Here is a 60,948-nt window from a genome sequence, read left to right on the forward strand (position 1 = left end):
AATAGTACCTTAAGGGCGATTCTAGTTGGTCAATCTTAAGGCGGATCCGGACGTGCTGTGGACTATCTACGGAGGGACGACACTTGGAGTCCTAAAGACTTGTTCTTGTTCGGTTCGGGCGCAGCTAGGGAAGGCACGCAACAAAGAGTATGCATCTAATCTATGCTAAATGATTATGTGTAAATAATATGTTTTCCTGGGTTTATGGTTTTTCCGCATGATTTATGAATTGTCATATGTATCATAACCTAACAGTGGTATCACGAGCCCCTTATTATTTTCATAATCTAAATTGCATGAACATGGTTAAATATTACAAATTTGCAAGAATTAAAAGGGGTGATTAATTTTCGTAATTGTTAATTAATTGCAAATTGCGTTTATTTAATTATACGTACGCAGTTTTTCGGCAGTTTCTTCGTTACTCATCCGAATTGAGTGATTTTTGTGTCAATTCCGCATGTAAAAGGCATTCTAAATTTTTGACAAAAAATAGTCTTTTTCTGCCGAACCCAGAATTCTCAAATTCGAAGCCTAACTATGACTTTTCGAAGGTTTTAGTTTTTCGAATGCAAAATTTCGTAAATTTAAGATGTTAAATTAAATATTTGCGATTCTTGTTGATTAGGTCTACAAATCCTTTAGGTTAAAACAACTTGATTAGAATTAATAAGGACTGAATAATTGGTAGATTATTGGTGCCCTTGATTAATTGCTGCAAATGTTTACGTGATGCATAATGTGTTTTACTAACCAGCTATGTGGGCCATTCATGATAATGAATGGGTGAATGGTATATATTGTATATGTACTGTTTTGCAGGTTATGAAGTGACTAGTATGGCCCAAATAGGATAGAAAATATGGTCTGCGTACCATTAATTTGAATGTAATTGGTCTAAAGTACCAAAGTTATTTTTCAATTCAAATATGGTCTGCGAACCATCAAATAGTTGTAATTAGTTATAGCTTATCCTATTTGAAGAAAATGGTGCCTCCCACGGAGATTTTCAAGACGGACTTTGAAGTCAAAGCTTCAAGATGAAGTCGGGCCATACTAGATCACAAATATCTTATGCATGTTTTAAGTTATTTATTGCTTTTAAATATGTCTTAAAATGCATGAGATCAAAAGCTTGATTATGTTGCATGATTAAGGATTTTAGTTCACTTAAAATCTAACCAACATAGTAAGAGCCTTAAGTTCCAAACTTAAAAATTGAGTTAAAAGGTGCCATGCCAAAATATACACTTGCTTGGATATCCTTTACATCAATCTAGTAATAGTTTTCGCTCAGCGAGGTGTTACTTATTGGTCCTAAAGGGGCAAGGTACACAAATAATTGTGAGTACATGTTAGTTTTGGTGAAACTCAACGATATAAGTAAGGAGTCCTTTTATGTCGTGGCAAATTCGATAGGTTTACCTAATAAGTTCTTAGACGTACCTATCAACCAAGAGTAGTTTCTAGACTATTAGCAAAAGGCTTTTGCTTACCTAAAATGTTTTAGGATTAAGTCGACAAACTGTGCTTAGTTCTTCAATGGTTTTAGGGTCTTGGAATCATTTTATTCACACCTGCCGGAACACATAATTCGAATAAAATGCTAATAACTTGTTTGAATTGCATGGTTGCTTTAATTTCAAGTTATTATTCATGATAAATGTTTAGACTTTGCATGCTTCAATGTATGTTTTAATTATTGTTTATAATTAAATATCTTGCACTGCAATAAATCCTTTTAGAAAGGTAACAGTAAATTTCCTCGATTGGTAGTGAATCCAAGAACGATTCACGGAAAAGAGAGAAAGTGAGCAATCTAAAATGTACGTTTCTTATATCGACTTTTATGGTTGTTTTCGAATATCAAAATTGAATAGCAAACCAATTGGTGCTTGTGAATTCAAAATACACTGTAGTTTTGAGATCATAAAGCATTGAGTTTAATACGCTCAGCTTTACCAATGGTTAACAACCTAATATCTTTGTCCATTTAATTCTCGAATGAGTCTAGTCCCTAGACATTCGAATAGATCGATGCTTAGAGAACTTTAGAAGCTTCTGGTAAGATCATCTAGTTGAAACAAAATATTCAACATAAATCAAAATGGTAAAGAACCTTGTTGGTGACATTGGACATGTCTAACAAAGTATAAAAGTCAACACTAAAGAATTCAATTCTTAAGACTATAAGAAAGGGTACAAGAAATAGGAAAACAAAGGAACATATGAAAGGAATTTACGATTCCGTTTCTACCTATAAGTTTATGTTTAAAGAGGAGTGACCTAGCAATCAAACTTCCTTGGTATCATATACCGCTTGAGGTTCTTACTTCGGTAATAACTCAAACAATGGAAGCTAGGATACACTAATGACCTACAAGTGGGAAATGAAGCATGGCAATGCTACATTAGTTGTAGGGTCATCTAGTTTGTTTTAAGTCCTTTCAAAGGCTGGAACTTAATGGCTATTTTGTTCCATAATCAGCATACCTAAATTTCTGCTTCAAACAACAGAAAGACTCACATTCAAGAAAAACAAAAACAATGTTTGTTTGTTTATTTGAATGAAATGGTCAATTACAGGTTGAGTCAATATGCTTGATTAAAACAAACAACTCTTTAAAGAACTTTACTAGGTTCAAATCAACCCCTTGATTTGAGTTCCACGAATCTTTGGCATTGTTGCTTAGACCATATCAATAAGTTAACATTCAAAAATTCTATTTTGATGGAATTTTGAAAGTTGATTGATTTCTAGATCATTCAAGACAACTAGTCTTACTTGTTGAAAGTAACAAAAGATATGAACTATTGTTAGAACGCCTAGACAATGAAGTTCAAAGCTAAAGAAAGATTTTATGACTTTATTATTTCACATGGATTTGAGTGAATATAGGTTTATTTACTCAAATGTGATATAAGTTGAATCTGTTTGGCTAGTTCAAAGATTCAGAAGTATAAAATCCACTTGGTAAGAAATCATAAAGATCTAGGTTAGATCATGTTAATGATTACTTGAGACCAAATATGATCATCAATGATTGTGTGTTGTAATTTCACAATCTAACTCCATAAGATATGGCATATCTTAGTTGGAATAATCGAAGTCAATTAGTACTTGATTCGATTAATGATGAATCATAAAGACTTTTCCTATAATTTCTAAAACAAAATGCTCAACTACCACCAAACTAAACCAAATTCGTCAAAGCTATTGAAAAGTAATTTCAGAATAACTTTTCATAAAATATATCTAGAGAGTTGCAAAACTCAGTGGGAGCTTAGTGTTTGTCATTCGACAAACTAAGGCCCAAGTATAGATATATGTTTCATTGTGATTTATTCAAATGAGACACAAGGGTATTGTTTCTACCACGAATTTTTGAGAACATAATGTTTGTTTGCTCGAAATAATGTCCTTTTGGAGATTCGTTTCCAAAATGACAAGTGGGAGAAAATAGACCTCGAAAGTCTTCGAGACGAACAACAAACATAAACGGACATTCCAGAGGCTTTTCGAAGTGCTTCAGAAAATCCGAACTTATTCTTTAAGGATTTTAGAAGTGGCTTTAAAGAATAGACATCTCTTAGAATACTTTACAAGTGCTTCAAGGAGAACAGAATATTCAAAGGACTTTCAAGTGGCTATTGATATTCTATTGTTTGATGTTCTATACCCAAGTAGGCATAGAATTCAAGTCACTGAAACTATGAGATTCTTCTATTAGATAGTGAAGAAACATAGAGATCAGGTCAATGAAACTATGAGATTCTTCTATTAAATAGTGAAGAAACCTACAACTTGCAGTCAAACTATTATCATGTAGATTAATGAGTTTGTGACTTGTAAGAAAGCTATGACGAAACCAAGATTCCCTAAAATGGTTAGAGGCCATATATAGACTCAAATGTTTTTAAATGGTTAGAGGCCATAAAACATACTCAATGTTTTGATGACAAAATTGAAATTTTGTTGATTTGCAAGAATAGTTTCACACCTATTGGTTGCAAGTTTGTTTTAAGGATAAAAACCATCAAACATGGAATTGTGTTCACACACAAAGCTAGATTAGTTGCTAAAAGTTACAAGCAAATTCACAATGTGGATTGTGTTGAAACCTCATGCAAAATCGTAATGCTTCAAGTCTATAATTCAAGCAATGATTGCATATTGGTAAATATGGCAATTGGATGACAAAAGTATTCCTCAATCAAATGTTGGAATAAACTATGTACATGGCATGTCATAGGATTTGTGGATCCAAATAGATGCTTGAAAAGGAAAGCTAGCTTATAAAATCTAAGTACAGATTTAAGCAAGCAATTGGGAATTAGAAATGTATTTTAGTGAAGCTAATAAGTATTTTAGTTTCATAAAATGTACATGATTCTTATAGATATATAAGAAGTTTAGTGGGAGTACATAAAACTTATTTGGTCCTATGTGTATCACACATATCTCTCTATTGTGAAATAACATTCAAATGCTAATGACTTAGGTTTGAGATTATTCATCAATAATGGACCATGGCGAAACTTAGTACATACTGGGTATTAAGATCTATTTACAAAGATCTTATGATATTGTTTTGGATTAAGTAATGGCATTTACTAAATCAAACACGAAAGTCTCCATTGGAGATATTCGACCCATGTGAATAAATCTAAGTAAAGGATGTTTGAACTATGTATAAGCATTTACTAAGTTAAACATCAAAGAGTCTAAATGAGATTCTTAACCTATATTATATGTCAAAGAATTTAGCTAAATTTAGTATCTACTGAAACTAGATAAGCTAAAGTTACATGAATAGAATTCAATTGGGAATTATTCTGCAAAAGAATTTATCATGTATGATATAATATGAGGATCGCCAAAAACGTATCGTATGACTTTAGCCATGACGAACATATACCAATCTCTATTGATCTAAGTAAAGATCAACTAGATTGAGATCAAGAATACTTATGGTACTTGAAAAGGTACATAGGAATAGTTCTTGATTCAAGGAAATAAAGATATGCTAAATATTGATGCTACACGCATAAAACACTGGCAAAGGATCAAGCAAGACCCTTTGGAGTTAACCATTGATAAGGACGAGCAATAGAGCATCGTGTTTTGAAAATGGCAACATGGGTTGGAGACCATGAGTTGTTGCGTGGGAAATTAAAATAATAATTTCTATGTTCTAAGATATAGTTGGAGAGTCTTCCACATATCTATGAACTGCTTGGATAGGTAAATCCAAACAAAGCATCACTAGCAACCTAAACAGTTGAAGTAAAAAGTACTTATTGCCTAAAAAGCAATAAAACAGGGTTGTTTATGTTAAAGAGTTCTTCACTGAACTTGGGTAGATCACCTATCTGCTGGCTTGATGGTTCTTCATTGAAAAATGCGTAGAACCACTCTTGAAGCAAGAAAAACGTCTGCTAACTTGATGGTCCTTCATTGCAAAATGAGTAAAACCACCATCGAAGTAAGAAAGACTAGATCACATAATAAACAAACTCGAAAAAGATCTTATCATCATATCTCGAAGAACATTCGATGAAAAGGATATTAAGATTGGCAAAGCATGATAACTAAACCTATGCAACAAGTGAGAAGCAACACTCACGTTGTAGCACTGGAAATCAAGCATAGCTTTGAATTCCATGAATTGTTTTAGAAGATGGGTTTGAGGCCCATGGTTGTAAAACATTGGGGTTGAACATTTATCATATATGAAATGTATTTTCATATTCCATTTAATCTTGGTTTAGTATTAAATGATGAGTCCCTTCAAATTTGACGATATATTCAAGATAGACTGTCAGGACCAGTCCTGTGACTAAGAAATGTCTATCAAGTGAACTTGAATGTCAAAGGTTGAAAATGGTCCCTAGTCGGAGTTTTCTATAAAATCGGACGCATAGAAAACGTTAGACGACTAGAATGCAAGATGACTAGTAGTTCTGTTTCTTGAACTATGTGGACATGGCAATGTCATAATCATTTGCATAGATACTTACTTTGGGAAGACTAGTATCGGACGAGACCTATGAAACTTTACTGTAAGAGATGAAAGTCTGTCATAAGTAAATTTCATTAAATTATTAGACACTAAATCCTCAATACCTGAGTGATTTGAAGATTACTTGTTTGAGAACTGGTTGCTTTGACGTTGACCAACCGTCGCACCGTAAAAGGAGGCTATAAAGGCAACGCTCAGGTAATCACCTATCAAACGAAGTCTAATCTCAAGATCGCAAGATTGGGATTGTCCTCCCATAAATCGGGATGAGATGCTTAAAAGTTGTACAAGGCCACTCGGAGAGCTAGAAACTGTGAAATGCATGGCCGTGCTCGGATGAATCATAGGCTATGATTATCTGTTTATTTGATCAGTTGAACTCTGAAACCGAGGAACACCTCTGGACATAATAAGGATGACAACTCTTACCTTATGTTCAAGAGCAAGCATCGAGCGACAAAGGAATTAGGAAATGCACACTTGTCCCTAAGGACAAGTGGGAGACTGAAGGAAATAATGCCCTTGGTCCAAGTATGCATTCTATGATAAGTCTAATAAATGCGGTTCAGTATTAATTAACAAGTTAATAATTCAGTGAGATCAAGTGAGCTGAATGCCTAGCTAGAGGCCGCTTCGGTTCAAGTGGAATTAATGATATTAATCCACAGCTTACTCTTGACTGGACCCGTAGGGTCACACAAATAGTACGTAAACGGATCAAGTATTTAATGGCATTAAATACTCCATCTATGAATATTCTGAACCGACGGATCTTGGTTTCAGTGGGAGCTAAGATCGTCACAGGCAAGAAATGAATACTCCGGAAACGATGATATTGCCGGAAACGGAAATATGGATCGTATCGGAAATATAAATATTATCCAAGTCGTAGATGTTGCCGGAAAAGGAAACATGGTACGTATCGGAAAATATTATCGGAAATGGAAATATTGCCAGAATCGGAAATATTGCCGGAAACGGAAATATTGTCAGAATCGGAAATATTACCGGAATCGGAAAATAATTCCGGAAACGGAAATATTAAATATTTGTTCAAAACGGAAATTAATTCCGGAATCGGAAATATTAAATATTGTTCGTATCGGAAATGAATTCCGGAATCGGAAAATTTAATCGGAAGCGCATCGTACGAATAAGCATCGGACGAGGCCTGCCGGACGAGGCCCAGCACGAAGCCAGGCCATCGCCCAGCAAGCCAAGCGCGCCGCACAAACAGCCACGCCAGGCCCAGCGCAAGGCCAGGCCCAGCAGGCTGCGCGCAGCGCGCAGCGCACACAGCGCGCACTGCACGCGCAGCGCGCAGCGCGCACAGCGCGCACAGCACACGCAGCGCGCAGCGCGCGCGGGCGCTGAGTGGGCTGCTGCTCGCGCGCACGCATGGGGCCCATAGTGGCTGCCGTGCGTGTGTGTGCAAGTGTTTGTGTTCGTGCACGTTTCCTAAAACATGCAGAGTTCGGTTAATGATTAAATTCCTAATTCTATTTGATAAATTAATTAAAATAGAGTTCTTGTAGGATTCTAGGTTTAATTAATTTGTATCTGAATAGGATTTCGATTCCCTTTCCATACCGCTATAAATATGAGGCTAGGGCTCACAATTTATAACACAAGTTTAAAAGTATTCAAAGTGAGTTTTTGAGAGAAAAATTCAGTCACACATTTGCCTATAAAGTGCCGAAAATAATAGTACCTTAAGGGCGATTCTAGTTGGTCAATCTTAAGGCGGATCCGGACGTGCTGTGGACTATCTACGGAGGGACGACACTTGGAGTCCTAAAGACTTGTTCTTGTTCGGTTCGGGCGCAGCTAGGGAAGGCACGCAACAAAGAGTATGCATCTAATCTATGCTAAATGATTATGTGTAAATAATATGTTTTCCTGGGTTTATGGTTTTTCCGCATGATTTATGAATTGTCATATGTATCATAACCTAACAATTTCGGCGTGCCTAGCACGGATACCTCCTTCCCCTGTATCCTTGCCTAGTACCTACCCAACAATGAATGCACCCTTAAGGCCCTATTTGGTTCAATATTAGTAAAGGAAGGGAAGAGAAGAGAAAGGAAGGGAAGAGAAAGGAAAGGAAATAAAATATATTTTTCCATGTTTGGTACGATGAAAGAAAATGATAGGAATCCCATGTTTGGTACAACATTAGTAAAGGAAGAGAAGGGAAGGAAAGAAAAAACGTGTGTTTAAGCTTTAATATTTTGTTTGACAGATTTAATTTTTTCTTTCCTTCCAAATTCCTCCAATTTTGGGAGGAAAGGAAAGTGAAACTTTTATACAGTGAACTTTCCTTCCAATTCCCTTCATTTCCTTTCACTTCCCATATAATTTTTTGAACCAAATATAAGAAACGTTATTTTTCCTTCCCTTTCTTTTCTTTTCCTTTCAATTCCTCCCAACCAAATAAAGCCTAAAAGAAGTAGGGAATGAGTAGAAGATGGAATTTTGTAAAGAATTACGCCTTTATATTAAAAACACTAGCATTGATCTTGTGCCATGCACTGTTTTATTATGTTTTAAATAATATAAAGTGGTATTTTACTTGAAAATAATAGAAAAAATTTAAATATAAAGGGGCATAAATTTATTAGAGGTGAAAGGAAATGATTTTTTTTTTTTGGTGAAGAGACATGAAATTGGAGAAGTAAGGATCTTGAAATTTTGAAGGAGGGACGATGACAGTCCAGATTTCTTGCTAATTTGTCTGCCATCGCTATTATAGAAGGGAACGCCTGAAGCAACGTAAGTAGTGATTGCCTATTTTACCCTTTACTAAAATTAGAAAAAAGCTATTTAAACATAAAAATATTTTATTTACAATATAAAAGGGAAACAATTTAAAGGACATTTAGTAAAATCCCCAAATATATATTAAAACTAAGGAAAAAAAATATAAATACAAGGAAAAAGGTAATTAACCAAATAATTATGATCGTGTGTGCGTTTTAATTACTAGCACGTATCGCGCACATAGAAAACTAGTTAAATATTAGTATAGGGATTTTGTTATTTTTTAAAAGTGAGTTTAATTTTTCAATTTATCAAAAAAGTGTAAATTTATTTCATTTCGGGTTTCACTAAGAAAAAAGTGGAGGTATAAATATAAATTTGTATTTTACTTGAAATTAATAGAAAAATTTCAAGATAAAAGGACATGAAATTTATTGAAAGTGAAGAGTCATGAATTTTTTTTGGTGGTGAAGAGACATGAACTTGGAGAAGGAAGGGGCATGAAATTTTATAAAAAAATAAATAGGAAGATGTGTTGGGATTTATGCTAATCTAATGAATGAAGAGGAAATCAATCCCGAAACCAAGATCCATGTAAAATCATGAAGTAAATGAAACATAGATTTAATACGTTTACTCCCATTAAGCTCACGGAAACGAACAAGAACTCCGTGTATATTTCCTCTACAATAGCCCACCAGTACGTTCTGATCCGCCTTGATTCCGTTAGCTTAGAACTTTCTCAAGGTTTTTTGGCTATGTGGAAATTATTAATTCACACTAAGGGTTTTTCTCTCACATGAGGCAAAACTCTAACTAGGGTTGTGTGTTTGAATTAGGTTTCATGGGAAAACGTATTAGGTTTAGTAAATAAACCTTTTATCAAGCAAGGACTTAAACAGCCCAAAGGGACAAGACCCTTAACCGGTCACAACATCAGCTCGCACAAGGGCATAACATCGCTGGGCTTGTAGGCCTTGGGTCGTGCTGGCCAGCGTTGTTGTCGTTATTGTGTTGTGATGTCTGCATTGCAGCGCAAGCGCCAAAGCAAAGCTATGGGCCGCGGTTAGTTGCTGCTTATAACATCGCTCCATCCCTCATGGGCCTTGTGCGCTAGCGTTGCTCGCGGTCTTGTACGCATTTTCATGGCTTTGTGGTCATAATTAATCGTAGTACTTTGTAGAGACGTTTCCATTATCATATGTCACAAATTAGTTTTTACATTTCTATTTTTGGAATGACCACATAATTATTTTAATACCCCTCTCTTCACACTACCAAAAAGTTAAGACCCAACACTCTCTCACATTCAATTAAAAAAGTACCTTCCTATCTCTTTTCATCTATACTATTTTAGTAAATATTTGATAACCAAATTAAACAACAACTTATCTTCTAAAACTATGTGCCTTGTTAAGTGTCAAAACTAATATGGGATGGAGGGAGTAATAATTTTCAAAATTTATCATTCAAAGATATTGATTCTTCGTTTTTGATAGACAAATTTGAATAACGCTAACTCATGTATATGCTACCTGCGTAATACTTGCATCATTTCTTTTTCACGTATTCTAACATGCGTTTTTGGACATTAATATCTCTAATTGCGAATAAGTACGTAAAATTAAAAAGTTAATATTTGAAATCCTCGAATTTATACATACGAAATAACAAGATCTCACTTGAATATGATTTTTCTTACATAATGGTGAAAGAAATATTGCCAAAATCGGTTGATAAGTAGAGCCCAAATGAGAAACGTATTGCGAAACGGATGTATTATATATTTTCTTATATATTGATGGTAAATTAGAGTCAGAGTTTGAATTTTTTGTAGAGACATCTCTAATATGAACATACTTACTCTGCTTTTTTTAGAGCATCAATTGTAGTGTTATCTCTTATTTGCCCCCTCTTAGTCTCTCTCTTCATCCACCTCATCACCACTCTTAATAAGAGTTAACTATCAAAAAATCTAAGAAATAACTAACTCTTATACACTATCTCTTATGTAACTTTTTCCTATTTATTTATTTTATTTTTAATGCAAAAATATCAAAAATAAGCACAATGCCCCCACAATATTCCACCTCACCCCCCTCTTATTTTCTAAGAGCTACCTCTTATTTAGAGGATGTCATAATCAATCTCTAAATAAGAGGGAGCGAGTTACATCTTATTTGTTAAGAGTTAGCTCTTAGATTTTCTCTCTCCTTAAGAGGGGGCTAAGAGTTATCTAGTATTGATGCTCTTAATTTCGCCGTTTAGAGTTTGACACTTGTCAATGTCAAACTTTGTTAATCTATACTAATATATTAAAAGGCGTTCTTAAGAACGTATACGTCTCACGTATACCTTTCCTTATTACGCCACGTCATCATTAATCAGCATCATGACATGTCATTGACAACCAAAAAACATGTAGCAAGGATCGAACATCAGACCTCTTTGTTAAAATTTTAGCATCCAACCATCTTAACCAACTACAACTTATGTTATATATTTCTATATAAACATTTATGTTCTTTTCACAATAAATAACAAATTGAATAAAAGTGAATGCAAAAAAAAGGGAATGGTAATTTATATGTACAGTTATTACTTTTCTAGATTAAGCCTAAATAAAAAAAACTCAGGATAATAGAATGTAATAACGAGTAAGTGGTTGAATAATTATAGAACATATTACATGCACTCAGAGTAATAGAACGTGGAGTTTTAGCTTGGGAAGGTTGTCAATCGGTCGTAATCTTGTGTGTAACCCCATAATTCTTTGACGACACCATCTACATGGACACATATTTACAACAAATAAATCCGAATAAAATTCAAAACTCGGGGCAACGCCCGTGCCAGACACTAGTTAATATATGAAATTATGTTGATATTTTGAAACTATAAATCAAGATGAATGTATTAAAATTTTCTGGATACTACTACATATACACCTAGTGTACAAGCCATATTGTACATCATGCTTTTCTATTGGTTGAAATGACATATTTATTGTCTTTCATTCTCATTTTTTAGTGGGTTTGATGATGTGTCAATAAATTAATGGTTGTGTACAAACACTAGGTGTACATGTAGCCTTTTCCAAATTTTCTTATGCGTAGAAATTCTATGTATGAGATAAAGGGGGAACTCGTCATTTTAGACAATCTTTACCCTTCTCCGGTGCGGTCATGGTCCTACACAAAGGGATCAAGGATAGCCTAGTGGTTTTAAGGTCCTTCTTTCACCTCTGTGATATGGCGGGTTCGATTCTCACTCCTTCCAAAAAAATCCCCAATTTCTCTCCTTTCTTGTACGAGAATTCTACTAACCTTCAACTACCTTCAACAAAAAGAAGAAAAATAATTAGGTAGTGAATAAAAAAGATTCTACACGTGATAAAAACATTGACTAATGAGAAGGAGATTTCTCGAGAAGATCCCTTTTGATATCGTCACAAATTATATACCCTCAAATCCTATGACCCATTTCTGAACTACTACCATTAGTTTAATTAAAGGGCTAACCTATGACCCATTATTTAACTACTACCATTATTAGTTTATTTAAATGGCTAACTTATAATACTATTTACGTAGAGACGTTTGTACAATTTATGTAACGAAAAATAATAAGTAATTGTTTATAAAGAAAGAAAAAATAAGACAAGAAGTTGGGAGCTTAGCTTAGCTTAGCTGTATATAAATAAAGGCACCTTTTAGACTGAACACACAACACAACCTCTCAATCTCTCAGAAAAAGTATATAGCTACTCTTTTTCTAGTTAGAAGAAGAGCATACAATGGCTTCGACGATGACAATGGAAGCATGGCTTGCTCAACTGGTAAGAATATTCTAATTAATTGCTACATATATATAACTCCCTCCGTTCATCATTATGCTGATAATATAATTTGAATTAGTTCTGTACCAACAAAAATATTTGATATGCTCGATCACTTCAAGATCTATTGCATCTTGCTTCCATGTTCCTTCTCTGAACGATGTATCTTGGAATTTATAGCTGGTAATAAATTACACTACAGTACAATCTTATTGAAATAGGTGCTCTTTACCAAAATAAAAATAAAAATCTGAGACTCAATTACTACAGTATTTGATTGAAATTGGACCTTTGTTAATTGTGGGGGCATTTCTAAGTACTCCCTTCGTGCCTTAATACTCGCACCGGTGCAGAGTTTAAGACATTTGAATTGACTTAATAATTTAATGGTTGCTAGTTGAAAGTGGTGTATTTTTTTTAATATAGTTAGTGAGAAATGTAAAAGGGGTGTGGAGGGGTGAGTGGAGAGTTTGAATTTTTAAATGATTTTTTATAGGGAGTAGGGTGTAGGTGGGTAAGTATTTAAATATAAAAAAATATATAATATTGGTAAAAAATTTCATTTATAGAAACAGTGCAAGTATTAAGGGACGACTTTATACGCTTGTACTCACTTAATGAATGATGGAATTACAAGTCCGTCATTTTACCTTCATTAATATTTCATTTTTAATGTAGTTGATGCTTATTTATGGTTGTAAAGACAACATCATATCTCATCTTCAATTCGTAACTAAAGATCTTTATGTTTATTACTATGTAATTTGCTGAATTAATTAATCATGATATTTGTTTGATGCAGGAAATGGATCAAATTCCTAGTTTTATAGACAATAACTCATATGAACAATATCACCAAAGTGAAACAATAGAAGGTTCTTTTGATGAACAACTTGCTGCTACACTTGGGGAGGACTTCCCCTACTCTCTCTATGCTACGAGCGACGACAGCGCCTCTCCTCATGGAGATTTTGATTGCAATCTCATCGAACAATATATATCAACTCCTCTTATATCCAATAGCAGCGATAATAACAATGACAACAATATCAATAATGATGGCGATAATGTTGTAAGCTCCAACGTTCAAAAGAGCCAACCATCTAAGAAGAAGGGAGCGGCGAAGAAGGGAGCGGCGAAGAAGGAAGTGGCGAAGAAAGAAGCAGTAAGTGGAGGTACAAAAAGGAAACGACAGCCAAGTCAAGTGCAAGATCACATTTTGGCTGAGAGAAAGCGTCGGGAGTTACTCAGTCAGTTGTTCATTTCCCTTTCAGCAATTGTTCCCGGCCTTAAAAAGGTACTTGTTTTTTTTTCAATTAATTAGTCTAGTTTTTAAGTTGCCTTCTTTTTAGATGTATTTGACCAATATGCTAAATTAATGTTGTAATGATAGATCGACAAAACATCGGTATTAGGAGAGGCAATCAAACATATGAAGCAACTTCAAGAGAAAGTAAAGGTACTCGAACAAGTAGCTGCAAAGAGGACTGTGGAGTCAGTAGTTGTTGTGAAAAAATCTAAAGTCGTGGTCGACAATGGCAGTTGTGATAATGGCAATGTATCTTCTTCTACTGTGGATGATTATTGCACAAGCGCCAGTAGTGGAAGAAGCGGCAATGGTGGCGGCGATGATAATGTTTCATCGTTTCCGGAAATTGAAGTTAAGATATCTGGCAACACCATGCTCTTAAGAGTTTATTGTGAACAACAGAAAGGGATATTGGCCAAGTTATTCGCAGAGGTGGACAAACATGATTTGAGGATTACTAATTCTAGTGTTATACCATTTGAGAATTTAGCACTCGATATTACTATTGTTGCACAGGTAATTAATTCCCCTTCCAAATTGATTTAAACATCCTTTATTTTGTTTACTTTTTTAAAACAAATTTGTTACATTCTACTTCTTCAAAGGAATAAAAATACTTATTTTCCTTTTTTTCAATTTTGCAGATGGAAAGGGGATTCAACAAGAAAGTGAAAGATTTTGTTAGAGTTCTTCGGAATGCCCTTCGTTTAGCGAACTACCAACGCCATGAATCGAGTGAAGATGAACATTCCTCATAGCTTGCACCTTCTTTTAGCTAGTTAGAGGATCGGAGTTACCGACGCCATGAATCGAGTGAAGATTTTGTGGTAGCTTGAAATTAAATAGGCTCATTACTTAACTATTTTTTATTTACTGAATAATAAGCTAGTAAAAGCTTGGCAAGGTAGACTACATATTACTCCTTCTTTTTCTTTTTTGGATCTTCTTGTTTTGCCTTCCGCAGATCGAGTTTTCAATGAATAAATTGAAGCATAAATACTTTTGCATACGTAGTTAATTTTTTACATCTTGAAATTTTTGTTTATTCGGTTTTGAAATTTCAAAATTTCAATCACTAGTTAAGGTTTCAATTGGTTGTTATTTAAAATTAAAAACTTTGATTTTGTTGTGGCATTAACAATGAAAGACGGTGGATTAAAAGTTGAGAAGAAACCGAGAAAAAGAATTAAGGAAGATTATTAGAAATAAAACACTCCGTATGAAGTTGGAGTTGAAGGATATGAAGCGGTGTGACTAGCAAAACCGTGTTTTATATGTTGAACTAGTTTACGGCCCGTGCAACGCACGACTACTACTAAAACAATTTATTATTTTAATAGTAATTAAAATACTTGTGATATTAGAAAAACATGAAAGTAAAAAGCATATATGAAAAAGTATAAATTCAAAATTGTGTAAAAAATATATTCAAATGAACTAAATTTGCATATTACTATACAAAGTTAAAAATTACGAAAATTTCATGAAATGCCCTCGAGTTTTGCTGTAATTCACCAAACGCCCATCAAGTTTCAACAATTCATAAAATACCTCTCACCATCCGTACAAATGCCCACCATACCCTTACTGTTAACAGACGTTAAGTCTCCGTTACGGGTAGTTTACCATTCTGCCCTTATTTTCCTTTTGGGCGCCATAACCTTTCCCTACCCTTGTTACCCATTCCAAAGTTCAAAAAAATCGCGACCCTGTAACTGCTTTGCTTCTCTCTCTCTCTCTCCCCTGTTCTTCCTCCTTCTTCCACCATAACTGCATCATCAATCTCACAAAAAGCTTCTGAATTTTGGTGCGCATTTAGTTGGTGAAGTAGTTTTCTGGGTTTTGAACCACACACGCTTTCTCAGAAAGGGGATTTTGGCGAATTGGGCAAGGAAGCTGTAGAAGTTCAAGTGTTGAATTTCGTGTTCTAAGGTTACCCACGCATCGTTTAAGGTATGTAATGTCAATCGCTGAATTTTTTATTCGCTTTTTCAAACTTGTGTTGCGCAAAATTAGGGTTTAGGGTTTCTGGAAAATTTGATGTTGGATGATGACTTGTTTGTTTGTGTTCATGGAATAAAGTAGGAATTGAGTAATTAAATGACATGCATGTCAAGTTGTTAATGGAAATTTATGTTTTTTGTTGATTTGCTTTTGTGTGTTAGGATGTCTGCTGTTTGGTTGTTGCTGCACTATAAGTCTCATGACTTTGATGTGAGGGTTGTAGACACTGATAAATGTCAGTTGGTAGACATATTCATAGATATTTTTGAGGAATCGACTAAGCAAAATGTGGTTTTGCCTGAAAAGTTTAGGTTATACACTACCTCACCCACTGGGAGGGTAGAATTGGTTGATGATAGTGTAATGCTGAGAATGTGGGGGTGGAATATGGGGACTGACACCATAGAGTTGTGGGTAGAGGAATCAGACAGTCCTGGGGTAGCATTTAGGTCTGCTGTAGCTCTGCTTGAAAGGCAAAGGAAGGAGGATGAAAGGAAAATGAGGGAGAGACAGGAAGAGGTTTTGAGGATGCCAAAAGAGGCTGAAGAACAGAGGAGGGCAGAGGAGGAAAAGGAGAGGGTTAGGAAGGAAATGGAGGAACAAATGAGGTTCACAGTTGCCATGGAGGTCCCAGTGGTGGATGTGGAGAATGATGGGGTTGAGTATGTGAGGATTATTACCTCAGATGATGCTGATGAAGTGTTTCCTGGCCTATCTCAACCAGAACCACAAACACAAGAATCCCCCTCTGCTAAGAAACCTACCAAAACAAAACCCAAGAAGAAACTTACCCCAAAAAAGAGGAAACAAAAACCTGCCCCCCCACAGCCTACTGAAAGCACACCCACAACACAAACCAGACAAACTGAAACTGACCCACAATCACCCCAGCCCACACAACCTGAAACAACACAACCTACACAAGAAGCACCCCAGCCCACACAACCTGAAACTGCCCCCCCCCCCCTCTGCTAAGAAACCTACCAAAACAAAACCCAAGAAGAAACTTACCCCAAAAAAGAGGAAACAAAAACCTGCCCCCCCACAGCCTACTGAAAGCACACCCACAACACAAACCAGACAAACTGAAACTGACCCACAATCACCCCAGCCCACACAACCTGAAACAACACAACCTACACAAGAAGCACCCCAGCCCACACAACCTGAAACTGCCCCCCCCCCCCCCCCCCCACCTCCATCACAACAAGCAACACCTGAAACTGCCCCCCCCACCTCCATCACAGCAAGCAGGACCTGAACCAGTGGTCCCAACCAAACCCAAAAAATCAGGAAGGGCTAGACCTAAGGGTTTAGGGTGGGGAAAAAACACAAGTCAAAATGGGAACATATGTTCCTAAATCTGGTAGGGGAAACACAAGGGATCCTAGGAATGGGAAGGGTAAGGGTAGTGATGTGATATCTGATGTTGAGGATGATGAGGAAAGTGAAGATGTTGATTTTGAGGAAACTGGCAGTGATGGGAGTGATGAAGACAGTGAGGATGAAACAGACATTGGTGACTTCATTGTTGAAGAGGAGGGGTTGGAGGATTTGATGGATGAAATCCATGAGAAGTCATTTGAGGATTGTTTAGATGGGAGCTCAAAAATGGACAAAAATTACAAGAATGGGAAAGTGTATGTTGAGCAGGAATATGGTTCAATTAAGCTTGAGCCTTGGTTGATATTTACAGATAGGGAGGCTTTTCTTGATGTTCTTAAGGACTATTGTATACAGGAGGGGTTTGAGTTAAGTGTCGAGAAGGCAGACAGTAGAAGATACACTGCTGTTTGTGCAATTGAGGGGTGTGATTGGAGGATTCATGCTTCAAAGATGGTTGATAAGATGAGTTGGGCTATAAAATCACTGACTGGGGAGCATAAACAGTGTGGTAGACTAGAGGTGAACCCCATAGTGACCACCAAATGGTTAGTGAAGAAGTTATTGCCAGAGATTGAAGCAAACCTAGATGTTCCTGTAGAAACATTGCAGAATGTGACTCAAAAAATGTTTAGGATACAAGTTAACAAGAGGCTATTCTACAAGGTTAAGGTAGTGGCTAAGGAGATTATCCATGGGAGTTTTAGTGAGTCATATGCCCTTCTACCTAGGTATGCAGAGATGATCAAAGAGACTAATCCTGGTAGTTATGCATTGATCACATGGCATAATGATGGTGGGAATGTGGACCCAAGGTTTAAGGCTTGCTTCTTCTCATTTGGTGCACAAGTAAGGGGGTTCCTGAAGGGGTGTAGGCCCATTATTGGAATTGATGGAGCTCACCTTAGTGGGTATTTCAAGGGGATTCTGCTTTCAGCCTTGGGGATTGATGGAAACAATGAGATATTCCTGCTTGCTTATGGGGTTGTTGACACTGAAAGCCAAGAGAGCTGGACCTATTTCATGAGGAACCTCAGGGCACTGTTTCAGAGAGAAGGCTGCAACAAGGATGACTGTACATTCATCAGTGACAGAATGAGGGTAAATTCTGAACTTTTATCTCTTATATTCAAGTTTTTATAAATTCACCAAATACCCCTAAGTTTGAACTTAATTCACCAAATACCCCAAAGTAAAAACTTAATTCACCAAATACCCCAAAGTCAAAACTTTTTTCACCATATACCCCAAAGTTAAAACTTAATTCACCAATAATCCCAAAGTTTAATATTGTTTGCCTTGCCATTGTTTAATCTTAGGGGGTGGATTTAGCTGTACATGAGAACTTCCCTAAGGCCACTAGAAGGTGTTGCAGTCAGCACTTGTACATGAACTGCAAGAATGGTGGTTGGAGTGGAGAATTGTTCCACAAACTATTCTGGATAGCTGCTAATGCTTACAACCCTTATGTTTACAACAAGGCCATGGAGAAGATCACTGACTTTGATCCCAGGGCTACACAGTACTTGGATACATGTACTGAGCAGTGGTCCAGACATCAGTTTGAGCCAGAAGTGTGTTGTGATCATAACACAACAAACTTTGTGGAATCATTCAATGCTGTCACCAAGCCCTACAGGGATTTACCAGTGTTGAGACTGTTTGAAGGTATTGTGTTCTGTTTTTTTCCCCATTTTCTATTTCTGTCAGATTTTCAGTGATTATGTTCTTATGTTTACTTGGTTATTGTGTTAAAATGCAGCTATTAGGGAGTGGTCTATGTAGAGAATTGGGGTCAGATTTGACAAAGCAGCAGACATGGAGCCTCAAGACTTAACTGACCATGCCAAAGTTGAACTGGAGTTGAGAACAGCTGAATCCAGGTTTTGCTACTCTACTCCATGTGGTGGTGGGGAGTATGAGGTGAGGGAAGGCCATGTGAAATTTCCAGTCAAGATTGACAGCAGAACCTGTGGGTGTGGAGTTTGGCAGGTGTCTGGTATTCCCTGCAAACATGGTTTGAGGGTCATTTACAACCAGAGACTAGACCCTCTGGACTTTGTGTCCCATTTCTTCAAGGGTGCTGCTTATAAGCTGGCATATGCAGAACATATGCACCCTATGCCTGACCCTACTCAGTGGCCTGAGTTCAACCTTCCCACCATTAACCCTCCTGGAATTAAGAGGACTGCTGGAAGACCCCCTAAACAAAGAAAGAGGGGTTCCATGGAAGCTAAGAAGAGGAAGAGACACACTTCAGTAAAGTGTAGCAAATGCAAGAAGATGGGCCACAATGCAAGGACTTGCAAGTCTGACACTGGCAGTTCCAAGGCACCACCAAAACAGAGGGTTTCAACAAGGAAGAGGAAAACTGGTGATGATGGAGCAAGCACATCTAAGGCAGCACCAAAATGGAAGAAATCAAAGCAAGCATGAGGTGGGGAATGTTTTAAGAGCACATTGGGTTTTTTGGGTAGTTTTTGATCTTGCACATATTCATTAAGTAGAAAACAGATGTAGTTAGTGCAAAGATGTGTTGTAAGTGAAGCTAAAAAACAGATATGCTTCCCATTTTGGTATTTTGTGGAATTTATGCAACAACAATTATGAAATGTGATTTTATTTCTTATTCATTGTGTCTACTTCATGATTACAAATAGTAGGGTTACAAACATCAATATCCCCATTTGAATTACAAGTTTAACTACTTTTTGTTGTTGTTTTAGCTTTTTCTTCATTTGCTTCAATTCCTCTTGCATATTATTTCTTCCCCTGTTTTCAGCACTTTCTCCTTCGTCTAAGTTTCCCCTGTGTTGTCCTTCGAGCTGCTGTCCCCTGTTTTCTTGCTCAACTACTCCCTTGCACCATCTTAGATTGTTTCAAGGATCACACTTGTAATACAACCTTTGTGGATTGAGCGTTGTATCGGAGCTTCGGATGGCAAATTTCCTACCACAATAACAAAATTTGTTAGGTACTCTAATATATGTGGACTCATTGTGTGTGGAAGATGATTTTGAGACAAAACTCATGATAGAAATCTTATAAGATTAGAAAAGCAAAGCAAAACAACAACAAAAGTACATGAACAACCCAGCAAGGGGGCTTTTATAGCCTACCAGAACCAACGACTACTTTTCATACAAAAAAACTAGCCGTTGGAACAACAAAACTAGCTAAATTTCATGTTAGGGCATTTGGTGAAATAAGTTTGAGATTAGGGGCATTTGGTGAAATAAGTTTGAATTTAGGGGCATTTGGTGAATTAGAAACTTAGCTAACGGCGGACTAACGGTACGTTATTAGTAAGGGTATGGTGGGCATTTGTACGGATGGTGAGGGGTATTTTATGAATTGTTGAAACTTGATGGGCGTTTGGTGAATTACAGCAAAACTCGAGAGCATTTCATGAAATATCCGTAAAAATTATAGTTGTTTACTTGTATGTAGAACGATCTACTAACGTTAACCAAACCCGAATGACTCAAGACTAATTTTCGAAAAGACCCGAGCATAACCGAGTTAGTCAAATACAACATATTTTGAATTGAGTAAAATATTGATAAATAAACTTATATGTTAGTCTACTTACCATGTATTATTATTTTAATTAACATTCTTACTTACCAGTTACCATGTATTATTTTATTAATTGTAGACTAACATTAGAAGTTCATTTATCAATATTTTTTATATTTCTTATCAGATTAAAAAGTTATAATAATACATAAATAAAATTATATCATAAAGGGAAAAAAAAATATTGATTTAGCTTTCCTCCAATAATATATTATGCAATACATATCTATGGTAATTAAAATATATTTATATCTCAGTTTCCTAAAAAAACGTAATGTAATTTATTTATTTTAAAGTAAAAAAATAAAAAAATATTTTGGCGGGAAAAAATCGCACCAGGAAATGATACGTGTCATTCCTGGTGTCTCTTTTAGTATTTAGTAATAGATAATTAGCCCAAGAAATTTGGAGTATAGGAAAACTAGTTAAACTACACTTTTATTTGGCCACTTTGCAACACTTTCTCTGACTACAAAATCGGACCATGTTACTTTTTTAACATTTAGTCCAAATTGTAATATTCTACCCAAGTTGCCAGTTTTTCTATTCGTTCTTAGGCCCTATTCTTTAGAGTTTTACTGTATTGAACTGAATTGAAATTAATTGAACTGAATTGAAATTAACTGAATTGGACTTAACGTACCATAAATAATAAATAATAAATTATTTTTAATTAATTACTAAATAATAATAATATAATAAATGATAATTAATAACTAAATAATAAATAATAACTAAATAATAGTTAATAATAAATAATAATATAAATAATAGTAGTAATAATAATAATAATAATAATAATAATAATAATAATAATAATAATAATAATAATAATAATAATAATAATAATAAGTTGAATTGAATTGAATTGAATTAAACTGAACTGAACTAAATGAACTGCCAAATAAGTCCTGAAAGTGCAGTTAAACCAAAAAGAACATGGCCTTAGCTTAGGGGTGTGCAAAAATTGGTCTGGACCCAAAAAATGGACCGGACCGGACCGACCCAGACCAGACCGGACCGGACCGAAGGCAATCGGTCCGGTCTCCGGTTTGAGAAATATTAATTTCCGTTCTTCGGTCTGGTCTGGTCCAAAACCTGATTTTGGACCGGATCGATTTTTCTTTAATAAAATAAAATATAAACCATTTAAAAACTTAATTTTGTAAATATTGTAAATATTACTATATTGTGATATATTTTATGTTAGCTTCTAAAAAAGGCATAAACAATTGGGTTATATATATATATATATATATATATATATATATATATATATATATATATATATATATATATATATATATATATATATATATATATATATATATATATATAGGGTCCCCCTCCAATAAGAAGATCCTTATAATGAGAAGGATGAGAAGCGATCTCGACCATACAATTAAATTTATCCAACGACTCCCTATTCGCGCGTGGCTCGCAAGTCGCAACAATCAATCTCGGTAAGTACTAAGTAATGACATTTGGTAATTTTAACAGTATTGCAGTGTCAGCTATTCCTCCTTTTTCAGGATGCTTCTCATGATTTTAAAAAAAGAAAAGAAAAGGGGGATTCTTTCCATTTTCTCTCTCCTCCATTCTCTAATCTCAAACCTCTTGTTTTCTCTGCTCCATCAATGGAAACAATACTTAAATACTTATATTGCTTTGCTTCCTACTTCGTCAATGGCGTCCTTAATCGCACAATCTTGTGGGGCTTTATTTTGTTCGTATTGGGGATTAATTTCAATTGATTAAAATGCATTTTCTCTCTCCTCTTCCTTTATCTGTTGTTTAGGTCTCGAATACCTGACTCAATTGATTCCTACCATATATTCTTGTACTAGCATCAGTATAATGCATTTTCTCTCCCCTTCTTCTGTACTAATTAGTTGATTCAATTCGTGTTTTTGTGGGTTTTCGTTCACTTAAAACAGTGATTTTGATCTAACTATTAGTATTTTTCATTTGCATTTGTAGACAATTGAGGAGACTGAAATAAGAAAAATGGACCGAATTTTAGTAATTGGGGAGTGATTGGTATGATCTCATATTGCTGAAACGAAAGAATGGAAATCGCGGTGAAGCACCAATGAGAAACAAATACTACTATCAGACACTTCTTTAGTGTTATTCTTCAATTTGTTCAAGAATATTTAATCGAATAAGAGTATCAATACACTTTTCAGGCTCACGTGTTCGTCACTTCTTTCACCACAATTTACATACACACAAAAATCAAATGAGCAAAAAAATAACTGGGAGGTGACCATATCTCTTTTGCTATTTTCATGGTGTTTTGAGGGTACGGATCCAGAAGGAGGAAAAAAAAGAGTCTGAGACATTTGCTCATTTCATCCAAATGAGCAAAATAAAATTTTAATGAGCCCAAAAAAAAAGGGGAATATTTTTTTCAAATGAGCAAATTTAATTTTGATCGTACACGTGGATGCTCTAAATGACTACTCCCTCCGTCCCTTAATACTCGCACTGGTTTGACCGGTGCGGAGTTTAAGACAATTGAATTGACTTATTAATTTAATGGGTGTTTGTTGATAATGGGGTATTTTTTTTAATATAGTTAGTGGGAAATGTGTAAGGGGTGGTGATGGTGAGTGGGGGGTGTGGATTTTTAAATAATTTTTTGTAGGGAGTAGGGGTGTAGGTGGGGTAGTAGGTAAGTGTGAGAAATAATATAATATTGGTAAAGATTTCCATTTATAGAAGCGGTGCAAGTATTAAGGGACGGCCCGAAAAGGAAAGCGGTGCGAGTATTAAGGGACGGAGGGAGTAAATTCTTTCTCATTCTTCTCGTTATAAGGATCTTCTCATTTGACACGATGACCAAAAGTTTTGAATGTTGCGTAATTTTAAAAATGAGCAAATTTTTTGAAGGTTAAGTAATCTAAGATTTTAAATATTTGATCATTTAGACCCAATGTCCAAAAAATTTGAATGTTAACAAATCAAACTTTAAAATTAAAAAAAGAGCAAAAATATTTGCTCATTTGTGTAAACTATAAAAAAATGAGTAAATTTTTTGGATGTTAAGTAAGCTGAGATTTTTAAAATATTTGCTCCTTAAGACACAATGAACAAACGTTTTGAATATTAACAAATCCAACCTTTAAAATTTTTAAAAAGAGCAAAGATATTTGCTCATTTGTGTAAACTATAAAAAAATGAGAAAATTTTAAAAATGAGCAAGTTGTGAATGTTGCGTAAGTTTAAAAAGGAATTTTTTTGAATGTTACGTAATTTTAGATTTTAAAATATTTGTTCATTTAGACAAAATGAGCAAAAGTTTTGAATATTAACAAATCAGAAATTTAAAATTTTAAAAATGAGCAAAAATATTTGCTCATTTGTGTAAACAATAAAAAAATGAGTAAATTTTTGGGATGTTAAGTTAGCCGAGATTTTAAAATATTTGCTCATTTAGACACAATAAACAAAAGTTTAGGATATTAACAAATGAGCAAAAATATTTGCAAATGAGCAATTTTTTTGAATGTTACGTAGTTTTAGATTTTAAAATATTTGCTCATGTAGACACAATGAGCAAAAGTTTTGATTATTAACCAATCCGAACTTTAAAATTTAAAAAATGAGCAAAAATATTTGCTCATTTGTGTAAACAAATAAAAAAATGAGTAAATTTTTTGGATGTTAAGTAAGCTGAGATTTTAAAATATTTTCTCATTTAGAAACAATGAGCAAAAGTTTAGAATAATAACAAATCCGAATTTTAAAATTTAAAAAACTGAGCAAAAATATTTGCTAATGAGCGAATTTTTGGAAGGTTACGTAATTTTAGATTTCAAAATATTTCCTCATTTAGAAACAATGGTCAAAAGTTTTGAATATTAACAAATTCAACTTTAAAATTTTAAAAATGAGCAAAAATATTTGCTCATTTGTGTAAAAAATAGAAAAATGAGTAAATTTCTTGGATGTTAAGTAAGTTGAGATTTTAAAATATTTGCTCATTTAGACACAATGAACAAAAGTTTAGAATATTAACAAATCCGAACTTTAAAATTTAAAAAATGAGCAAATTTTTTGAAGGTTACGTAATTTTAGATTTAAAATATTTGCTCATTTAGACACAATGAGCAAAAGTTTTGAGAATTAACAAATCCGAACTTTAAAATTTTAAAAATGAGCAAAAATATTTGCTCATTTGTGTAAACTACAAAAAATGAGTAATATGAGATATTAGAATATTTGCTCATTTAGACACAATGAACACATTTTTGAATATTTACAAATCCAAACTCTAAATTTTAAAAATGAAGAATATTTGTGTAAACTACAAATAATGACCAAATTATTTGGATACTCCGTACTAAGTAATCTAAGATTTTAAAATATTTGCTCATTTAGACACAATGAGCAGAAGTTTATAATATTTAACAAATTTTAAAAATGAGCAAAATATTTGCTCATTTGTGTAAACTATAAAACATGAGCAAAAAATATTTGCTCATTTGTATAAACTATAAAAAATGAGCAATTATCGATGTTTGTTATTTTATTTGAGTCGTGGAATTATTGTTGTTGTTGGGTTGACATGGAATAGGTGAAACTTCACTTCTTCGTTTGTATATGGTGTTTATAATAGGAAAAGGGGAGGAAGGAGAAAGAAGAAGAGATTGGAAACAGTTTGCTCATTTCGTATAAATGAGCAAAACAAAATTGCTCATTTCGTATAAATTAAATGAGCAAAAAAAAATTGCTCATTTCGTACAATGAGCAAAAAATATTTTCTCATTTGCACAAAATTTGCTCATTTACACTAAATGAGAAAACTTATTCTGCTCATTTGCACAGTAGAAAAGCAAACTTATTATGCTCATTTTCAGTAAATGTGCAAAACCGCCCAAACTTTTCATGCTATTTTTCTTGATTGCTTTTGGATTTCGATTCATTCCCAAAAAATACTTCTTAAAAACTCTTTTTTTTGCTTGATGTTGATTTTAATTGGTATTTACAATAGACGAATCATAATATAAATAAGATTGTTGGTACAAATTTAACAAAATTAAGCTTGTCTTCACTGTTGTTGTTCAAAGTGTCGTTAATTAGTTACAAAGTACTACTACCCCTATTTAAGTTGAGTTTTGGGTATTTTTCCACAAAATTTAAGAAATAAAAAAGTTAATTAATTACTTAAGCTATAGTTGGAGGAGAAAAGTCAAATTAAAGGAATCCCAATAAGCTACGAATTGCCCAGAAGTTGAACATGTTATTACTTTAACTAGTTTTTAGGCCCGGGCGATGCCCCGAGTTACTGCATTAGTAACATTTAGATTATTCTTATTTCGTATTTAAAAATATTATTAATCAGTTTCTTTTTATTACATTTATTAGTATATTTTTTTACAATGATAGCATGCAATGTGTTATAGCTCGATGGTAAACACTTTAATGTTTAAACGTGAGGTAGATAGATTCTCCATAGAAATGTGTAAATCATCTTTCATTCTTATCCAATATAGCAGTACGCCAGTATTCTTGTCAAGAATTCAAGGTACCGCCATGGATGAAGAACTCAGGAAGAGAGAGAAAATGGGTAAACTCCTCGATTTATTGTCGGAGTGAAGTATTTAGACATATTTTTGAGAGTAAATGGAGTTGGAGTAATCTGGAATTGGAATGGAGGAGAGAGAAACGTGGAGGATGATGATTCTGCCATGGTTGATTGCTTGGAGAGGAGAGAGAAATTTAAACTTATGTAAACCTGGATGCATCTCGTGAAGGAGAAGATGAAATTTTTATTTTGAAATCCTGATGTAATCTCGACCCTTTATTTGGACGCATGAGATCCCTTCTCATCCTTCTCATTTTAAGTATCTTTCTCATTTGAGTGTGAATCTATATATATATATATATATATATATATATATATATATATATATATATATATTCTTTATTACCATAATTTTTAGAAAAAATAAAATCTATATAGAAACGGATCTACAACCGGTCTAAACCGGTCCGATCCGAGTTTAGAACCGATTTTTCAGATCCGGTCCGGGTCTGGTCCAAGCATAATCGGTCCGGTCTTCGATCTGGTCCGGTCCGATCCAGGTTGGGACCGATGAACACCCCTACCTAGCTTAATAACTTTGTAGGAAAAAAATGACCACAATCATAATTATTACAAATTTCCATGAACTTGTGATATAATTAGGCCCAATTTTTTTTCTTACACTATCTCACTACTGTATATTACTCCTTCCATTACAAAATAATGATCCATTTTTCTTTTTTCACATTTGACAATCCACATTTTATATCATTTTTATCTCTAATTACACATTATTAAATATTAAATTTGATATTATCATAGTACTCGTCGAGACGAATCAAACAAGATCTCATGAATTTGTTTTTTCCTTATATATATATTGGAAAGAATTTCGAAAATTCTTTTCAATTATGAATAGTGTCAAAAACCTAACGACGATTCTGTTGTGTGGTGTGCCACACCATCAATTAATGGTGTGACACATTCACACGTGAAGAATGGAGCGCGTAGCCAAACATCAATATAATATAGGTTATACTCTAAAACATTGAATAATTCAATACAATTCACTTTTTTTTTTATGGGGAAGAACAATTTCATTAATAATCAGCTATACGACATCTACAATGATAAAATAGATCTGCATACCACAGATTCAAAGAAAATACATAACTGTTACAATCAAAACAATTACTATTCTGCATCCTAAAGCACATCTCGTACTCCACCGCTTCTAGCTTAACGCGAGCAGTGATTTTCGATGTTTTCGCATCTTTCCAAGTAGAGTCCTTCACAATCTGCGCACGAATTTTTCTGATCGACGAGTTGATGATAAACCCTAAACCTGTATGAATCCAAATCTCCTTCCTAATTATTGAAACCCTAAAAAAATATTCTCATCCATGGATGAGAATCAAGAACCTAAAAATCTCTAGGAAAAACCCAAATAAATTGGGAACAACCCAAGAATAAATTGGGAACAAATCAACGGAAAAAATCAAAACAAGACAAAACACAACGAGAAAACAATGAAAAAACAAGAAGGGTCGAAAATAGTCTAATTTCTAAGAAATTAGACTATTTCCGGCCTAAACGACAAATAAAACTAAAACCCTAAAAAATGAGAGAGAAGAGAGAAAAAGTAGAAAATTAAAATTTCTAATGTTGGTGTATCTTAAGAGTGAATTACAATTCACTTTGATTAGTGGTTGATTTACCTATAACATTTAACGAAGGTCGTAGGTTTGATCCTACCGACCTTAGTTTTTTTTTTATATATTTTTTTGACAAAAATTAGTTGCTTGGTTCTCCAACCGATCATAGTTTATTAATGTTATTTCTACTGTTATTGTTATTGTTATTGTTATTGTTATTATTATTATTCTAGCATCACACATATTGCTTTTCTGTAAATTTCTACCGAGTATTTTTTTTAAAGAATTGTTAATTGTTTTTATAATTATCATGATTACTTGTAATGTTAATAGTGTTACTTTTAAATGTTATGCAAAGTAATCACTAATATTATCCGTGATCTATTTGTAAGTGGTTACTTCATTCGATTATAGTTTCAATTACTTTTATAGTTCTAGAAGTGTTACTTTTAATCAAGCTGCTTATTCACTTAATACTTTAGGATGTTATTTTAACATTTTACTAGGGTTAGTTTCTGTATGTTAATGATGTTATTTTTAAATATTATGCACTAGTACTACGAATATTACTAAAGGTTATTCTTTGCATGTTAATGGTGTTACTTTTAAATATTATGCATAATTATTACTAGTATTACGAAGTTAAAGCAAAAAATATCCATGACTCCGTACCTCCAACAAAGAAGATATAACTAATAGAAAATGGCTACATGTTGGGTACCATCTGACTGTTTCTGGCCTCTAACAATGGCCTCTAACAATGACTATAATTTTTATTTTGAGGTAAATTTTAAGTGGGAATTTTATTGCAAATCAATTTCCGGCAAAGTTATGACATTTTGGAAGAAAGATTCCATACAAATAAGTTCAGAACTACCCTTAATTAGTATCTCATCTTGCCACCAAATCGGATTCCTCTGCATCTCCTTTGATGTTTTGATGGTTGTGGACTTTCTTCTCGTGTTTCTCTCTCGCAAGTCTTTGTCTCTTGCAATTTTTTGGAAGCTTGGAGCTTCCTGATTTATTTGATTGATGGTGAGATATGTTGGTGAATGGTGATCTTGTAGGATTAGATGCTAATAGCGGAATTGCAAAAAACACTTTTCTCACATCTAACAGGATCGCAAGTATACATTAATAATGAATCATAACATAGGAGTTAAATATACATTTGATGCATGATTCTCGAGTATACGAACAAGGACCAATTCGGATACAGAATCCCAAGCGTGATTCCTCTACTTAGTCCACACGAGCACGGATCAAGATCTCCTTGCGTCGTTTGCTAGAACGGATGGAGAAGATGGAAATCTCTCTCTCACTTTCACAAGGAAGGGACGGATTTGGAGTATTGAATAAGGTTAAGGATTTATTCAACTTGTATTTAATCATATGGTCATCACGTCTATTTATAATAACTTGATAACCAATCCTACTAGAATTAGAGAGCCTAGTACCCTAGTAAACCTTAATTACTCTAAAATCCTATCCAACACCAAAGACCATCACGGGCCTTGGGTCATATTGATCATATCCAATACTCTATTGTGTGTGACCTTATAGGACCCGGTTATATTAGTAGTAGCCAATAATAATTAGCCCACATATCATAATTGGTTTCTAGCAAAACATTATGACCACCTAAATAACCGGATTATTAATCTCCATTATTAATCCTAATCTATATTTAGTCATTGCCATCTTGATTAAAGGACGTATTCCTTCAATCTCCCACTTGTCCTTAAACAAGTGTACAATATTAAATTCCTTCATCACTTAATGTCCAATTTGATAATATAATGACATCTTATGTAATCCATATTAATATTCAAATTATTTCTTGAACTTCGAGCTCGATCTGTCAAACCAAATGATTAACTTTAATCCATTTGAGCACGGCCATGTATTTTCAGTTCTTACTCTTCAAGAGGCCTAAGACACCATTCCTATTGACATATGAGGACTTCTTCATTCTTGTATAGATATAACTCCCACTCAATTTTTAGCAATCCCGAGCACTGCCTTTATAACCTCCTTTTACGGCAAGGTGTTTGACAATGTCAAATACATACTAATCACTAGGTGTGAAAATACCATACTCATGTATGAGGAATCCACTAAAATAGTTTAACCACAAAATTCTATAACATGTTTAAAGAACTTTTAGGTAGGTCAGTCCAACATATATTCATAATATATATCCATGTAAATGATTAAACATCCTTATGTACCTATAACCCATGAAACCCGACGGTTATCAATCAACTTACAAACCAGTCTTTTAGTTAGTCGTTTATGTCCAATTTTAACGACTTAGACTAGGGACAATTCATAATTTATAATCTCAATTCATTTACTAGGGTTTCATTCATCAAAACTCTTATGATGATCCTATTTGATAACTATAAATTATTTGGACATTTTATTTAATTCTACACCATAATTAAACAATAATGAAACTTCATTTCAAATCAACAAAACATGACAAAGAGTTTTACATTTATGAAAACAATATTCATAATCTAAAATAAAACAATCTCAAAGCCATTCTCCAATGTGTTTGATTCCCTTGGCCCTAGTGTGACTGTCATGTTTGGGCCTAGGTAAGGGTTTAGTCAACGAATCTGCTATGTTGTCATCCGTATGAACTTTGCAAAACTTCACATCTCCTCTTTCGACATAATCTTGAATGACATGGAATTTGCCAAGTACATGTTTGGATCTAGGTTTTGAACTTGGTTCCTTTGATTGAGCTATTGCACCATTGTTGCCACAATAGATGTCAATTGCTTTAGCACAATTAGGAACAATGCCAAGTTCAGTAATAAATTTCTTAATCCAAATTGCCTCCTTTGCAGCCTATATTGCGGCAATGTACTCAACTTCTGTTGTAGAATCAACCACCGTGCTTTGCTTTGAACTCTTCCAGCTCACTGCTCCTCCATTTAGGATGAAGAAATATCCCGACTGGGATCGGAAGTCTTCTCTATCCGTTTGGAAGCTTGCATCAGTATAGCCTTCAACAATCAACTCATCATCTCCTCCATACACTAAGAAATCATCTCTTGTCCTTCTCAAGTACTTTAAGATGTTCTTAGATGCATTCCAGTGTGCTTCTCCTGGATTATATTAGAATCTGCTGCACATACTCAAGGCATATGCAACATCTGGGCGAGTATAAATCATGGCATACATGATGGATCCTATTGCAGATGCGTAAGGAATCCTACTCATTTTATCTAGCTCAACTTGTGTAACTGGACACTGTGTCTTGCTAAGATGTACGCCATGTTGCATGGGTAGGAATCCTTTCTTTGATTCCTTCATATTGAACCTGTCAAGAATCCTATCTACATAACTTCCTTGACTTAGTCCAATAAGCTTTTTAGATCTATCTCTATGGATATTTATACCCAAAATGTATTCTGCCTCTCCTAAGTCTTTCATTGAAAAGCATTTCCCCAGCCATTCCTTGACGGACTCTAGCATAGGGATGTCGTTTCCTATGAGTAGTATGTCATCCACATACAAGACTAAGAATACTACCTTACTCCCACTAAACTTCTTGTACATACAAGCCTCTTCTTGACATCTGACACTACTATAAAAATGGGCAAAGAGACCCTTTAGAAAAGACCCATTGGGCGACATAACAGGTCTCTTTAATATAAGAGATCTATTATTATAGATAACGGCTCTCTTATGAGACAAAGGGCCCACTTTAAATTAGAGGAAAAAAAAATAAGAGACCCGTTATCTAACTTAACGGGTCTCTAGTGCATAAATGAGATCATTTAATACCGCACAAAATGAAAAGAAAAATACAACAGACCCTTTGGCCTTATTTGGTTGGGAGGAATTGGAAGGAAAAGAAAAGAAAAGAAAGGAAAGGTCAAATAAAGTTTCCTGTATTTGGTACAAATAATTATATGGGAAGTGGAAGGAAAGGAAGGGAATTGGAAGGAAAGCTCCTTTATAAAATTTTCACTTTCTTTTCCTCTCAAAATTGGAGGAATTTCAAAGGAAAGAGAAAATTAAAAGATGTCATTTAGATTTCCTTTCTATTCCCTTCGTTTCTTTCCCTTAAACCAAACACAGGAAAATAAAATCTATTTCCCTTCCTTTCTTTTTCTTTTCTTTTCCCTTCCTTTCTTTTCTCTTCCTTTCCTTTACTAATAATGAACCAAATAGGGCCTTTATGTTAATTAACGGGTCTCTTATACCAAAGTAAAAATAACAAAAGACCCGTCATTTAAGATATCGGGTCTCTATTTTTATTCATTTCCCAGCGCCAAACTTTCGCAGAACCCAATTTCACCCTAGCTAGTTGTCTTCGCCCTTTTCTTCTTCTTCTTCTTCTTCTTCTTCTTCTTCTTCTTCTTCCCTGGATATACAAACCAGTAGGGCAAGAAATCTGTTCGCGAACTCTTCACGAACTCACCACCACGGGCGAATCTACAACCGAATAAATACTTTACGGTTGACGACTTCACTACCACCGGCGACCTCAACACAATCTCTAGCGAACTACATATTTAGGTTTTTGTTCTCATCTGTCTCTTCTTCTCTTTAATTGTTGGTTTCGAATTTCTGAATTTCGTGTGGTTTATTCGATTTTTGAATTCAATTTGTAATTTCTGCTACAAGTTAGGATTTTTTTCCTGAAATTTTCAACTTCAATTCAACCATGGAGTAGGGTTTTTCCCCCTGAATTTCTGAAATTTCAATTTATGCGATTTTGTGTTTAAATGTTCATGTAATTGCAATTTTGGGGTTAGGTTTTCCAGTTTCATAGTGAAAGTGTCTCTCCGTTGTTTGTTGAATACTGTTTTAATAGAGTTTCTTGGCATGAGTGAGACACTTGAAAGCTTAAACAAGGCTGAGACTCTGATAAAATATGTTATAACAGAGGTGTGGATCATTGCAAATATTATTATGTTATCATTTGTTTGAGATTTTGTTTGTTGCTGTTATATTTTTGTCTCTGCTGTTGGGATATTATTGGGTTTTTGTTCAATACCAGTTAAGAGTCAAGACTCTAGACCATTATCTGAAAATGTTATTCTTCTCAAGGATTTTGTTTAGAGTGCTGCTGTATCTTTTTCTACTAATGATGAAATAATTTATCATCTTTGAGGAATCAAAGGCTTGAGAAAATCACAGAGTAAAACCTGTAATTCTGTTTCTTTAATAAGGATAGATGTGCAAGTAGGAGTACACATTTCCCTGTACACCTGGCAGAGTGTTGAGGGAGAGTTGAATGGGGGCACACCAAACTTTTCCTAAATAAACGGATTAATAACCATTTTCAGTCAGATACAGGGAGACGAGGCATACCATTCTTAAACCAAGCAATAATTATGTTCTCAATCCAAAAGCAACACGTGCATTCTTTCCAAAAGCACCCTGTTAAAATCACTAAGAAAAACTTGTCAGCAATTCTACAAGTTTGAACTTTCCCTCATTATGAAGAGATTGGAATAGTTTGATTAAGTGATCATTCAACTCTTTTATCTGAAAGGCACATGACCAGACACCAATAACAGGACACGTGTAGCAACCTCAAGCGGATAACTTATCAATTATGAAGCTAAGGAGAGGAATTAAAAGAGATTTGTGTGTATGACCGAAAAGAAGCTTCCACTAGGGAAGAAATCTCCCTGTGTGTATAGAAGGCCACTTCCCTATGTGTCATAAATAAAGCAACATCACTGAACATTTTTAGAATACTGAAGGTTCCAACAGCAGCAACACTAGCAGTCTAGCATACAGTAACTAAACCACATAAATAAGATAAAATTGGACATCTTTCGTAACCTAATTGCGTAATTATACATGTTGGATACACATTCTTCATTAACCTTAAAGGTAATGATACTAAAAGGGTCTTTGGTTCTTTTTATTTTATTTTATTTTGGGAAAGTAAGCTTTTCATTCCATCAAAAAACCAAAATATACAACCTAAAAGTCCTTCGCCCTCGGATAAACCTTCTAGAAAGGACTCTCCTACGGTAGAAGGCACTAAGAGACCCAGAAACAGGCCCACCCGGGTTTTAAGCAAACCAACTATGTGTCATTATAAACTATAAATTCAGGCTTTGTTGTGGTGACTAATTTTCTTACTTTACATAATTGCTATCCTACAATTTTTTTTTAATTTGGTGTACAATGTTATCAATCTGCATGATTCTGAAGTGCAGTAAAGCATTGTTTCTTACTTTCAGTATAATATATCACTTCTGCTATGACTTACATAGACACTCTTTTGCCAAACTGGGAGCCCCTTGTTGAAGCACCAAAACAAGAGTCCTGAAATTCACATCATTGTTTCATGCCACCAAATAACGGGCCTGAGGTTTTGTTACCAAACATGGACTGTAATTTTACATTTTCCATAGATAGTCAACTATTGTCACAAATGAAATTTTGTTATAGTTCTGTTATGCAGTTTTAATTAGGCGGGAAAAGTAGTTAACATTGTAGCTTTGAAATCCCTGCACTGTTGAGATGATTTCCTATAAAATACCCCTTTCTCCTAATCTTTCTCTCTCCTTCTCTATTATCTTCTCTCCTGATTTCTATAATTCTGTGATAGATCAGGTAGCCTGGTCGTAAGTTTCAGTAACTGAATCTGGGCTGACTGTTACATTGTTTCAGAAGACATCTTGTCCTTTTTTTTGGGTACTCCTCATTCCGAGCTGTTAATATAATCCTTTTTCCTTACTAGAAAAAAGTTTTAGGTACAACCTTACAGGTACACCCACCATGGGTCAATATTCCAACATGGGAGCTTTGTCTTGAAATAGGACATAAGTTCGATACAACATTTTGAAAGTTGAATTAAGTTTACTTGTCTGTTGCAGGCAATCCTATTTGTGTGCATTTTTCGATGTATGCCTCTTTTCCCCCCCTACCACGTGTCCAACTAAAGCTGTATGTGCTTGTATTCAATCTCATATTCCTTCTGTTGGCTTCCCTGATACCTGACTGTATGTTGTCTAGTCTGCTAATAAACTCGAGACCATCAGAACTCGAGACCATCAGACGATTATGGCTGAAAAGTGCAATTTATAGTACGTATTTTAGGTCGAAAAGGGGTGGACAATGAAATTTAGTTGTAAATGAATTCATATTATACCTCAAATGAACTTCTACTGGTGTGGCATGCCTGAATTTTCTACTATGTCCTTGATTTTATGGAGCATTTAGTATATGTTAATGTTATTGCATCTATTAATGTACTTTGTTTGTTTTGTTTTTAGGATCCCTTTTAGTGTGCTGGTATTGCTAGTTTCTTGAATCCAAGCATCCATTTGACTTATCAAGTAGTTAATTCTTCAACTAGGTGAACAAAAACTTATGACCTTCATTCTCCTCTTTCATTCTAATTTAATAAAAAAAATTATATGTAAGTTTCTAGATTTTTTTTAATAGCTTTTATAGTTTTACAGATTGTTTCTTATTAGTTGTTTGTGATCATTTATGTGCCAAATTACTTTTAAAATTTCCTGTTGACCTAGTACGGTATAATAAGTGTATATTAGTGAAAGTCTAACATGGGTGACTATACTATACAATATGTTTTCATTTCCAATTGTTGGTGTGTAGAAAATAGAAATGGATTGAAGTTGGATATCAACATAAAATCCGAGTGACCCAGAATGTTAAGTATGTGTAAGGAAATACTATATACGATCGAGATTTTAGAAAAAAGAGTTTCATGGGTTCCTAACCAGGTATCATTTGTCTTTTTATACCAAGTATGTTGTTTAGATGAAAGTAAATACTGTAAGATTTCTTTAGATAAAGGAGTTCCATGGGAGACAAGCTGTAAGATTTCTTTTCCCATGCACGAGTAGGCATTGTTTCATGGCTTCAAACATTATTTACAATGTCCTCTTCTTCATTCCTCTTCTTCCTCAGTACCCCACAAAGTGGATCTGCAGCAAATTTAAAGTATTAAATCCGCATAGGTTTGGAGTAATTGGGCAGCGGAGCAACTTTTTCCTATTATTTTTCTTACTGTGCATCCTTTCGTCATGTCTTCCATAAATGACAACATTCCTTCATATATTTCCTTGCTATTAGAGATCCGTGATTAGAAATTGGGCATCTACAAATTTGACGAGTACTCTTGTTTAGACAGAAAATCTTGTTGGTATTCTTTTGTTGTTTTCTTTGTCAAAGTTTCCTGGAGGCTGGTACTTGTATGCTCATCTTTAAAAATCATGGACAAGTCCAAACTCTCACCCTTTCCTTAAATCTGCTTCTATTAAGTATGAGGTACCCCTAAATGAGGCAAGGTATTTTTTCATATGGTAAAATGTTTTGTATTTGCAGTTCAATATAGCTAGATTTGTTTGATATTTTCATTTTAAGGCGTCTTGGAGTGGGTTTAATTAGCTGATTTTGTTGGGGAACTCTTGCAGGGTTGTGTTTTGTATGTGAAATTTGGTAGACTTAAGGGGCCAGGGGGTAAACATCTGCTGAAAATTGATGTCTATGGAAAATCTTCATGTATTATAGTAGGAGAAGTGTATATGTAGTTCTGCTTCATAGAAATTTCACCGTCCGTTCTATGTTTCAGCATTCTTGGTGCTGTCAATGCTGTGTATAGGTTTGGAACTTTATGTTTGTAGGCTATTCTTAACTGGACATCTGGTCAGCTAGCATAGAAGTTGGTCAGAGGACTCAGAGCATCTTTTGTCATGCAACCTTTGTTCTATTTGTACTTCATAGTCATGGTTTTATTCTTTTATATATTAGCGTATATAGTAAGTTATAACCCGACGTATCCACCTCAGATTGCTTTCAGCTTGTTGAATCCATTTCTACCAGTTGTAAACTTGTAAAGGACTGTTAAGCATCTGTTGGATGGCTTATGCAGAGCTCTAATAGGTTTCCCATGACTCCATGAGTCATGAGATTGATACAGCTCATACAGGAGATGTTAAGTGCATGACGAACCTCTATTGTTGCAGTATGGTCATATAGAAATGGTTAGTTACCAGAACATCTTTGTCTCTGATGCTGCCATCTATATCTCTGCGTTGTACTTAATGTGAATATCCATCTTGCTCCATGTTGGCAAAGACTTGCTTTTCTTTGGTGTCAGACTATGTGATCGTATCACATAGATGTTATGCATTGCAGTGGTTGAAGTTCTTTCTTTTTAAACAAATACTAACTATTTCATTTGCTAAAACAATACTAATTATATTACTTATTTACAGCTTTCTCAAGAAACCTATTCGTCGGAAAATGTTGACGAGGTTAGAGACTTGTGGGTCGAGTATTTTCTCAAGCCAGATGAAGAAAACAAAGATGATGGTGTGGAAATAACTCCATGAGTTTTGGTTCTAATATTGGTAAATTGATGTGGATGATTAGATTTTAGAACTTTTTGTTTTACGTTTTTGGAAATTACGATGTCAAGGTTTTACGTTAATGAAAATTACAATTAATGTATAACGGTTGCGTTTTGAGCATTACTTCTGGGAATATATTTTTTGGTAACATTATGGACTATTATGGAATGTTTATTGAATTATTACGAAACATTATGGCAGCAGGTGGTTTAATACAATTGGTCAATGCAACAATTACAGCTTCAACGTGTAAACTACAGGTTTAAATACCTGCTATTTCGATTTTTTTAAAAAAAATTATAAATGGAAAGAGACTCATTATTCATAAAAAGAGCTCTCTAGGTATAATAATAAAAAATTCAAAGAAACCTCATATCTTACATATGGGGTATGAGCTTATTAGAAAAAAATTATTATAAAAATCAAAGAGACCCCATATCTTACCTATGGGGTCTGAGCTTACTCGAAAATAAATTAATAAAAATTTCAAATAGACCCCATTTCTTATATATGGGGTCTTAATTTCTTAAATTAAAAATATTAAAAAATTCAAAGAGACTCCATATCTTACATATGGGGCCCGAATATTTTTAACGAAAAGATCCCATATCTTACATATAGGGTCTCTTTCACTTCTACATTATTTTCTGTTTACGTAAGAGACCCCTTTTCCTACATGTAGGGTCTCTAACTTTTAACAAACATACCCCCTTTCTAAGAGGGGGTCTCTTTTTACCATCTAGAGACCCCCTTGGAGGAGGTCTCTTATGCCATTTTGGACGGGTCTCTTTGCCCATTTTTGCAGTAGTGTGATGAAGTCAAACCTTTTGATAGCTTCATCAAATCGAAGATTCCAACTCCTTGATGCTTGCTTTAACCCATAAATTGACTTCTTAAGCTTGCATACTTTCCTAGGATTTTCTGGATCCTTAAAACCTTCTGGTTGTGTCATGTACACATCCTCTTTCAAATAACCATTAAGAAAGGCGGTTTTGACATCCATTTTCCAAATCTCATAGTCATAATGAGCTGCAATCACTAGGATTATCCGAATGGATTTAAGCATAGCCACTGGTGAAAAGGTTTCGTCATATTCAATACCATGAACTTGTTTGAATCCTTTTGCAACCAATCTAGCTTTGAAAACTGTTATGTTTCCATCCTTGTCCTTTTTCAATTTGAAAACCAACTTGCACCCTATGGGTGTTACCCCATCTGGCAAGTCTATCAAGTCCCATACTTGATTTTCGGACATGGAATCCATTTCAGATGTCATGGCTTCATGCCATTTTTCGGAGTAAGGACTCGTCACAGCTTGCTTGTAATTAATAGGATTTTTGCTTTCCAGAAGTAAGATGTCCAAATTTCCAGTCAATATGAAATCAATATATTTCTTGGATGGAATTCTGGGCCTTTCAGATCTACGTGTGGGTTGAACAACAGGAGGAGTTTCCGCACAACTGTTTGTGGTACTTCGCGCGAATTCGATTTGAGTGGGACGTTAGGAGGGGGATCATTGAATGGTTCTTCCTCCGGTATAGGGGTAGCTTCCCTATAAAGGGTTGTGTCGCCCCAAACCGCCGTCTCTAACATAGGTTGATCTATGACCATTTGTTGCTCTTCTCGAACTTCTTCGAGATGAATATTTCTCCCACTTGTCTTTTTGGAAATAAAATCTTTTTCCAGAAAGACACTATCCCGAGCAACAAACACTTTGTTCTCACTTGGATTGTAGAAATAGTATCCTTTTGTTTCCTTAGGATACCCTACGAAAAAGCATTTATCTGATTTGGGTGCGAGCTTGTCTGAGAGTAAACGTTTTACATAAGCCTCACAACCCCAGATTTTTAGAAAAGAAATTTTTAGAACTTTTCCGGTCATAACTCGTATGGAGTCTTTTCAACAGCCTTAGACGGAGTCCTGTTTAGTGTAAATGCGGCAGTTGTTAGAGCATATCCCCAGAAAGATATTGGAAGTTCAGCAAAACTCATCATAGATTGAACCATATCAAGTAGAGTTCGATTCCTCCTTTCAGAAACACCATTCAATTGTGGAGTTCCTGGTGGAGTGGGCTGTGAAACAATCCCACATCTCTTTAGATGATTATCAAATTCTTGACTCAAATATTCGCCACCACGATCAGATCGCAATGCTTTGGTTTTCTTGCCAAGTTGATTTTGCACTTCATTTTGAAACTCTTTGAACTTTTCAAAGGATTCAGATTTATGTTTCATTAAGTAAATATAACCATATCTACTTAAATCATCTGTAAAGGTAATGAATTATCGAAACCCACTTCTAGCTTCCGAACTCATTGGTCCACATACATCTGTATGGATGAGGCCCAAGAGATCACTAGCTAGCTCTTTCACCTTGTCTAGTAAAAGGTGATCTTGTCATTTTCCCATTAGGAATGATTCGCATACATCAAAAGATTCACAATCAAATGATTTTATAAGTCCATCCTTTTGGAATTTCTTGATGCGTTGCAAGCTAGTGTGACCTAAACGACAATGCCATAGGTAAGTGGTGTTCAAATCATTTGATTTTTGCTTTTTAGTATTTATGTTATAGACATGGGTTTGTAAATCTAGCATATAAAGCCCATTCAAAAATTTAGCATTGGCATAAAACATATCATCCTTATAAATAGAACTAAAATTATTCTTTATAACGAATGTAAAACCTTCAGAATCCAAAACGGAAGTTGAAATGATGTTTTTGGTAATTGCAGGAACAAAATAACAATTATTTAATTCTAACACGAAACCAGATGGTAAAGATAGACTATAATCTCCTATTGCGAGGGCTGCAACTTTTGCACCATTTCCAACGCGTAGGTCTACCTCTCCCTTAGCCAAGATCCTACTTCTTCTTAGTTTCTGCACATTCGAAATAATGTGAGAACCACAGCCGGTATCAAATACCCACGAAGTAGTATTTGCAGCAAGAATATCTATAACATATATACTTGAAGTGGAAGCTACAGTTCCATTTTTCTTGTCTTCCAGGTACTTTGGGCAGTTCCTTTTCCAATGCCCTTTTGCATTGCAGTAGAAACAATCGTTGTCAGCAGCTACTCTAGCATTTTCAGAAGTTTTTGCCTTAGGATGAGCAACTTCTTTGGCCTTCCCTTGAACATGCTTCTTCTTCTTTCCAACGACCCCTTTCGTGAACCCTTTTCCCTTGTTGACCATGAGAACTTCCTTCTTAGGTTCAACAATTATGTTTTTCTCAGCAGTTTTAAGCATTCCATGTAATTCTTCAAGAGTCTTTGAATCTTCATTCATATTAAAGTTTAGCCTAAACTGAGAGAAGCCATCATGTAAAGAGTGCAGAATGATGTCAGTGGCCAACTCTTGACCATATGGGAATCCAAGTCTTTCCAAGTTCTCAAAATGTCCAATCATATTGAACATATGAGGACCGACTGGCTTACCCTTCTCAAGTTTGGACTCAAGAATTTCCTTATGGGTATCATACCTCTCCACCCTTGCTTGCTCCACAAACATACTTTTAAGGGTAGGAATGATGGTGTAAGCATCCATTAAATCAAACCTCTTTTGAAGCTTTGATTCCATGGAAGCTAGCATAAGGCAAGTGACAACTACTGACTTCTCTTTTATAGCTTTCTGATTAGCCTTTTCAGCATCAATTGCTGTGGTGCTCAGAGTTGAAATAAGGGTCTCAAGGACATCCTCTCTTCCTTCGTATCTAAGAACGATTCTTAGATTCCTTTCCCAATCAAGGAAGTTGTTTCCGTTCAATTTTTCCTTCTCAAGGAGCGAACGAAGATTGATGATAGGTTGATTGTTAGTCATTATATCTACAATAGAAAATTTGCAAAATTTAAAATCATGTTTGTCATACAAAAGCTTAAGAAAATTTAAACATGCTTTAAACATACATAAGCTAATGTGCATTTTATTCAAATTATTTTGTCCCTTATGAATAAAAAGATTTCAAGACCCCATTCCACAAGGTTTTAAGCGTACTTTAGCACTTCCCTAAAATTCATTGTGGTCAAGGTAAGTAAACCCCTTTACTAATTATACTATTTATAACTCTTGGTTAATAGGTTACATCTTATGTCAAACCTATTTCTATGCCTCAAAATCCAAAACTTTATCTTTTGAGGATTTTGTTGAGTGCAACCAAATCAAGGCTATAAACCCCCTTATATAGATTTACCCGTACTATCCTAAGGTCAATGAAGAGACACCCCGCTTTGGCAGAAACTCTCCTCCATATTCCCCAAGGCCTCATAGGTTATGATTTGGAAAGACATTACCTCAATTTTCTTTTAAGGGACCTAAGTTTTACTATGTTAGTTCGTTTACTAGTGAACTATAATGACATAAACTAGCAACACACATAAACTTAGACAAGCATTTTAAGGCAATATAAAATGCATAAAATTCAATGTGATCCTAGTATTGCCCCTAAAAAAAGTAAGATCAAATCTTCAAAAGTTTCTGTTCATCTTTCTTGGATCTCCATCCTTGAATCTTGATTGGACCTTCTTGCTCCATTTTGCTTACAATAGTTATTTACAATCTAATTTAAAACCTTAAATTACAATAATACAAACGATGCGCTGATCGTATTTAAAATTTACAAGAATACAAAACGATACGCAGATCGTATTTTCTATCCTATTTTGGGTCATACTAGTCACGTGTCTGTAACAAAATATCATATATTCCATACACACATATTATATAATATCAAAATATTATCATTCATTCATTTACTTAATTAAAGTAAATGACCCTAATTAACTAGTAATCATATTAATAATTATCGTAATTGTAATTAATTAACTTACTAATTTAGATAAATTAATAAAGTTCTTATTATTTTGATACAACATGTGAGTTAGATATATGGAGTCTTCTTTGTCAAAAAAAAAGTCCACTATGCAGATTTTGGAAAGGTACTGCTCGAAAACAACAAAACCCCAAATCAATTTCATCGGAAAAAGTACCGCTACTGCACACCATAACCGCAACCAATTTTGCAGCATGAACCGCATAGCCACCACCACGACCGACCGTCCCCGACTACCCAAAACACCTGAGCTTCCTTCGCCCCAAGCCGCGCACACAAACACTACCGTCGTGGCCCACCATCAGGTGGGTGCGCCAGCCAGCCACGGTAAGAGCAACAATTGCTTCCCGTTTCTCCCACTCGATTCGTGCAACAATTTGCGTGAATTTGATAAGATTTAAAGCAACAATTTGATTGAATTTAGGGTGTGTGATTTTCATAAAATTAGGGTTCATATTATAATTGGGCATAAACTGATTTTATGCGTAATTAATTAATGTTTTGGGCATAAATTGGGTACGAAATCGAATTAAATAAGATAAATAACCAGATTATTTACTTAAAAATTTCGAAATTTTCTGGGCAATTTTCAGATTTATATTTTCATGAAAATTCATTATTTTCAATATCTTTATAAATGTGTACAATTAACCATAATTAGTTGCATAAATTTAAGTATAAATCAAAATTTTATTGTGAAGCTCAAGTTTCGGGTACTACAATTGATTTATACGAGCATACATGGGTATAAAATCATTATTTTATAAAACCAAAATCAATTAAAATCAATATTTTAACTTTGCATATTACTCCATGTATCAAATTCGGTCGTAATTGAATCAAAATAATCAAGAATATGCATCAAAATTAAAACTTTAATCATGATCAAAATTAACGTATGCAAGGAGCTAACTGATATCACGGTAGGATTAGATGTTAATAGCGGAATTGCAGAAAACACTTTTCTCACATCTAACAGGATCACAAGTATACCTTTGATGCGTGATTCCCGAGTATACGAACAAGGACCAATTCGGATACAGAATCCCAAATGTGATTCCTCTACTTAGTCCACACGAGCACAGATCAAGATCTCCTTGCGTCGTTTGCTAGAACGGATGGAGAAGATGGAAATCTCTCTCACTTTCACAAGGAAGGGACGAATTTGGAGTATTGAATAAGGTTAATGATTTATTCAACTTGTGTTTAATCAATTGGTCATCACGTCTATTTATAATAACTTGATAACCAATCTTACTAGAAATAGAGAACCTAGTACTCTAGTAAACCTTAATTACTCCAAAATCCTATCCAACACCAAAGACCATCATGGGCCTTAGGTCATATTGATCATATCCAATACTCTATTGTGTGTGACCTTATAGGACCCGATTATATTAGTAGTAGCCCAATAATAATTAGCCCACATATCATAATTGGTTTCTAGCAAAACATTATGACCACCTAAATAACCAGATTATTAATCTCCATTATTAATCCTAATCTTATATTTAGTCATTGCCATCTTGATTAAAGGACATATTCCTTCAGATCTTATAACACGAGTGAGCTTCATTATTTGATATAAAATCAGTGTGAACATGTCGCACCATCAATTGATGGTGTGGCTTGCCACATACTTCCTCCGTTTGTTATTACTCGCAACGTTGGCCATTCACGTATGCTAATGCACTACTTTGATCATTAATATCTTTAATTCTCTTTATGAAAAAATTATAAAAAGTTGATATTTTGAAAATACATATTGAGACGAATCTAATAAGATCTCAAGTGATTAGGTTTTATCTTACATATAAATCACCAACAATCATCAAAGTAGAATACACGAATAGTGCAAAAATTTCAAACGTTGCGAGTATTAAAAGACGAAGGACGAAGTATAAGATTTGAGAAAAACATAAATTGAAACATCATATATTATGGAATGGAGGGAGTATTTAACTTTTTTATATTTGTCTTACAGTAATAATGTATTATGTATGTAAATTTACCAAACCAGAGTCATGTTCTTTTGGACTGAAATTTCTTGAACTGAATTAAATTAAATTAACTTTAATTAACTTACAATAAATTAAGTTAACTGAAATAAAATAAAAACAACAATAATTTTTTTTTTTTTTTTTTTTTTTTTTTTTTTTTTTTTGACATAGGCTTAAATTTGCATAATTGAAAAGGTTTTACAAACTACATACTACAACTACTAAACCACTAAGGTCTTTATAGACCATTACACAAACTTCATAAGTAACAAAATACATAGGCCACAACACCAAGAGGGAGGTATGCTCTTCTTGTGTCATCCCGTGCTTGTCGAACCTGCCTTGATTTTTGCCAAGGCCTTTTGTGAGTGTGAACTCTTTATAAGAGATGGTGCAGAAACCAGGACGATTACCATTTGAAGTCTCTTTCGAGAACCTGTAGAGCTTAAAAGACAAGGAAAGCACCGAAAAGATAACAACGCCCAAGGCAAGGGTGAAAGACCTTGTGAGTTTAACACAAGCGTCTTGAGTTAATAAACATAACTCGGATAGCATGCTATGAATCCCCAAAATTTGGGGAGCAGCGTTAACATTTGGGGTTTTGAAAGCGTCAAGAAACATTCTCAACGCTGACCTAAAATGGGGATTAACATAAGTTAACCTCCACGACCAGAGAACAACCCCTACCCTAGGACACAAACCTTTCCTAACTCCTACTAATCCTTCCCTCATCAAACTACCAGAGCAGCATACTCCAAGCCTACAACCGAAAGAGATGAAGTTCCCCAATACACACTGACTTATACTTCCTCCATTAACAACTATAGAGAAAGAGAGAACTTCAACCATTATTAAGTCTCCAAAACCAACCATAAACCCCAGTAATTGAACTACCTTATACCACCTCCAGATTGAACCTAAATTCACGGAACAATCACTTGAAACCCAAACAACTAGAATCCACAATTGAAACCCACAGTCAACAATAGCAGAAGGACAACTACTAACACCAAAAAAAACCAAGAACAATACCACCCAGCCAAGCCTACTAAAATAGACCATTCTTGAACCTAGCACTAACACAAAGCAAAGCAGAGGAGATACGGGCAACACACAAATGGCAAGTTTAACCCAAAACCTAAAACACTAAACTAACCTTTACCTTTACTATCAAGGTCGGGGTAAGTCGACACTACAAGACGGCGGTGATTACCTTTACCGTCCAGATCAGAGTGGTCCGACACAAACAAGACAGCGGCGATTAGCCGGAATCAGGATAACAAGCCAAGAAACCAACACACAGGGTACTACCCACAACTTACACAAGAGACAACCCAAAACAAACAGCTATTCCAAGTTCACACAACCCTAACCCTAAAAATACCTTTACCGACGAACGACGACGGCGGCGAATAGAGAAGGGATGGAAAGCCGCCTAAGTTGACTCTCGAACCCGATCAATTAACCTCCAAACTCAATGCTTTAAATTAAGAAACCCTGCTAGTCAAAAACAAGAAAACCCCAAATTAAAACCCTAACCCTAATTTTACCTTTACCACCAAGGAAATCAACTCTGAAATCGCTCCGCGGCGGCACTAGGGTAGCTTTTAGATTGAGATCGTCCACTTCTTTGTCACCTTTGAATCTGAACACAAGAACTTCGCCTCCGAAAACTCCTCTCCTTGGATAAAAAACAGATCTGACCGATCTTAAGTTGAAGGAGGCCGAAGAAAAACTTAATTAAACTAAAGAACATTAAGAAGAGAATACTCGCCGGTAGCTGGCCGGAGAGGTGCCTGGCCAATAATAAGTTTAAATTGAAATGAAACGAAATTAACTTAAATTAAGCCAAGGAAACTAAAATTAAATTAAATTATATTAATTGAAATAAAATCCTGAATATAAGAATTTATAAACTAAAGAGAAGAATGCCCAGGTCCCGTGCACGCGTGAATATTCTATAATTATTACTATTCTTGTAATGATATATTTGGCTGAAATATTTCTCCCCTTAAAGTTACTTCATAAGTAATAAATATTGAACATAATAATTTAATCATATAATATGCAATTTTCGTACTACAACTATTACCAATTTTATATGATTAATATGATAATTTGACCTAAATATTCAATAAGTTTAGTATGCTGATTTGAACAAAATATTGAGTAAATATAATTTTCATTATTAATATACAAATTTGACTAAATTTTACACAAGCCCATTTTTAGAAAATATTATTACATGGTATCTATATACTCCCTCCGTTTTTTTAAGCGTTAAACATTTTTGGTTACTTTTACACCCACTTTCTAATTGTTTATTATTTCCTACTTTTCCTTGAGCCCACTTAAATTATAAATAATTCCATTTTTTTTGGTAAACTTTACATCCTACTTGCTTTTTTACTATTTCTTTATTGTCAATCACCTCACTTGCGTCATTGTTATATCAAACTCAACTATGTTTCATTAATAATTGTGTCGGGCGACATTTAACTGCTAAAAACTACAGAGGGAGTAATATTTAAACAAGTAATTTTTTTTTCTATACATTAGCAACTAATAAAAAAGACACAACTTTAAAAAATAAAAAAATGTAGAGATTTTTTTTAGGAAAAAGGGGGTTTTTTTTCTTCTTATTTTGATAAGGGCTACAACGAAATTACATAATATTACTACCATATAACCTATAACTCTTAGCAAGATCATTGGCTCTTTTCACATTTTTTCTTGTATAAATCATATGCAAAATATCATGGGTTACCAATACATTGTCATCAATATATCTTCCCGGGATGAAAGTATTTTGATAGTCGGAGATTAAAAAGGAAGAGTATGCTTCATCATATTAACAGGAAATTTCGAGATGCATTTATAAATCGTATTGCATAGGCTTATTGGTCGGAAATGGGCGGCAGTTTCTGGATTTGCTATTTTTGGGACCATCACCAGCAAAGATTGGTTCCACTCCTTCAGCAAGTAGCCAGGTTGAAAAACGTATTTCGCACTACAGATCACATAAACCCCCATAGATCCCAATAATCATGAAAGAATTCCACAATTATCCCATCTAGCCCTGGATATTGAATCATGTATCTCAAACATTGCTTTCTTAATCTCCACATCCGAAAAAGGATCATTTATCATTTGTTTTTGTTGGCATGAAAGTTGTGGACAGTGAAGTTGTCTTAAAACCAAATCAATATCCTCTTTTAGACTTGCATTCTATGGCCTGTTAAAAACATTCTTTAAGAATTCACGGCAAGAGAGGCAACTTGATCTTGTCCATATATATGTGGCATTTAGAGGCAACTTTATATTTCCCCTAATTATATTTCAAGGAAAAATTATATGGTTGCCCCTAAATATATGTGACTTTTAGATGCAATTTTTACATTGCCTCTAAATATATTTTGAGGCAAAGATATATCGTTGCCTCTTGTAGGGTTTTTTTTTGTATTGCTCTTGTAGTGGTATTTTTCGTATTTTGTATAGCTTGTACATTGAATGTTGTATGTAAGTTATGAGAGCTTGATGAATCTTGTTTAAGACTCATCAAAGTCTCTAACTTGTTCAATTTGTCCAGTGTGTGATCAACTAGATTTGACTTGATCTTCTCAATCCCATCCCTAAAAGGGGAGCCAAATTCTAGGTTCACACAAGTGATGTAATTGAATTTTGAACATAGAGAATCAAAGCTCAAAATATAGGAAAGTGTGCTAAATACCCCAACGGCTTTAGAAATTTGGAACCTTGACGGAGTCGCCACCAAACAATATTTAAGGGTCCGATTTGGAAGGACCAAAGTTGACTCTTATGGATAAGGCATTGAATCTTGAAACCGAACAGGTGAGATTCAAGCGCGGGAACGAAGTTCTTATTTTGGTAGGCTTTAGAAACACATTCATACACAAGACAAGGATCCTTTTGAGAAATCATAATCATGACACTAGGTTGGTTGAATCATGCATTTTAGAACATTGAATTTGCTACTTATACGTGGTCACTTTGCTTTAAAGTTGATTTAAGGAACCTAAGGCCGGTTTGTCCAAACGCCAAGAAATTACTTAATAATAAGTGTGCCCGACACGGATTCAATTCTCTAAAAATCTTAACTTTAGATGAGTTGCTCATCCAAAAACATCATTGATTTTGAATATTGAAATAGGACTTGAAATAGAACTTGAACTTGAACTTGAATATTGAAGGCTTGGTTCTTTAAGATTAGACCTTTTCATGTTAAAAGGCTTCAACTTTAATATGCTCCATGACTTGAAGTTGATTCTAGTTTAAAGAGCAGTTGTTCTCATCTAAACATCATTGAACATTGAAAATAGAACTTGTGTATTGAACATAGAAATTTGGATCTTCATATGTTCTAGCTTGGAAAAGGGTTTGCACTTTTCCAAACATCCTTGAACTTGCACAAAGTTAGAGTTTTTTGAAGATTTGTATGATGATTGTTGTAAGGAACTTTTTCAAGAGTGAAATCCTCAACTTACTAATCATGTTTTTTGAAAACAAAGCATATAAATTGAAACTTGAAATTGTAAATGGAGTTTGGAAGATCATTTGAGGGGGATTACAAGTATAAAATCCCCTCAAAGATTACTCCTTTTGAGGCATTTCCTAGTTCAAGTGAGTATGAACATCAAAAGAACATCATTGGATTAGTAAACTTTAAATGTCACAGTAATTTGTATTAGTGATTCGATTTTACCTTGTTAGTTTTAGGTTAGATTTCCGAATTGTTGTCCCAAAAATTTGATGTTTTGAAGAATTGTAGAAAAATTGAAGGTTTTTGAAGATTGAATTTTGTATTTTATTTGAGAGGAAAAATGCGTATTACGACGTTGTATTAAAATTCTCCTCCTCCACTTGGGTGAAAATGAAGGGTTTAAATAGGGGATTAGCCGGCTAACAGCCAAACCACGCCAACGCCATGCACAAGAGCTGCGCCAGGCCAAACCACGTGTCCCAGGGGCCGCCAAAAAAGGACGATGACGCCGTCCTTTCTTCGTACCGGGGCGTTGTACCTTTGTACGAGATTTGGAGCTAGTGATTTTCTTTGGGATTAAGGTAAGGTTTGCGACTAAAAACCCACCTTTTGAGTTCGAGATTGTATTTGGACTCGGTTTTACGGGAAGGGGCCCGACATGCTCGATTTTGTGGGTCGGCGCCCGATTTTGGATTGCTTAATGGTTTTTTTGATAGGAAATGGCCTAGTAAAACCAATGGAGAAGTCCATTGGGTGAGATTATATTTGGATTTTGAACTTGAATTTTGGATGTTGAATTTTGTACCGAGTTCCGAAATGGGAACGGGCTCGGGAATTGGACATTGGATTTTGGAATACATCTTTGCCATTGGGATTTCCGCACAGAGTTGTTCCAACCACCTAACAAGACTAATAGTATTCTTCATCATCCCATTAGGGGAGACACGAATTAGGTGAAGGAAATAATGCCCTTGGTCCAAGTATGCATTTAATGTTAAGTCTAATAAATGCGGTTCAGTATTAATTAACAAGTTAATAATTCAGTGAGAACAAGTGAGCTGAATGCCTAGCTAGAGGCCGCTTTAGTTCAAGTGGAATTAATGATATTAATCCACAGCTTACTCTTGACTGAACCCGTAGTGTCACACAAATAGTACGTAAACGGATCAAGTATTAAATGGCATTAAATACTCCATCTATGGATATTCGGAATCGACGGATCTTGGTTTCAGTGGGAGCTGAGATCGTCAAAGGCAAGAAAATGAATACTCCGGAAACGATGATATTGCAGGAAACGGAAATATGGATCGTATCGGAAATATAAATATTATCCAAGTCATAGATGTTGCCGGAAACGGAAACATGGTACGTATCGGAAAATATTATCGGAAATGGAAATATTGCCGGAATCGGAAATATTGCCGGAAACGGAAATATTGTCAGAATCGGAAATATTATCGGAATCGGAAATATTGCCGGAAACGGAAATATTGTCAGAATCGGAAATATTATCGGAATCTGAAAATAATTCTGGAAACGGAAATATTAAATATTTGTTCGAAACGGAAATTAATTCCGGAATCGGAAATGTTAAATATTGTTCGTATCGGAAATGAATTCCGGAATCGGGAATTTAATCGGAAGCGCATCGTACGAATTAGCATCGGACGAGACTTGCTAGACGAAGGCCCAGCACGAAGCCAGGCCCGCGTCCAGCAAGCCATGCGCATCAACACAACGCAACAAAGCCTCGCCAGGCCCAGCGCAAGGCCAGGCCCAGCAAGGCCATGGTGCGCGTGCGAGCTCGTGGGCCGCGGGCTGTGCTGCTCGCGTGGGCCGCAAGGCTTGCGCGGGCTGTGCGGCTCGTGTTCGTCCTCGTGCTCGTGCAACGCTTGTGTTCAATGCAAATCCTAAAGCTAATGGAATTTGTTCTATGATTAAATCCTAATCCTAGTAAAGATAGAATTTCTTTAATAGAGTCTTAATAAGATTCTAATTAAATAAATTGGTATCCTAATAGGATTCTAAATCCTTTTCCATGACTCTATAAATATGTGCCTAGGTTCACAAATTTAAAAACAATTTTTCAAGTATTCAAAGGTAAGATTTTCAAGCAAAATCAGCCAAACACTTGCACCCTAATAGCCGAAAATTCTAAGAACCTTAAGGGCGATTCTAGTTGGTCAAGCTTAAGGCGGATCCGGACGTGCTGTGGACTTTCTACGGAGGGACGACACTTGGAGTCCTAAAGACTTGTTCTTGTTCGGTTCAGGCGCAGCTAGGGAGGGCACGCTACAAAGTGTATGCATCCTAGACTAATTATATGATTATGTGCAATTATTATGATTCCTAGCATTAAGGTTTTTCCGCATGATTTATGTTGTTCATATGTATCATAACCTAACAGTGGTATCACGAGCCCCTTATTAATTGCATGATCTATAATTGCTTAAACATGGTTAAATTTTACAAATTTGCAAAGAATTAAAAAGGGGTGATTAATTTTCGTAATTGTTAATTAATTGCAAATTGCGTTTATTTAATTATATGTACGCAGTTTTTCGGTAGTTTCTTTGTTACTCATCCAAATCGAGTGATTTTTGTGTCAATTCCGCATGTAAAATGCATTCTAAAATTTTGACAAAAATATTAATTTTCGGCCGAACCCAGAATTCCCAAATTCGAAGCCTAACTATGACTTTTCGGAGGTTTTAGTTTTTCGAACGCAAAAGTTTGTAAATTTAAGATGTTAAATTGAATATTTGCGATTCTTGTTGATAAATCTTGAATTTTTGATTGACCTACTGTATATGTTTAACAAATTTGAATGCCTAGACTTGTTAATTATACAACCTAATTTGTAATTATGATTAATTTGTTGAAATTCGAATAATTTAGAATTGATTTGATTTTCATAATTAATTAATGATTTAATTAGGTATCCATGATTAAAAACCACCATAAAAATTGTTAATTTGTGATAAATTTTAAATTTTTATGACCTAGATTTGAATCCATGTTAATCGGAAATTAAATGATTAATAAATTTTCGATTTTCACCCTAAAATTATGAAATTAATATGATTTATTAATTTGTCATTAATTTTGAATTAAAAATTTTAAATTTTATGAAAAACCCTCATAAATGTTGCATGCACAAAGCAAAGGACGCTACGTGTTACCCTTAAGGGGTGTTGTATAGTGCGGGCACGCGACGACGAGCAAGGGAGCTCATCGCCCGTGCGGTACGAATGCAGCGAGCAACATAACATGGTGCGCGCGCGAGGCAAAGGTCTGGCCGTGTGTGCTATGCGGTGGGCGATGAGCGATGGGCGATGGTCAAGGCACATCGAGCAGTCGCGTGTGGGCAGCAAGCGTGCTGCGCCACAGCGCGCACTGCCTCGCGCAGCGAGCGATGGCTCGCGTGCAGCGAGCAATGCCTCGCGAGGGGAGTTGATGCGATGCGATGTGCGCGGGCAGGCTGCGCGCAAGCGTGGCTTGGCTTGCTGCGTTTGCACGTGGCTGCTGCTACTCGTGCCTTGTGCAACGGTCAGTGGAGGGGCGATGCGGCCTCGAGGCTCGATGGGGCTTGGGCGCAAGCCCAAGTGCCTCGTCTTGCGACGATTGACACGTTTTGGTTTTGATTTTGAATTTTCAGTTCGGAAATAATTTTAATTAATTTTAAAATTAATAATTTAAATTGTTTTCTCGGGATTTAATTTTGATTATTATAATTATTATAAATTTTAATTTATACTAATTATTTTACTAAAATTAAACCTTGAATTAATTTAAATTCGTTTAATTCAACTGAAAATAAATTAAATTAATGGATTCGATTATAATTTTATATGAGCTTTAAATTTTAATTAAACTTGTATGTTTCCGGTTAGACTAGAAATACATTTTTATGTTTAAAATTAGTAAAGCATATAAAGTTGTTGGTTTAAGTGGGAGCATTTTTAGTCATAAACTCTTGATTAGGTCTACAAATCCTTTAAGGTTAAAACATCTTGATTAGAATTAATTAGGACTGAATAATTGGTAGATTATTGGTGCCCTTGATTAATTGCTGCAAATATTTATGTGATGCATAACAATGTGTTTTACTAACCAGCTATGTGGGCAATTCATGATAATGAATGGGTGAATGGTATATATTGTATATGTACTGTTTTGCAGGTTATGAAGTGACTAGTATGACCCAAATAGGATAGAAAATATGGTCTGTGTACCATTAATTTGAATGTAATTGGTCTAATGTACCAAAGTTTGTTTTTCAATTCAAATATGGTCTACGTACCATCAAATAGTTGTAATTAGTTTAATTATAGCTGATCCTATTTGAAGAAAATGGCGCCTCCCATGGTGAAACTCAAGACGGAGTTTCCAATCCATTTTCAAGACAGAGTTTGAAGTTGTAGCTTCAAGATGAAGACGGGCCATACTAAATCACAATTATAGCTTATGCATGCTTTAAGCTATTTATTGCTTTAAATATGTCTTAATTATGCATGAGATTGTGGCTTGATTATGTTGCATGATTAAGGATTTTAGTTCACTTAAAATCTAACCAACATAGTAAAGGTGCCATGCCAAAATAACACTTACTTGGATAACCTTTACATCAATCTAGTAATAGTTTTACGCTCAGCGAGGTGTTACTTATTGATCCTAAAGGGGTAAGGTACACAAATAATTGTGAGTACATGTTAGTTTTGGTGAAACTCAACGACATAAGTAAGGAGTCCTTTTATGTCGTGGCAAATTCGATAGGTTTACCTAATAAGTTCTTAGACGTACCTATCAACCAAGAGTAGTTTCTAGACTATTAGCAAAAGGCTTTTGCTTACCTAAAATATTTTAGAATTGAGTCAAAATACATAATGTGCTTAATTCTTCAATGGTTTTAGGGTCTTGGAATTATTTTATTCACACCTGCCGGAACAATAAATTCGAATAAAATGCTAATGACTTGTTTAAATTGCATGATTGCTTTAATTTTCAAGTTATTACTCATGATAAATGTTTAGACTTTGCATGCTTCAATGTATATTTTAATTATTGTTTATAATTAAATATCTTGCATTGCAGTAAACCCTTTTGGAAAGGTAACAGTAAATTTCCTCGATTGTTAGTGAATCCAAGAACAATCCACGAAAATGAGAGAAAATGAGCAATTTAAAATGTACGTTTCTTATAGCGACTTTTATGGTTGTTTTCGAGTATCAAAGTCGAATGGCAAACCGATTGGTGCTTGTGAATTCAAAATACAATGTAGTTTTGAGATCATAAAGCATTGAGTTTAAACGCTCAGCTTTACCAATGGTTAACAACCTAATATCTTATATCCATTTAATTCTCGAATGAGTCTAGTCCCTAGACATTCGAATAGATAGATTCTTAGAGAACTTTAGAAGCTTCTGGTAAGATCATCTAGTTGAAAAAGAATATTCAACATAAATAAAATGGTAAGAACTTTGTTAAAGTGACATTGGACATGTCTAACAAAGTATAAAAGTCAACACTAAAGAATTCAATTCTTAAGACTATTAGAAAGGGTACAAGAAATAGGAAAACAAGGAAAAAAGGAAAGGAATTTTCAATTTCTTTTCTACCTATAAGTTTATGTTTAAAGAGAAGTTACCTAGCAATCAAACTTCTTTGGTATCATATACCGCTTGAGGTTCTTACTTCGGTAATAACTCAAACAATGGAAGCTAGGCTACACTAATGACCTACAAGTGGGAAATGAAGCATGGCAATGCTACATTCGTTGTAGGGTCATCTGGATTGTTTTAAGTCCTTTCAAGGCTGGAACTTAATGGCTATTTTGTTCCATAATCAGCATACCTAAATTTCTGCTTCAAACACAGAAAGACTTGCATTCAAGAAAAACAAAAACAATGTTTGTTTGTTTATTTGCATGAAATGGTCAATTACGGGTTGAGTCAATATGCTTGATTAAAACAAACAACTCTTTAACAATAAAAACTTTACTGGGTTCAAATCAATCTCTTGATTTGAGTTCCACTAATCTTTGGCATTGTTGCTTAGACCATATCAACAAGTTAACATTCACAAGCTCTATTTCGATAGACTTTTGAAAGTTGATTGATTTCTAGATCATTCAAGACAAGCTAGTATTACTTGTTGAAAGTAACAAAGGATATGAACTATTGTTAGAACACCTAGACAATAGAGTTCTAAGCTAAAGAAAGATTTTATGACTTTATTATTTCACCTAGATTTGAGTTAATATGGATTTATTTACTCAAAGTAATATAAGTTTGAATCCGTTTGGCTAGTTCAAAGATTTAGAAGTATAAAATCCACATGGCAAGAAATCATAAAGATCTAGGTTAGATCATGACGATGATTACTTTAAGACCAAATATGATCATCTATGATTGTGTGTTGTAATTTCACGATCTAGCTCCATAATATATGGCATATCTAAGTTGGAATGATCGAAGTCAATTAGTACTTGATTCGATCAATGATGAATCATATAGACTTTTTCTATAATTTCTAAAACAAAATGCTCAACTACCACCAAACTAAACCAAATTCGTCAAAGCTATTGAAAAGTAATTTCAGAATATCTTTTCATAATATATATCTAAAGAGTTCCTTAACTCAGTGGGAGCTTAGTGTTTGTTATTCAACAAACTAAGGCCCAATTATAAATATATGTTTCATTGTGATTTATTCAAATGAGACACAAGGGTATTGTTTCTATCACGAATTTTTGAGAACATAATGTTTGTTTGCTCGAAATAATGTCCTTTTGGAGATTCGTTTCCAAAATGACAAGTGGGAGAAAATAGACCTCGAAAGTCTTCGAGGCGAACAACAAACATAAAACGGAGATTCCAGAGGCTTTTCGAAGTTCTTTAGAAAATCCGAACACTTATTCTTTGAGGACTTTAGAAGTGGCTTTAAAGAATAGACATCTCTTAGAAGACTTTACAAGTGCTTCAAGGAGAACAAAATATTCAAAGGACTTTCAAGTGGCTATTGATATTCTATTTGTTTGATGTTCTATACCCAAGTAGGCATAGAGTTCAAGTCACTGGAACTATGATATTCTTCTATTGGATAGTGAAGAAACATGTAGTTCAGGTCACTGAAGCTATGCGATTCTTCTATTAGATAGTGAAGAAACCTACAACTTGCAGTCAAACTATTATCATGTAGATTAATGAGTTTGTGACTTGTAAGAAATCTATGACGAAACCTAGATTCCCTAAAATGGTTAGAGGCCATATATAGACTCAAATGTTTTAGATGGTTAAAGGCCATAAAACATAACCAATGTTTTGATGAAAAAATTGAAAATTTGTTGATTTGCAAGAATAGATTAAACACCTATTTGGTTGCAAATTGGTTTTAAGGATAAAAACCATCAAACATGGAATAGTGTTCACACACAAAGCTAGATTAGTTGCTAAAAGTTACAAGCAAATTCACGGCGTGGATTGTGTTGAAACCTCATGCATAATCGTAATGCTCAAAGTCTATAAATTCAAGCAATGATTGCATATTGGTACATATGGCAATTGGATGACAAAACATCTTCCTCAATCAAATGTTGGAAGAAACTATGTACATGACATGTCATAGGATTTGTGGATCCAAATAAATACTTGAAAAGGAAAGCTAGCTTATGAAATCTAAGTACAGATTTAAGCAAGCAATTGGGAATTAGAAATATATTTTAGTGAAGCTAATAAGTATTTTTGTTTCATAAAATGTACATGACTCTTATAGATATATAAGAAGTTTAGTGGGAGTACGTAAAACTTAATTGGTCCTATGTGTATCGCACACATATCTCTCTATTGTGAAATAACATTCAAATCATGGCGAAACTTAGTACATACTAGGTATTAAGATCTATTTACAAAGATCTTATAATATTGTTTTGGATTAAGTAATGGCATTTACTAAATCAAACACGAAAGACCCCATTGGAGACATTTGACCCATATGAATAAATCTAAGTAAAGGATGTTTGAACTATGTATAAGAATTTACTAAGTTAAACATCAAAGGATCTAAGTGAGATTCTTAAACCTATATAATATGTCCAAGAATTTAGCTGGATTCAGTATCTTCTGAAATTGAATGAGCTAAAGTTACATGAATAGAATTCAATTGAGAATAATTATGCAAAAGAATTTATCATGTATGATATAATACGAGGATCGCCAAAAACGTATTGTAAGGCTTTAGGCATGACGAACATATACCAATTTCTATTGATCTAAGGAAAGATCAACTAGATTGAGATCAAGAAAAACTTATGGTACTTGAAAAGGTACATAAGAGTAGTTCTTGATTCAAGGAAATAAAGATATGCTAAATATTGATGCTACACGCATAAACAATGGCAAAGGATCAAGCAAGATTCCTTTGGAGTTATCCATTGACAAGGACGAGCTAAAGAGCATCGTGTTTTGAAATGGCAACATGGATTGGAGACCATGAGTTATTGAGTGCGAAATTAAAATAATAATTTCTATGTTCTAAGATATAGTTGGAAAGTCTTCCGCATATCTGTGAACTGCTTGGATAAGTAAATCCAAACAAAGCATCACTAGCAACCTAAACAGTTGAAGTAAAAGTACTTATTGCCTAAGAAGCAATAAAACAGGGTTGTTTAAAGTTCTTCACTGAACTTGGGTAGATCACCTGTCTGCTGGCTTGACGGTTCTTCATTGCAAACTGCGTAGAACCACTCTTGAAGCAAGAAAGACGTCTGCTGATTTGATGGTTCTTCATTGCAAAATGCGTAGAACCACTATCGAAGTAAGAAAGACTAGATCACAAAATAAACAAACTCAAAAGCTCTTATCATCTATCTCGAAGAACATTCGATGAAAAGGATATTAAGATTGGCAAAACATGATAACTAAACCTATGCAACAAGTGAGAAGCAACACTCACATTGTATCACTGGAAATCAAGCATAGCTTTGAATTCCATGAACTGTTTTAAAGATGGGTTTGAGGCCCATGGTTGTAAAACAATTGGGGTTGAACATTTATCATATATGAAATGTATTTTCATATTCCATTTAATCTTGGTTTAGTATTAAATGATGAGTCCCTTCAATTTGACGATCTATTCAAGATAGACTGTCAGAACCAGTCCTGTGACTAAGAAATGTCTATTAAGTGAACTTGAATGTCAAAAGTTGAAAATTGTCCCTGGTCGGAGTTTTCTATAAAGATGGATGCATAGAAAACGTTAGACGAATAGAATGCAAGATGACTAGTAGTTCTGTCTCTTGAACTATGTAGACATGGCAATGTCGTAATCATTTGCATAGATACTTACTTTGGGAAGACTAGTATCGGGCAGACCTATGAAACTTTACTGTAAGAGATGAAAATCTGTCATAAGTAAATTTCATTAAAATTATTAGACACTAATCCTCAATACCCGAGTGATTTGAGATTACTTGTATGAGAACTGCTTACTTTGACGTTGTCAATCGTCGCACCGTAAAAGGAGGCTATAAAGGCAACGCTCAGGTAATCACCTATCAAACGAAGTCTAATCTCAAGATCGCAAGATTGGGATTGTCCTCCCATAAATCGGGATGAGATGCTAAAAGTTGTACAAGGCCACTCGGATAGCTAGAAACTGTAAAATGCATGGCCGTGCTCAGATGAATCATCGGCTATGATTATCAGTTTATTTGATCAGTTGAACTCTGAAACCGAGAAACACCTCTGGACATAATAAGGATGACAACTCTTACCTTATGTTCAAGAGCAAGCATCGAGCGACAAAGGAATTAGGAAATGCACACTTGTCCCTAAGGATAAGTGGGAGACTAAAGGAAATAATGCCCTTGGTCCAAGTATGCATTTAATGTTAAGTCTAATAAATACGGTTTAGTATTAATTAACAAGTTAATATTTCAGTGAGATCAAGTGAGCTGAATGCCTAGCTAGAGGCCGCTTTAGTTCAAGTGGAATTAATGATATTAATCCACAGCTTACTCTTGACTGAACCCGTAGGGTCACACAAATAGTACGTAAACGGATCAAGTATTTAATGGCATTAAATACTCCATCTATGGATATTCGGAATCGACGGATCTTGGTTTCAGTGGGAGCTGAGATCGTCAAAGGCAAGTAAATGAATACTCCGGAAACGATGATATTGCAGGAAACGGAAATATGGATCGTATCGGAAATATAAATATTATCCAAGTCGTAAATGTTGCCGGAAACGGAAACATGGTACGTATCGGAAAATATTATCGGAAATGGAAATATTGCCGGAATCGGAAATATTGCCGGAAACGGAAATATTGTCAGAATCGGAAATATTATCGGAATCGGAAAATAATTCCGGAAACAGAAATATTAAATATTTGTTCGAAACGAAAATTAATTCCGGAATCGGAAATGTTAAATATTGTTCGTATCGGAAATGAATTCCGGAATCAGGAATTTAATCGGAAGCGCATCGTACGAATTAGAATCGGACGAGACTTGCTAGACGAAGGCCCAACACGAAGCCAGGCCCGCGTCCAGCAAGCCATGCGCATCAACACAACGCAGCAAAGCCTCGCCAGGCCCAACGCAAGGCCAGGCCCAGCAAGGCCATGGTGCGCGCGCGAGCTCGTGGGCCGCGGGCTTTGCTGCTCGCGTGGGCCGCAAGGATTGCGCGGGCTGTGCGGCTCGTGCTCGTGCTCGTGCTCGTGCAACGCTTGTGTTCAATACAAATCCTAAAGCTAATGGAATTTGTTCTATGATTAAATCCTAATCCTAGTAAAGATAGAATTTGTTTAATAGAGTCTTAATAAGATTCTAATTAAATAAATTGGTATCCTAATAGGATTCTAAATCCTTTTCCATGACTTTATAAATATGTGCCTAGGTTTAAAAATTTATAAACAAGTTTTCAAGTATTCAAAGGTAAGATTTTCAAGCAAAATCAGCCAAACACTTGCACCCTAATAGCCGAAAATTCTAAGAACCTTAAGGGCGATTCTAGTTGGTCAAGCTTAAGGCGGATCCGGACGTGCTGTGGACTTTCTACGGAGGGACGACACTTGGAGTCCTAAAGACTTGTTCTTGTTCGGTTCGGGCGCAGCTAGGGAGGGTACGCTACAAAGTGTATGTATCCTAGACTAATTATATGATTATGTGCAATTAATATGATTCCTGGCATTAAGGTTTTTCCGCATGATTTATGTTGTTCATATGTATCATAACCTAACATTAGGTGTCTACAAAAACCCCCACTTTGAGTGAGCGTTCGGTTAGGAAAGCGAAAGTCAAAGTTTTCGAATCGGGACGGAGAATAGTCAAGATGTTCTGCAATCAAGAACATACTATGTGCGCCAGTACATGCACAATGTAGGGGAATACAGTTAAACATACATAACATGTGCGGAACATCCCCAAAGCCAGGAAACATGTATAAAGCACAAATTAAGCATACTTACATTTGAAGCGTGTTTTCCCTAGTATAGTATCAACGAACACGAACAAAGAACTCCAATTGTCGTTCCTCTATTTGGTTCACCGACACGTTGAGATCCGTCTTGATAATTGTAGCTTAGACAACGTTCAAGAGTGTTTACTTTTTCGGGAAGAACAGTTTTGAGTAGAGAGAAAAACTAAACGTACGTAATTTAGAATTAGGTTTTGGGTTATGGAAAAACTGATTAGGGTGTATGAAATATACCTAATATTATATTTAGTGTAACCGGCCAAGACACAAGGCCTTGACCGGCCACACTCACACACACCGCACGCAAGCCCATGGGCACAACGCACCGCAGGCTGAAGCCTACAGTGCAGCCGAGCAGCGATGGGCCATGGGCCTCGTTGCTTGCTCGCTGCTTGCTGTGGTGCTTGTGCGCGCACTCGTGGCCACACGAGCTGGCTTGCTTGCGGCGTTGCATGCGCGCTTGGCTTGACGGGCCGGCAGCTCCGTTGCGGTTCGTATTCGCGACGAACGCCTTATGGATATTATTTATCGTATCGTACACGACGAATCACCGTCGTACGATACGATTATTCGTTTCGCCCAACTTATAAATATTCGCGATATGATATACGATTCTGATGCAAGGTCGTATCATATAATACGTTTTTCCGAACTAATTCCCGAAAAGCTATTAAATGAATTTCC

The 60,948-nt window shown here is 35.0% G+C and overlaps 4 protein-coding genes and 1 long non-coding RNA gene across 5 annotated transcripts; all 5 read left to right on the top strand.

The window, feature by feature from the left end:
- Positions 1 to 12,444: 12,444 nt before the first annotated feature.
- LOC110804523 (transcription factor bHLH18) lies at positions 12,445 to 14,927 on the top strand. Its single transcript, XM_056833339.1, has 4 exons — positions 12,445 to 12,621; positions 13,424 to 13,918; positions 14,015 to 14,446; positions 14,575 to 14,927. The coding sequence occupies exons 1-4, from the start codon at positions 12,580 to 12,582 to the stop codon at positions 14,686 to 14,688; spliced, it is 1,083 nt and encodes a 360-aa protein (XP_056689317.1). The 5' UTR covers positions 12,445 to 12,579; the 3' UTR covers positions 14,689 to 14,927.
- A 767-nt stretch (positions 14,928 to 15,694) lies between these two features.
- LOC130463403 (RNA polymerase II degradation factor 1-like) lies at positions 15,695 to 16,909 on the top strand. Its single transcript, XM_056832527.1, has 2 exons — positions 15,695 to 15,883; positions 16,096 to 16,909. The coding sequence occupies exon 2, from the start codon at positions 16,097 to 16,099 to the stop codon at positions 16,907 to 16,909; it is 813 nt and encodes a 270-aa protein (XP_056688505.1). The 5' UTR covers positions 15,695 to 15,883; position 16,096.
- A 366-nt stretch (positions 16,910 to 17,275) lies between these two features.
- Positions 17,276 to 19,102, top strand: LOC130463404 (uncharacterized). The gene is made up of 3 exons (XM_056832528.1): positions 17,276 to 18,418; positions 18,637 to 18,985; positions 19,080 to 19,102. Exons 1-3 carry the CDS (start codon positions 17,276 to 17,278, stop codon positions 19,100 to 19,102), a joined length of 1,515 nt encoding a protein of 504 aa, XP_056688506.1.
- LOC130462378 (uncharacterized) lies at positions 18,655 to 19,913 on the top strand. The gene is made up of 2 exons (XM_056830516.1): positions 18,655 to 18,985; positions 19,080 to 19,913. Exon 2 carries the CDS (start codon positions 19,136 to 19,138, stop codon positions 19,751 to 19,753), a length of 618 nt encoding a protein of 205 aa, XP_056686494.1. The 5' UTR covers positions 18,655 to 18,985; positions 19,080 to 19,135; the 3' UTR covers positions 19,754 to 19,913.
- A 12,360-nt stretch (positions 19,914 to 32,273) lies between these two features.
- On the top strand, positions 32,274 to 37,612 carry LOC110804528 (uncharacterized). The gene is made up of 2 exons (XR_002537759.2): positions 32,274 to 32,623; positions 37,318 to 37,612. It is a non-coding gene; the product is annotated as an uncharacterized lncRNA (long non-coding RNA).
- Positions 37,613 to 60,948: the final 23,336 nt, after the last annotated feature.

This window comes from Spinacia oleracea, chromosome 6 (genome assembly GCF_020520425.1).
Source record: "Spinacia oleracea cultivar Varoflay chromosome 6, BTI_SOV_V1, whole genome shotgun sequence".
NCBI lineage: Eukaryota > Viridiplantae > Streptophyta > Magnoliopsida > Caryophyllales > Amaranthaceae > Spinacia > Spinacia oleracea.

Bases quoted from the DNA above. Each gene is read 5' to 3' on its own strand.
- LOC110804523 (XM_056833339.1), top strand. From the start codon at position 12,580: ATGGCTTCGACGATGACAATGGAAGCATGGCTTGCTCAACTG. The intron at 13,919-14,014 runs GTACTTGTTTTT...TTGTAATGATAG, and splicing joins TTGTTCCCGGCCTTAAAAAG to ATCGACAAAACATCGGTATT. The intron at 14,447-14,574 runs GTAATTAATTCC...TCAATTTTGCAG, and splicing joins ATATTACTATTGTTGCACAG to ATGGAAAGGGGATTCAACAA.
- LOC130463403 (XM_056832527.1), top strand. From the start codon at position 16,097: ATGTCTGCTGTTTGGTTGTTGCTGCACTATAAGTCTCATGACTTTGAT.
- LOC130463404 (XM_056832528.1), top strand. From the start codon at position 17,276: ATGGGAACATATGTTCCTAAATCTGGTAGGGGAAACACAAGGGATCCT. The intron at 18,419-18,636 runs GTAAATTCTGAA...GTTTAATCTTAG, and splicing joins TCATCAGTGACAGAATGAGG to GGGGTGGATTTAGCTGTACA. The intron at 18,986-19,079 runs GTATTGTGTTCT...GTTAAAATGCAG, and splicing joins AGTGTTGAGACTGTTTGAAG to CTATTAGGGAGTGGTCTATG.
- LOC130462378 (XM_056830516.1), top strand. From the start codon at position 19,136: ATGGAGCCTCAAGACTTAACTGACCATGCCAAAGTTGAACTGGAGTTG.